This window comes from Electrophorus electricus, chromosome 14, assembly GCF_041902795.1.
Source record: "Electrophorus electricus isolate QZ-2024a chromosome 14, ASM4190279v1, whole genome shotgun sequence".
Lineage (NCBI taxonomy): Eukaryota > Metazoa > Chordata > Actinopteri > Gymnotiformes > Gymnotidae > Electrophorus > Electrophorus electricus.
This window is the reverse complement of record NC_137510.1, coordinates 15,618,528-15,675,520: the sequence shown is the minus strand read 5'-3', so window position 1 is coordinate 15,675,520 and position 56,993 is coordinate 15,618,528. Positions and strand designations below refer to the sequence as shown.

The 56,993-nt window shown below is 42.5% G+C and overlaps 2 protein-coding genes and 1 long non-coding RNA gene across 4 annotated transcripts; 2 read left to right on the top strand and 1 right to left on the bottom strand.

Moving 5' to 3' along the window:
- Positions 1 to 1,761: 1,761 nt before the first annotated feature.
- utp11 (UTP11 small subunit processome component) lies at positions 1,762 to 4,834 on the top strand. The gene is made up of 8 exons (XM_027001587.3): positions 1,762 to 1,931; positions 2,277 to 2,338; positions 2,482 to 2,584; positions 3,202 to 3,315; positions 3,461 to 3,554; positions 3,770 to 3,900; positions 4,210 to 4,320; positions 4,483 to 4,834. The coding sequence occupies exons 1-8, from the start codon at positions 1,872 to 1,874 to the stop codon at positions 4,564 to 4,566; spliced, it is 759 nt and encodes a 252-aa protein (XP_026857388.1). The 5' UTR covers positions 1,762 to 1,871; the 3' UTR covers positions 4,567 to 4,834.
- Positions 4,835 to 28,261: 23,427 nt separating this feature from the next.
- Positions 28,262 to 31,180, bottom strand: pou3f1 (POU class 3 homeobox 1). Its single transcript, XM_027001637.3, has one exon. The coding sequence runs from the start codon at positions 31,135 to 31,137 to the stop codon at positions 30,031 to 30,033; it is 1,107 nt and encodes a 368-aa protein (XP_026857438.1). The 5' UTR covers positions 31,138 to 31,180; the 3' UTR covers positions 28,262 to 30,030.
- Positions 31,181 to 32,240: 1,060 nt separating this feature from the next.
- Positions 32,241 to 41,695, top strand: LOC113572207 (uncharacterized). 2 transcript variants are annotated; one of them, XR_003410083.3, is made up of 5 exons: positions 32,241 to 32,419; positions 32,528 to 32,607; positions 39,733 to 39,856; positions 40,062 to 40,184; positions 40,296 to 41,695. It is a non-coding gene; the product is annotated as an uncharacterized LOC113572207 (long non-coding RNA). The 2 variants fall into 2 exon arrangements; XR_004776590.2 differs by having other exon boundaries at positions 32,242 to 32,419; positions 39,738 to 39,856.
- Positions 41,696 to 56,993: the final 15,298 nt, after the last annotated feature.

Genomic DNA, 56,993 nt, shown 5'->3' with positions numbered 1-56,993 from the left:
TCAACCTGGCTAACATCAGATAATGCATAGACTAAGATGCTGACAGCCAAAACTAATGTTTACATGCATCACCATGGTTTAATGTCTCCAAGAACAGTCAATAAGACTTTATGGTTTCATACATCTTAAGCTATACAGCCTATCCAGGGGATGGAAATTTCAGTCAGGTCTGTCAGTTAACAAGAAGGCCATTAAACAGAAAAAGTGACTCTCTGTTGCTTTCACCACAAACCACTATAACATGCTGTGCCAACCCCATACATAGAACAAATCCTTGGCCATTATAACACATGTTTGCCTGGAAAAGGGGGAGGGGAGCCGAAATGAGATGTATATGTTGTTCTTCATGTTCCAATTAGTTTCAGGTCTGTTTAAAGATGTGATTTTTCCTGTCAGCTCGCTGGTCCATTGTACGAGACATCACAGCCAATTAGGAGGACTACAGTAGCTCCTGACTACAGGGAGTGTGTATGATTTTATTATCAGAGCTAGGGCTAATTGTCTGTGAAAAAATGTAAAGGCCAATTTCAGTGTTTAGTTTAGAGCTTTTAATGAGTATGAAATGTTTCACATATAATGAATGAGATTTACATGTGCGTGTCAGCTTTAAGTAATCACTGTTTTCCCGAGCAAAGGAAAGAAGAATTGTTACTTTTCTGTTCATGTGCTTTACTCACCTTTTGACATCAGATGGTTATTTTCCATGTTGCTTCGCATCATGCCAGGAAGCAGAGATGGCGTGAACAAGCATAATGGCTCACCTTCAACAGGTGTCTACCATCACTGGGCTCTATTTCAAGTTTTGTCAGATTGATACATGGAAGCTGTCTGTCTGGATGAGAGTCAAATTTGGGGGTATGGGATGCAGAAGAAAAAAAAAATCCTTTTCAGAAAAACAAAACTTATTATCTGTTAGTATTACCAATCTATCTGGCAGATGTAGGCCTTCATTATTGTAACTGAAGTGATTCAGAGTGTCAGCACTGCAGCCAAGACATATAAACTCAGTGGCTCAACACCCGGCGTTTGTTATAGAGATCTTCCACTAGCTTCAGTTTATGCAACACAGATGACAAAATAGATTCCTTTGATGAATGCCACTGATCGGATGGCCATATAAAGTGAATGTGCTGGTGTATGCTCAATGTCCTGCAGAGATGCAGACAGTGAGAGAGACAGGAGGAAGAGCAGCAGCAACCACAGGATTCAATCCAAATGTGTCACAGCGAGAATGACATTTTAAATCTACAGTTTTACTGTCCATACATGGTTGCTGTAAATCAAGTAGGTGATTGGATGTTTGTTTGTTTGTTTTTTTCTCTCTCTCTCTCTCTCTCTCAGGCCTAAACAAACACCCCAAAACAATGTAGGTTGATGTATGGGAGATACTGCCCCCTATTGTTGAGATGATCTCTTTATTTCAATGCTAGAAATTCAGGTGCCAAACATTTGAAGGCAAAATATATTTTATAAATAATTTTCGACTGATTTGACTAATAACAAATCTATAAATAACAGGTCAATATTTGATCATGGGTTTATAGATTTATAACGTGCTATTTTCTGTGTATTCTACGTATATTCTTTGATCACTTATTCAAACAGGTGGCAAGATTGACAACTAATATTCCTTACAGCAGCAAATTCTAGTTGCTATTTTTATTTTTGGTATTAGCTAGCCTGTAACTGTACGACTTTAAACGACGTTATGGAATCTGCTGGTGAGAAACTGGAGCTAGTTTTTGAAAGCCGCAGCACAGCCCTGAGAGTCGTCAAGCGCACGTGAGAACAGGCGGTTCCACATTAGTTACAGACACAGGTGAACTGTGCATTTTAAACAAATTAAAGGTTTAGTCTTCATACTCGCAGACATGTCTTCGTTTAGAAAAGCCCTGAAATCTAAACAGCGGGATCACAAAGAGCGATCTCAGGTAATGTTTGTTTTGTAATATTAGCACTAGCTAGATTCAGTAGCTGACTAGCTAGCTAGCTAATTTGGTTAACCTAGCTAACTACATACAGCTAACCTAGTTAGCAAACATAGTAGCAAAGCAAGCTCTCGTCTAGATAAGACGTAATTACATTTACCTGTGCGTTTATATTAGCTACCTTTTCCATTGTGTTCTAAATGAGTAGCTAGCTAGCTACTTAACATTCAAGTAGATACCAGCACGTTCTGATGAATATATAGACGATACGCTAGCTGGCTAATATTAATGGTTAACAGTGTGAACAGCTATCAGCTTGCAAGCTACTTGTCTTTTTTTAACACGCAGCCCGGATTCAGGAAGAATTTGGGACTCTTGGAAAAGAAGAAGGACTACAAACTTCGTGCAGAGTGAGGAAGCTTTGTGTATTCATTTTGATGTACCTTTTTGCTTATTTTTGGGTTATACGTTTAGTAGAAATTCGGATTCGGTCGACTATAAACTATGACTGTGGTTTTTAATGTTTTTTTTGTTTCTCATATTTTTAATATAGTGACTACCATCGTAAACAGAAAACCCTCAATGCCTTGCGTAAAAAGGCAATGGACAAGAACCCAGATGAATTCCACTTTAAAATGATACACTCTCAATTAAAGGTAAGTATTCTGTTATAGTTCTCACCTACCTATACCTTTACATGATTATACAGACTAATGAAACAATGCATCTATGATCATCAGTGGCCTATGGAGACTGTATTCCTTATGTGATTGCATTTATTGACACTGTATTGACTAGTATTTAACCAATTTTGGTACCCAGAGTCTGATAATCACATGCAGATTAGTTGAGATTTTGGCAGCAGTTACTGTGTAGGCCTGTGTGGAGTGCTGATCACCTGTGTACATACTACATACTATTAATCAGTTTTTGCCTGTGGACATGCTATAGACTAGTGCTGAACTGGACACACTGTTGACTAGAGTTTGACTAATACTGGGGCCCAGGGTCTGACAGTCTTGTGCACATCAAGCAAGGGAACAAGCCTTTTGTTATTGCATGTCTTCTCTCTGAAACCCATCCCCTTATCTTTAATACAAACACATGTGGGGATAAAAAGGTATACCTCCTTCTGCTCCCCTTTAAGTTTTAAGTGGTTGATGGTGCCTAAAGATGCATTTTTGTTTTGCACTCCATCTTAGAGTTCACCTTAGAATCTGTGCTTTAAATTATGACAAGTTATATTCAATTAGATGCTGTTTGCTATTGTTAGGATGGAGTTCATGTGGCTAAACAAAAAGAGGAAGAGATGACTGAGGAACAGAAGAAAATCATGAGGACTCAAGACATTAGATATGTGGAAATGAAGAGGGTGGCAGAGGCTAAGGTAAGAGCCTGTTTTCAACTAGTATCAACACAGTAAACCGCGATTCGTTACTATTTTGTATACAGTATACCTTTTGAATGTAAACACATTAGCTTTATTTTGTTGAGAGTTTGGGAAAAAAGCCAGACGTTTCCTCTTCCTCCAGAAAATTGAAAGATTGAAGTCTGAACTGCATCTTCTGGATGCAGATGGTAAACAGAAAAATAAGCACACTTTTTTTGTGGACACCAAAAAAGAAGGTAAGCTAAAAATGTGAAGCCGGTTCTGCAGATCTAGATTGAGCGATGTTCTAAGATTCAGTAGACATTCTCAGATAATCCTTTTTTGGAGGTAGCAGCTAATATCTGGCACTTAATATTTGTCCTTTTCACTAAGAGCACACACAGTGTACTTTGCTCATTCACAAGGGTGTTGTGATGTTTGAAAGTAAAAGCATCTGTTGTTTCTCTCCCAGTGGAGGAGTTTGACCTTATCACACACCTGAACACAGTGCCTGAGCTGGTCGATCGAGCTTATAACAGACCTACCCTGGATACCCTGGTGAACAAGAGCATTCTGGGAGCTGTGGAACCCAAAACAGTACAGGTTGGTAACTGTTCTGTGCAGTATATCTGATACTACACATGGGCTGATGGTTATCATCTCTGTTATAGTACATTACTGGAGTTGGTCTCTGTGTCTCTCCTATATTTTGCATTTCAATATCAGCATAGCAGCCAAAAGTAACATTTTATCTATTAGCACCATAAGTGTTGTGGGTCCATGTAAGACCTACTCTGCTTATCATTGTGTTCCACTTGTCCAGAGGCTGTTGGTTTTGATTTATTCTGGTGTATTTCTGTATTTTTTATTTTTTTTTGGTGTTAACTGATGCATAATTGGAACATCCAACAGAAACTGGCCAAACAGCGAAAGCTTCAGTATGATGAACTGTCTCAGCGTATTGACCGAGAAAAAAAGATGTTCATCATCAGTCAGAAGATCCAGACACGCAAAGACCTTCAAGTGAGCAACACACTTTACAGAGGAGTTTAGAAACTCTCATATGACACAGTATATAAATTGATTACAGGTGAAAGAATTTGAGGTGCTGCTTGCCCTTGGCTAAGCTTGACTTTTTATTGAAGCTCTACAGTTGTCTAACACGTGGGTTGTCCTCACTCACAGGACAAGAACAAGAAAGTGAAGGTGCAGAAGGAGACGACCACTGCTCCTGCTGTTTATAAATTTGAGGCCAAGAGGAGAAGATAAAAGATCTCCACCATTAGGAGTTGATGTATCCAAGAGAGACTTTGAACTACTGCCCCAGCCCAACTAGTTTGGGGAAGTGGAAGGACAGTAGATGGGCGATGTGGTTCTGGACACCCTTTGGGTTTTGGTAGTAACTTAAAGCTTTGAAAATCTGCTGGTTATTTTTCTCATTCTCTAATATTTTGTAAATGGTTTTTCTTGTAGATGTAACATACTGAAATATTTCTATAAAAGTTGTGTACTTATTAAAGCATATCAGTAGGTGGCAGTAGCATATCGCATAAATCTGGATTTGTATTGGTGACCAATGAGAAGGAGCATCTTATCCTATTTATTTTTTATTTAAAAAAAGTTAGTCAGAAAGGAAAGTTCCAAATTTTAATTTACCTCTAGGGGTTAGGCTGAAGTCTAGTTTATTTTTACTTTTGAGGTACAATTATGATTTTCCAAGTTTTTAGTTGACAGACTCTTAATGGACATTTTAATGCTATTTTGGGATAAAGGATTTATTTTTAAACTAAGCATAATGCTAAATCGATTACATTCCTGCTTTTAAGTCTCTCGGATACACTCCTTGACCACCTTGGAAGGGAAGCACCTATCTGAAGCGCCTACCGTGTAACTATGCTCACTGGACATAATTAGGAACAACTTTTCTATATAGTTCATGGGTACATTTGATAACGTGTTTAGAAGTCATCCTCTTTCATCACTGGGTAGTCAGTTTCTGACCACAGAAGTACTGCTAGCTGTGGATTACTTGGCAGAACTGTAGCAGGTGTTTTGAACATGTCAGTGTTACTGCTGGATTTTGAGTGCTCCGCTCACCAAAAAGGTCCAGCCAGTGCTGGTCCTGCAGTGAGAGACTGCTGATTAATAGGGCTGCTGATTAATAAAAAACTGCTGATTAATAGTGTGGCTGATGGTGGCTAGGCTGCAAACCTATAATGTAGGTTTTTGTAATGAAGGGGTCAGTACATGTACATTTCTTTGTGGAAGCATGGGTGAACTCAGTGCTCATTTCATTAACTTGTTTTAATGAGAGAGCTTTTACACAGTACAAGTTAAAAACTAAGCTATAACCCAGTTGCGTCTATTTTAAGTGGTACATGAATTGCATTCACTATGTAGTTTACCTATTGGTATTGTACAATCCATGTATCCTTTGGTTTGGACGATTTGCTGCTAAAAGCTCTCCATGAGGAAGGGTAAAAGATGATTACTCCAGATCACTTTAGAGTATTCCCTTCTATGTCAAAAACATCCTAATTTGTTAAATTAAATCTTCCATATGATTTATGTTTAAAATTGACTTTTTAATGTGGCTGTAGGATGGTGAAGCTGGGCACCTTTGCCCTTGTGAGAGTGGGAGCTTGGATGGGCCTGTTCCTGGCAGGCTGCATGCCAGGGGCTCACACCGCTCTCTTCGCCAACACCTGATCGATCGCTCAAGTCGCTGGCAGCGGCTTCATAAACGGGACCCATCCATCAGCCTCTCCTGGGATGGAGGGGCGGGGCAACCACAGGAAAATGTCACCATGTTGAGGAGGCGGCGAGAGAGACAGGCCTGGATACTCTGCCCCCCTCGGCATGACCACTATAGAGGCACACAGTGGAAACTTTCACTCCTTCCAAACTACACTGACTATACTAAACAATACTACCCAAAAAAAAATTAAAAAATGAATAATGTGCAGTGGTCACAGAGTAATTTAGTTGAATGGAATAATGAATGTGTTGACAGAGGAATGACTGACACACACACAGTGATATTTCGCACAGAGCCTCTCAATGACACATTGATATCGACCTCGTGTTTGCGTGGTTTTCTACCCAGAGATAGCAGCACAGCCCCTGATAGCAGCACAGCCGTGCCTCTGCGCGCACATACGTCACTGCGGTTGCCACGGCATGGATGCAGGAGGGGGGTGGGGGGCGGGGTCATCCATCTGTGTGCGTAGTTCGGCCGTGCTTCCGCACGCCCTTACACAGTTGGCCCACTGTTTGCACTGAAGCCCGCCTTTCATTCACGACAACCCAGTACAGCTACCACGACAGGGGGTCAGGGGCTAGGGTGTGCTGAGGGTGACCCCCAGATTTTAAAGATATAGGTCAGAATCTTTGCATTGTCCCATAATGTCCTTCTTACTGGCTGCAGTGTAAAAGGCTTCCTGGAGCCCCCATGCCCAGGCCCAAGATTTGTTAAGAGCTTTGAGTGTAGCCACAGTTTTGGCCTCTGAAAATAATTGGAGGTCTGTATAATCCAACGAAACTGAGTTTAGGAAGTAAACAAGTTTGCACTCTTTAAATTTGATGGTTTAAGAATTATGCCCCTTCATATTCTTGCCCATTTGTTATACATATTGTATGAGTGTAGAATTTTTTCATCAAGATTAAAGACATGCTAATAGACTGACCTATGATAACTTCGGATGACAGTAGTTATCCGAAAAGGTTGGAAGGGTTCCTGTGCTATAGTGGGAAGCTCCTCCGCAGATCCACTGGGATAGTAGGTGCGGGCCGAATCCACCCCCTCTGTCCCTTTCGTGCGTTTTTGGAGCCGTGCGGGTTGGGATCCATGCTGATGTGTGCATCAGGCATGTCTCTGCAGGGCTGTGGGGCAGAGACAGGAAGGAAGGAGCACTTCAGTAAAGCAGACTGCTTGAAGAAGCAAAGCTAATAGGCCTTGTCACAACTGACAAGCATTAGGCTAAGATGGTGCATGTGTGCAGGCTCTGCTCTCCTTAGGGAAAAGAAATCCTTGATATTTTGTTATAAAACAAACTCTGCACCCTAACACATACTCCAAGCTCCTATAAATAACATTTTTTGGTCAAATAAAAAAGCTTAAGTAGCAGAGGTTATGCATCATGGCTGCTTTCTGAATAAACTGCTGAAAGATATTGTATATGTATCTGAGTTGTCAGTGAAGCAGAGCAACAGATGCTGTTTGCAGGCTTATTTAAACATTTGGGATGCCTTGTGTGGCATTTTAAATGTCATTGTATAGAGAGCCAGTAAAGATATGAGTTACCTGTAAATGTGAGGTGGTTGTTTTAGGAAGTCTACTTACCCATCTGTTCTCCAAGACTAGACAGCTTGAACACACCAGTAATGAACTTACCAACTAATGAGTGTTGCTAATTAACTGAATTAGGATCACCTGTGTGAGGCTGCTCCTGCTGATAGCAGCAGCATGAACTAATGCTCATCCCCGACATTTACTACATGGCCTAGCTACAATTTCTTTCTATTAGACCATTGTATGTCTACCTTTTCTATACTTGGTCATTAATTCAGACCAAGCATAGCAAGTGAGTAGGAACTATAGTTTTGTCACCCGGTTGAGACAGGGCTGGCCTGTTGGTGAATGTAGTTTCCTTCCAGTCTCGTGAGACTGAAGGGCTCAGCTGTTGCTCCGGCACCTGAGCCTTCTGGAGCAGAGGCGCTTCTTTCTCACTGCTGCTGTGCCTCAAAAGGCTGCCCTCATCAGAGAGGTTCAGACCAGCACTAATCGATTCCCCAATTACAGGGGGGAGAGGCGGATGAACGGTGGCTCTTGGGGTGAGCACCTCATATCTGCCCTCTTTAGCTGCTGTGTGGCGTGTCACTCTGCTTTTGAAGTAGACGACTGCAGAGAGACCAGGAGGGGGTTTGTCTCGGAGCCAGGGGGAAGACGTCTGAAGGAAAATCTTTACAACTCTGTGTGTGTGTGTGTGAGTGTGTGCGAGTGTGAGTGAGAGGGAAAAAGAGAGAGGTGGGATCACAGAAACCCCTTTAAATTGCCACTAATGAGCCAAGAGGCTGGTTGGAAAGAGGCACTTGAATTGATTAAATTTGCATGGGAGTCTAAATCACGGTTAGGCCTCCTCCCCAGTGGAGCTTGTTCCTCCTCCACTCCCCCGACACAGGAGGCCCACTGTGGCTGAGAGGAGAGGATGGGACGAGGCCCATCTGCCTGGGTATTGCGCTTAGTCCATCACTCTCCTGCTGGCAGCCACGCGCCCGGGGGACGTGTTCATTACGCCTTAACTACCGGATCTGTCCTTGTCTCCCAGCACAGACAGTGTCTGTCTCTCTGTCTCGCTGTGTCTATACAGACCACGTCTCACTCGCAGCTTAAAATGGCACACACTCCCTGCTCTCGCAGTGAGCCCTATGAGCAGCTGAATGGAGTCTGTCTGACTTGAAATAAGGTTGTTGATTGTTTGCTGTTGTGATTGTTTACTCTGCAATTTTGTCCTTTGCTCTTTGTTTTTATCTTTCTAGCCTTCACATGCCTACCTCTCTCCCCCCTCTCTCCTTCTCTCTCTCTCTCTCTGGGACTGGTCTTAGAGGTGATGTGATTGCCGTAATCAGATCGCTCTGTTAATCAGAGTGTGTTCGTCGGTGTCCTGATGAGCGGCCCTTGCTGATTGTAATGTGGTGCCTCTGTCTCAACAGCACCCCTCCTCTCCATACTCTACACTTCCCTCGCTGCCTACACAGTGATGAATGGGACTGCGTCCACGCCGACAGTCTTACTATAAGACCCTGTACAGATACAAGTAGGCACTAGTAGGTGGGAGGGGCTTCGAGTGGGGCCACACCCAAATCCTTTGTGGTCCTGTCCTCTCAGAGCAGAAAGTGCGCTGAGACAGAAAATAACACTTCCTCACCCCTCCTTACTTTTTTTTTTTTCTTTATGAGGAGTCCAAGCACTAACGCTATCATGGCGGCCTCATCAGCCAAGTCCCTACAAGGGCTGATACAAATTAATTAACCTAATTAGAGGATGTGATTGCAGGCATGATTGTGGGGGCATGGTGTGGTAAGGGAGGGGGAGCAGGGGGCAAAAGGCTGGGGGAGGGCTGTGCCGGCAGCCACGGCTGAGGCAGGAACCAGCCTGGAGGTGTGGGAGAGAAGCCAGCGCACACTGCATGGGTAATGAATGCCGCTGATCCACCCTCCCCCTCTCCACCAGGTTCCCCCACTCTCTGTCTCACTCGTATCCAGGGAAGCCTTCTTTTCTCCTCTTGCTTCGTTCCACTCCTGCGTTCCCTCCATACCAGTCCTGCCTCGGTCCCCTCTGCTCCTGGTCACTCTCTTTCTGTTCTCCTGCAGGCTCCACTTGTACCTTTGCTCCCAGTAGGCAAAATCCCAACTTTTTGCTTCCTTTCTGTTCTTCCACAGCCCTTATGATTGTCATTTTCTCCCATCTCGGTTGATTTCATTTGGTATTTTCCCGCTTACTCTCTTTCTGATTCCTAACCTTTTGCTCATCTCTTATTCCCCCTGCATTTTCTAATGTTGATATTATAGAACCATCTATTCCACCGGGCACTGTGATACTTATCCTCCTGCCTCTGTGCCACAGAAGCTCTCTCCATCACACACACACACACACACACACACACACACACACACACACACACACACACACACACACACACACACACACACACACACACACACACACACACACACCACACACACACACATACATAGGAGGAGCAATATTTAAATTCCTTACTATTTGTATTGGAAACAGAACAAAGATTTTCTGAAGAGCAAAGCAAAATGCATTTTCTTGCCTGGATCAGCACTTCTAATGATCTTAATGAGTTGGAGGAAAGGGGGCATTATCTTAAAAGAATCCCAGAAACACAGAATGTTACCTCCATGTAGAAGTGCAAACCCTGTCAAACTGTGCCCTGCCCTACACTGGCCTGACAGCGGTGGTGTTATGTGGTGTTAATGATTAACAGGTATTATGATGTTACACCTTTCATTACATTTAGGCACAGCTCTGGTTTTCATGTTGTTTTCATGGAAATAATAGAATTCTACTGCAAAATGAACCTTTTTGAAATCATTAGATAGAAAACTGTAGTCTCTAATGGTGCACTGCATAATCAGGCTTTTGCTTTTTTTTAATTACTTTTGTTGATGATAATACACATTGAGTACCTTGTAATAAAATGTTTGAGCCTGTGAGATTACCCTGTTCTGTTTGATCCTTGCACTCTCTGCTTGTTACAAGAAACACTAGAACATTCACTGAATTTTGATGAACTTGGCTCAAAAGCTATGTCACATAGATTTTACAGAAAGTAGATTATGAAAATATCTAGAAGGGCTAGATGGTGTTGGATAAGAACATTTATTGATTGCCACTGATTTGTGTAGATCTTTTAGTAATGATTGAAATACGTTGTAAAAATGTTGAGTGATTTATACATTTTTTGAAAGCAGTGTCTCCTGCACTCCAGCTGTGTTGAAAAGCACAAGGTTTAGGTTTTCAGAGGTAGACACAGATGCAAGAACGATGAACCAGCAATCTCATTGCTCTGGCATATATTAGTCACCACAGACAGCAAAAATTCAGCAGCTACATTCTATAGCAAATTAAACACTGTATATCAGTTAGAATTATATTGTTTCACTATGCAACCCAGCTGAATTTGAATTGGGTTCAGATGTACTATTTGTTCATTCTGAAAATGATCCAAGTAGTAATCATGATCTTAAGGTCCTTAAACCCTAGTTGAAGTGTGATAATTACGTGAGTACAGCTCTCTCTCTCTCTCTCTCTCTCTCTCTCTCTCTCTCTCTCTCTCTCTCTCTCTCTCTCTCTCTCTCTCTGTGAGATAAGCAGTGTACTGTCAGGAAGAAAGCAAATAAAGCTCTTAAAGATTCTTCTCTCATTTGGCGGTCACACTTAGACTTTAATTAAGCTGAGAGCGATAGCCCTGCTATGAGCTGATGCTATCAGGGCAGCTGGGGTGCATGGAGAGATGAGGGGACAGATCAGACTCGGACCAGTAAGTGCTTACACCAGAGCGTGCATGGCTGTGTGCGTGCATGCGTGTGTGTGTGTGTGTGTGTGTGTGTGTGTGTGTGTGTGTGTGTGTGTGTGTGTGTGTGAAGGCTCAGCATTGCTCTCAGAGCTAAACAGCTGTAGAGCGGCCGCTATCAGATATTTATAAGAGGCTCATGAATATGGATGACTGGCGAGATGGGACTGATGTTTGTCCTCTAAGAGGGGATGAAAGGAGAATGCGCTCTTCTCCCAGAGAGAGTCAGTCAGGGTCGCTTGGAGAGGCAGGGGGAGGGGAGTAGAGGGAGGAGATCGTGCAGCACTGGTGGAGGATACTACTACAGGGCCAAGAAAACAGACCCTTCAGTCTTAGACATTGTTGCATTGTTTAGTCAACACTTTCCAGAAAAAGTATCTTCCAGACCTTAAAGTTCTCTGTGCTAAAACTAGTCAATGCTGTAGGTTGTAGTGAAGTAAAGTCTTATTTAATTACCACATGGTGTAAAGCAAGTAACTCTAGCATCATAAACACATCCAGCAACTAATTCATTGATAAACAGAAGACAATGTTTTCCAAAACACTAACCTTCAGATGTTTCCTCCACTTAATGCATTTATAGTCAATGAGATGAGAGCAGGGTGGTGGTTTGAGAGAGCCCTGCACGGTCAGGGTCGTGCTTGGTCTGGTCAGTGGAACTTGGAAAAACACGCGACCTGTACCTCTCATCTCACTGTCATTGGCTAATCCGTTATGATTAATTGCCTGGAGCAAAGCTACCTAAACTTGCATTAGGAGTTGCCAATTTCCATAATTGCAACATTTTAATATGTTTAATAGACTGACATGACCTTGCCCATTCGCTTGGCAGGTAGGCATTGAGTGAGAGTGGGGCCAAGTGCAGGGGCCATGTTTAGAACATTAATGGTTGAGCCATGGAGTCATGGCTGTGGTGGAGTGGGAAAGGCAGCCAGTGCAGGGCCGTGCGTTTGAGACCCTGGGAGTGAGTGACGAGGACGTGAAGGAGCAACGGGTAGACACGAACACAAGATAGAGAGGCTTCTGTTTGTCTCTAGGAGTGAACCAAAAAGCTAAATGGCTCTCTGCTTGAGACTTTGACCATGTAACCTTTGAAATACCTTTGTGCTGACTTTGGCTGCGTAGGAGCACTGCTGGGTGTGGAGCAAAGGACGTCAGCGTGGGCATGCGCGCGGTGGCGGGGGGTGGGGGCAGAATTTGAAAAATGCACCCCGAAAGACTGGAGGGGTCAACATTTTGGTTTTTGATTCCTTTGTGGAGTGGACAAATGATCCCAGACGCTGCACAATAATGTTTTTATGGGACTCTAAATTTTGAGATGAAGCGGCTCTTTGTGGGAGGATAATAAGCAACACGTGGCCAGATTTGCACTGCAGAAGCGCTGCGCTGTCTCAGAGCCCAGCAGAGAGATGGGCTTTGGCTTCAGACTGCTTTGCTCTAACAAGCAGCCACTTTGTTCCTGAGGGACAAGGGCCACTCAGAGAATAAATTACCTAGAGGACAGGGTGGCCCATGCCAGGGCGCTCTCCCTGGGCCCAGCGCTGTGGCTCTGCTCTCAGTGATGATGTTTCTGGCTCATCTGTGCTGCCCTCCCACAGTCACAATCTTTGGGAACAAAGGACTGCTCAGCGAGAGGCACCTTCTTCTTCTTCTTCTTCTTCTTCTTCTTCTTCTTCTTCTTCTTCTTTTTCTTCTTCTTCTTCTTCTTCTTCTTCTTCTTCTTCTTCTTCTTCTTCTTCTTCCTGTTTCTTTGTCTCTCTCTCTCACTTACATTCCCTTACTAAAAATGGTCATTCAATTAATTTGTTAAATAATGAATAAGAAGTCTTGACCTGTCCTAATACGTTTGAATAAATGGTAATACCAGGCCAATGATGTGTATTATACTATTAGTGCTATTATGACATGAGTTTTGGCTTTTGTCTTCTTTTATCTCAACTCTGCTGACTCTCTGTTTGGTTATTGATACATCCCAAATCTGTAATATCAAAGAAGCCATATGAAAAGATATTGCTCGAGTGCAGCAGTCCTCAAGACATCAGAGGTTTAGAATACAGATCCTGTTGTTCTGTAATGCACTAATTAAATAGTAATTATGTATACCTGACATTTGAGAGTATTTAGCCAGTAGAATTTTGAAGCTAATCCCGTTGATTGTATATTTTAGGGCCGTCTCTATCTCACCAAGCTGATTTGCATCTGATTCATCATTTTCGATGATAAAGTTAAGAACATATTTTTCAACTAATTTCTAAGCTTTTGTGCATTTTTACTTCTACTACATGGAGCAACCTCTACATAATTACTACATATAAATGTGCTTCCCTAGAGCATTTTATATGGTAAACAGATGGTCAATTTATTGCAAGTTTACACTAATTACAGGCTTGAATATGATAGCATGATGACCACATCTGAAAAATAAGTTTGTGTTTTCCAGTCAAGTGGAGACAAGTGTTTCTTGGTTAGTAATAGTGTTGTATCCCATTGTTCATTTGTGAACAATGAAAAATACACCTGTGTATGCCTCAGTCTTATACAGTGTTCAGTGCCTCAGTGCTCCTAAGTTGTCAAATGCTGACTTCCTGTAGCTCCTATCAAATTTAACACTCCAATGCTTGTCTGTAAAGCTAAAAATGAACCTGCTCCTTTCTACTTGATGGCAATACTCACTGGTCTTCAAATACTGCATGAAGACTCCTCTCTTGGAAAAGCATTTGAATATAACTTAGTCATGTACTTTTAGGAAGATTTTATACACTTGAACTGTTTTATTTTTGCACTAAATATTTAGTAATTGCACTCAAATTGTCTTGTATTTTTTAACTTTATTTTGCATTGTATCTCTAGGTTTCAGCACTGAATCTTGTTTCTGGCAGTGACTTGATTTAAGGATAGTTCTGGAGTCTTATTTGTAGTAGCCAAGGTTTCTTTTCTGAGCAGACAACTAAGCACCTACATAAGAGTATCTGCTAAATGTATTGGGCTTGGCCTAGTTAAGTCTTAGTGTTAGTAGTTTTACCCACTGGTTCCAATAGAATCTAAAGGTGTCCCTGTAGCTCATATAGCCTGTTGTATACGTCACTGTGGATAAGAGTGTCTGCCGAATGCTGTTTGTAAATAGGGGTGAATGACACTTTGAATAACCTGATCTGGTGCATCCTGCTTTATCCTACTCAGTGAGGAACAGAGAAAAATGTAAATGGCACTTATCCTGTTAACTCTGAATATTGACAAAGTGACCAAACAGACTTTGATATTGGCACTAGAAGAGTGATTAATAAGTTTATGAAAGAAATTCCATCAGTAGTGTACATTTGAAACCCATGTATTTATTTTTTTGTCAAATATAAACTGAGTTGGAAAATGATCTCACATTCTAACTGGTTGTTCATATTGATGTCTCTTAGAGATACTTAGCCTTGATGGAGCCTGACCTGTAATGGTCCTAAACACATTACTGTTAGTCATTTCTAATAAAACACTGTATTATTAATTAGTTAGTTGGTTTGCTTGTTTATTTACAATCCGTACAATTGAAGATGTTTTCCAAATTGATACTTGCCTGCCTTAGTACGTTTTTCTTGGTTACAACTTTTTTAAAAACTTGAATATTGAGTTTGTTCTATAGTATGCAGCAGATGAAGCGTGAGAACACTTTATGCTGTGATCAGAATTCTTTCATGTGTATCTAAAGGCACTGTGCTGAATTCCATTCTCTCATGGACTCCATTCTTTGGGTTGTCTCACGGTCCTCTCCATGCCTGGTTTATATCCCCTGAGTCACGCCATATGTCTCCTGTTAACAAGCAAAGGACTGCTGGACACATAATCAATAGATCAATCATAAAATTATGGCCTGTAATCAATCATTGCATGCTATCGGGTGTGACGTCCTCCCTCAGCCACACAGTGCGCAGCCCTGTCGTATTCATAGCTTTCCCTTTAAAAATGTATTGTGTGTTTGACAGTATAGTGAAGTGAGAGGGCTTGCTGGAACAGAGCAGAGGCAGATCAGAGGTGGAACAGCACCCTGTTCAGACATTCTTCATCTCTCCAGTCCCACCAACTTTATCATAAAATATCCATTGCCCCCTATGATTTACAGCACATCTGAAGGCCTCTCGGTAGTAATGAGCCGGAATGGGAATGCCTGGGATCTGTGCGTACCAAAGAGCCCAGGATAGGTCCCCGTCACAATGGAAATGCCACATGGGATGCGAGAGAGCAAAGAGAATGGGGAAGAGAATAATGAAAAGCCAGTGTGAGGGGTGGAGAGCAAGCGAGAGAGTAAGTGAGGGGAAAGAGAGGCCATTGTTTCGCGTGTGCACGCTCAGCTCGTCTGTGCTGCCATGTTGAATTCCATCCATTCAGACGGCGGGCTTGCGTAGGCCTGGCCTCCGACGCGCTTCCCCGCCACTCTCACAACAGACACATTCAAAGCAACACTACTGCGGGACATCTGTGCCTGATCTCCCCTCCCCGCACCCCTCCCCGCGGCAGTGACACACACACACACACACACACACACACACACGCACACATGCGCACGCGCTCACGTACACACTGTGTCGCCTTTGTGTTTCCGACCAGATGCTAGGGTTCTGAGACGAGCAGCGCGGCATCCGAGATGCCGCTTGTGCACGGTTGGTCCAATGCAGCGTGCGTTAATGGGGCTGAGGGGCCAGCCTCCGCGGGGGTGTGGCAGGGCGAGGTCGGGTGTGCTTTGGTGCTGAGTGTCTCTGCAGAGATAACTCCCAGCATTCCTGAGACCCTGCTTGCCGCATGGGGACGTGGGTGGGCCGCTCGCCCTCTGAACCCCAGTGAGGACTCATGTGTCCATTGTTCCCGAGGTACCCAATCAGTTTAGGGAATCTGTTGAACCCAGATATTGTATAACCAACATAATGCCTCTTTGACATGTGCACTAGCACTTAAGCATGAAATCAGTAAAGTCTAAAAATTTTGTTTGATCTCTGTGTTATGGAGTACACCAGGTCCATAGACATTTAAACTCTCCTTCTTGCTAAGGACTGTTCAGAAGTGAGACCTCTGTAGTGGAATGTGCTTGCAGCACACACACAAACACAAACACACACACACACAGATGGATTTATAAACCAACGCTGAGTGGGAGCCATAGTCAATGTTTTTGTTACTGATAATGCCATGCAGCTGTTTTATTGTTTTCTTGCAATCAGGACATACATATTTAGTAAAGCTCTGGCATTTATACAATTGTGACATTGTAGGTGCCGTGCCATTCTCAGCCTTCACGTTGAATTGTGAGCACTCCCATGCACTGGCTCCTGATTAATTCACAAACATTTTTATTTTTCTTCTACACATGTCGAGTAAATATGAGGTCCTCCCTAAAATGAGCCCAAGCCATCATGCTCGATATGCCACCTGCTCTTTCAAAAGGCCATCACCATGTCACTTTCCTCTGATTGGTCCCTTTTGGGCTTTCCTGGCCTTTTACATTCTAGTAGAGTGAGAGGGAGCGACCGAGGGTGTTGAAAAGACCCTTATGTGTCGAGTTTGGCAGGGCTGATGGATGGAGAAGGAGAGGTGTGTGATGGAAAGCGGATGTGCGGGTGGATGACAGGAGTGTGCTGGACCAGCTCGAGCGAGTGCAGTGGGTCTGAGGATGGGCATCGACGGCCACGTCGGAGCTGAGCTATAGAGCCAGAGTCCCAGCACGGTGGGCGGTTAAGCAGCCACTGTGATGGATGGAGCCCTGGTGGGAACTTCCTCGCCTGGCCTGTCTGGGACTGAGGGGTGGGGAGGCAGGGCTCTGTCTGCTGCTCACTGCTCTTTAAAACAGCTGTTCGGGCTGCGCCTACCCACACACGCTGGCTTAGTCAGTCCAGCAGTCAACACTCATGCTAATTACCATGACTGTCATCAGGATCGGACTCAGCGCAGAATCAGACAGCAGCGCAGTAATGCGATGCTGCCAGCGCTTGTAAGAACAATGATCTTTGCCTTATGCCCGTGGAGGACATTTGTGATTATTGCTTGCTAATTGAGAGCTCATATTTCGGGCCACTTCTCCTGACCTCAGACTGAATGCTCTCCAGCCCAATTGCTGCTGCTGGCCGGCCTTCCGCTCAATAGCTCTTTTGAAGCCCACTTGAAGAGCTCTGTGAGAGCGCAAACGCTGGCCTGAAGTCAAGATGCGCTGGTGTGTGAGCAGGATTGGCTGGTTGAAAAGCCCTTTAGCCGTCCTCCTCCGCCGCCTGTTTATCCTGGGAGGCACACTGGCTCCCAGAGGGGACCCATGGGTAACCTGGCCGCCGTCTTATCCTGGCCTTCAAACGCAGAGCCAGGCTCAGGGAGCCGGTGCCACCGCAACAAAGGCACATGTGAGGAAGAGCAGGGCCCTTAGAAGCCATAGCTCACTAATTGACGGCTTGAGGGAGAAAGAGCAACGAACGGAGAGAGGGAAAGAGAGATGTGAAAGCTGTTAGCCCACCCCCTCAAAACGTCTCCTCCCAGCACATGGACACTTGAAGCACACACTTAAATTGATGTCTTTTCAGGGCTTTTTCAGGGTGCATTTGTTTTTTTTTTCCCATTCCCAAATAAGTGGACCCAGCAGGCCTTTGAAGCCTGTTGTACTCAGCTGGCCTCAGTCTCCTCCACTGGACCCAGTTGTCAACCTAAGCCACTACACACACACTGATCTACTGTCACTCACTTGCAATGAGCCTATGACGCAGTCATCTGCATGTTCAGCAAACGCACCTACCCAAGGACTGCTGGAAACCTCCTGTTTGCACAGAGCTGTCATCTATACAGTAAATGCCATTTGAGGCCTTTGACATTGCTGTGGATTAATGTTCTAAAGAAGTTCCAAAACTATTAATCCTGTTAGTAAAGGCTCACTACTTAGTGGTAGTAAGCAGTGGTAGCTTAGTGGTTAAGCAATCAGAAGGTTGCCAGTTCAAGTCCCACCACTGCCAAGTTGCCGCTGTTGGGCTCCTGAGCAAGGCCGTTAACTCTCAATTGCTTGTGTTCAGACTGAACTCTGTTCAGTCATATTTGTAAGGAGCTTTGGATAAACGCGTCAGCTAAATGCTGTAAATGTACCCAGTACAGCATGGCTGACGCTCTCCTCTATTGGCCTGTAGGTGGGCTTGAGGCGGTATATGATATCGCTTGCTTATCCTTTCCACGGCAACACAAGTTCTGTGTGTACTTTTGTCCCTGTGTATACCATTTGTATGTACTTGTGTGGTATTATTAGAAAAAATAACTAATTACATCCTTGGAAAAGATAATGACAGTGATTAATGGGTTTAAATTGAATTACAATTCAATTCCAGAGGGTAGATCATACCTCAAGGGTTTATTGTTAAAGATTTATTCCAATTTATTAGCTTGATTAGCTTGGAAATTCTGAGCGCACATGCTTCTGTGTGTGTTTGTGTGTGTATGCGTGTGTGTGTGTGTGTGTGTGTGTCTTTGTTATGTTCAGTAAGTGTGCAGTGAGCCCCAGCTAATACAAGGCAGTGATAACTAAGGCAGCTCACAGTTTGCGAGGCCCTGACATCTGGCCAGTGTATGACTATTAGAGAGGCTCAACCAAGAGATGAGGGGTCCAGTACACGCACATAGTCAACTTCTAGCACAGCTACCAGCTCTAGTGTTGTGCTGCTCATTAGTAATACTTTCAAACAATTCATGAAACATAATCGGTTACACTGACACCACTGAGTTCAGATATTTGTGTGGAATGACACTTCCCAGCATTATCCAAGTGTTTCCCTTTATCACCTCTGACACTGCCTGCCTTCCCTGCTACCACAACTGTAAGGCTCTGCCCTGTCAAATGAGAGTGAGATTAAGAGTATTAATGGGGAGAAAGTGACTGTCTCTCTCTCTATCTCTCTCTCACACACACACACACACACACACACGCGCAGCTCTGGGAGGGACGCAGCTCCTGCTGACCTTTGTTCTGATTTAAAAATCAAACGGGCAGCAGCAGTGGGCTGGAGGAGTGCTGGCCACGGGGGTGTCTGGATGACCTCTGACCCTTTGGGGCGTGCTGAGGGGGAACGGCGGGCTTGTGGCCCTGAATGTCAGCCCCCTGGGCAGCAGACACGGCAGGGCCTCTAATGATTTATGGGGCAGGGGTGCCATCGATGGCTGTGCAGCCCTTGGGAGCACCTAAATGGTAGTTCTGACACCACTGAACGTAGAGGTTAAAGGTGATCAATAACAAGGCTGGTGTGGAGCAGAGGGGGGTGGGGGGTGAAGAAGGCTGGTGGCCTGGTGTTTTTTTAATTGCTGCTCTCATTATCACCCTCCTTGTGTCTGCTCCCTTCTTTTGTACATCGGGTCAGTTGGAGAGAGCCGCGGCCCCATGCGTTGGGAGACGCGGCGAATGCTAGTGCTGGGGAGTGGAGCTTCACATCTGTTTGCACTCCACTGGTTCTTTGTGCCTTCGCTGCCCATGTTGTTCCCCTCTGTTCGCTCTGTCACTCTCCAATGATTCACTCCTTTTCCAGTTCACTTTTATTAAGTTTCCTTCCCACTGCTGAGACCTTTACAGTTTTATCAAGTGTTTTGTCTTTTATTTTTTCCTATGTTGAGCTACGTTTGGCTACGTTTAAAAGGAATGTTAAGATTCAAACCCAAATTTTACACACAAACATGTGATGTATATTTCTGTATATATGCGGCAGACTTCCATTCCGTTGGATAGGAACACTGATAGCCATAATGTTTGGCACATATTTGTAACTTATTCAGAAAAACACATGAAAAACAAACACATTCTGTACCTCATGCAAGGATTTAAAAATGACAAATATTAAAAACATTCTCTATTTCTTGATTTTTATAACATCTTGACCTTTCTTTGTTCGCATCCACATGTATTGTTGCTTTTAAACTTCTCTTTGTTCCCTTTCATTCTCTCCTCATCTGTCAGTTCTTCTGTTCAAACATCCTCTGTTAGTCTCCGTGCGTCACAAGATTCTCAGTCTGTCTGTCTGTCTGTCTGTCTGTCTGTACATCTCCCTGACTCTCATTCTAGTTCGCTCATCTCTGTCTGTCTGTGTGTGTGTGTCAGTCAGTCAGTCTGTTTGCCTCCCTCCCTGTCTCTCTCAGTCTCTCAGTATGTTTGAGGAGAGTGAGGGCTCCCTCCCTTCCTGGCATCGCTCCCACCCCCTGCGATGAGGAGAAGCTCTCCGAAGTGAGCTGATTAAGAGTAAGACAGGGCTGCTTTCCCTAATCAGATCTCCGCATCTAAATCATCTGTGTACATTTCTAATTACGCAGTCGCGCGCCACGTCCTTGAGCTCTGCAGCAGGTCTCCATTTCATCTTGCGCCGTCTCGCTCCTCCTCTTCTCTCCTCGTTTCATCTTCCTTATTTATTTCTCTCTTCTTCTTCTTCTTCTTCTTCTTCTTCTTCTTCTTCTTCTTCTCCTTTTTCTTCTTTTGGTTGTTGTTGTTGTTGCTAGTTTGGCTGCTGAGAGCCGGAGGGATCGTTTGCGCTCATCTCTTGGTTGCAGTGAGAGCAAGGTTAAGGGCAGAGCAGGTAACCCGCTCTCAGCCAGAGATCAGAAGGACTGCAGAGAGATCACCCTTGCATGTGAAATGGCCTGTTCCACATGATGCGGGCAGGAACTACAAAAGGGTTTATTTAAAAAAACACACTTCGATAAATTAATTGAATTTAATAAATAGTGCAAGCAAGTTTATTCCATCTAGAGACGATAAATAAATTAATGAATAAATGATATGTGAATTAAGGAATATGCTGTAGACATGGTGTCTTCCAAATATGATCTTGTAGTATCATGTTTCAGTAAAGGATGTAATAGATATACAAATGCATGAGAAATCTGCTGCCTCTAACATATTAGGAATTATTTTTGGATCTCATAGTTTGCCTCGAGACGAGGTTGTTGCTTTCCTTTAAACTAGAAAATACCAAAGTAATATATGAACATGCAAAATATACTTAGTATAAGAATTAGTGAAATAAGAAATATCTTAAAGGTCTTAAGAATGAAAGGTTCTTAAATTAAACCTCTGAACAATAATTTTTCTCAACAATATGATGGCTTTTTAAATTTGTATAGGGCAAATAAGAATTGTAAAAATTATAAATAAAATACTTTTCTGCCATTGATTGAAAGACTGAAAATATCCAGATACACATGACCTTCCCATTGTCTATCTGTTTTCCCTCAAGGGCTATAGCAGTTTTTTCCCTTTCTTTATTCAAGAGTCAACCTTGTGATTTAAGTCTTGAAAGCCCAGTCCCCCAGGCTGACCACAATACAAAGGTAAGGTTTGAAGGTGAAGTACTGGGCAGTCTATAGCATTGACTTCACACTGCCTTTAAGAAGTTGGCCTTCTGGGCGAGCTATTAAATCTGCAACCTTGAGCATGCTCCTGGAGGAGGCCTTCAGCATGGTGGAGGAGACATCAGAGAGCAGGCCATGCACACAGAGCCACTGTAACTACAGAGAAAGAGGCAACAGATGGGTAATGAGAGCAGCAAGTCCCAGATTTTTGCTGTTCTACTGTACAGTTGTGAATTATGAGTTCTTTCCCTATGAGCAGTAGCAGGTATTTGATGGACTTCATGTTATTTAATGTATATCAGTCTGATTCATCTTTCACACCTAATCTATGCCAATAATAAACTATACCCTGAATTTGGCTTTAAGTTACTATTACTGATTGGAGGGGGCAAAACAGTAAGTTTGGTTGTACCTAGGATACACTTGTTTTCGTGGTATGTTCAAAGTAGATTATGATTAAAAAAGAAATTGTATTTTGAGCCAGTTATTGAAGGTCCTGTAATCCGTGATTAACTGGCTCTGTGCTGGATGTTGGATGTGTCGAAATGTAATGTGTCAGATTTGTTGGGGGAATGCAAGCATCTTGTGGGTAATATTAGCTCCACCAAAACATATAGATTTCAAGGTTGTGTATTTTGTCATTTCAATAACAAAAGATTAGTTATTTTGCCAGCCTGCAAGGTTGTGAGTCCTCCTTACCCAAAACAGAGGACAGAGGAAGGGCTTAGGGAACTTTTCAAATCTGCACTTGTAACCTCTATATTTAGGTCCACACTTTGGAACCTACTTGAAGGTGGAAACATATACCTACAGTACCCTGCATCATAAATAACACAGTGTTCTCTCCCTTCTGTTCTCAGCTGTGGCTTTTCATATGGTAAACAGCTGATCACTGTGTGGCCACAGTGTTGCCTGGCTTTCATGGCGCTCTGAGGTGTGGAACCTTGAGGTGTGGAAGAGAAGGAATTTTTGATGAAAAAAGGAAAAATCTTTTTCTCTTCTTTCTCCTCCGGCCCCCCCATACTGCCCTTCACTGTTGGGGTCAGGCATTTACTACATAAATGAGACCAAAGGTTGAGAGAGTGGGTTGATGGATGTAAAAAAAAAAAAAAAAAAAAACACTGGCTAAATCCAATATCACCTCACCTCATGTCTGAGCCAGCACAGACTACATTATACCTTAAAGCAAGTTACAGTCATGGCCTTTCCACTTTTATAAAGGAATTATGAGGGTAATATTCTCAATCTTGCCCCCACCCTGACACCGACACCTACCTCGGCACCGCAAGACTTTTGCATGAGCATCATAACATAAACATAATGTCAAGACTTTACAAATGAGATCCTTTCGATCTCTGTCTCCGCACATGCAGCTGTAGTAAGCAAACCTTCCTATAATGCTCTGATGACATATCTTAGCTGCCACTGCCTATGTTGGCTATGTAGGCAAACCTTGATGCTGGACACTGTCTCTGAAAGTCAATATTATATAGGGAGTTGTGTAATTATTACATTAAACAGTAAAAAAACCCCTTTATGATTCCTGCTTGGCTATACCTTTCCTCCCTGTTTAGTGTAGTGCCATATGACAAATGTATGGTATGTGGCATGTTTTACTGGATATGCATTTAATCTGAGTCCACCACTGGATTACACATATGTGACGCTAAAAGAGTTCCTAGCATAGAGGTGGGTTTGGGTCTTGAGGAGACTGATGATTGATTTCGGTTGGTGTGTGGGTTGCAAGGATTGTGGTCTTAGCTTAGTTCTGAGTGCTGTAAGGGGCGAACTCCAAGATGCTCTGCACGGTCTGCCAAGGCCTAGGCCAGTGCCTGGGGTTAAGCACCTTTATCGCACGCTCACATGATTCATATACTCAGAACTGCAGCCGAGGGGTCTTATGGTGCTCTTCAGTGGCATATTGCACCAGGTTCCTCGCCATCCCTTCACATGCTTAAAGGAAAGACAGCAGTTTAAAAATAGCAATAAATGCATTATTCAGGCATAATTACCAGCATTGTTGTAGTGTTTGTAATGTCATTAATAGCAGCCTGCGCCCAAATAATGCGCTTAATGTTATTTATCTCTTGGCAGATAGATGCGGCTAATCCTCATTCATTTGCTTTGGATCAATGCAAATCCGCTAGCGTGAGCAAAATCCCCCCAACCCCCCGAGCCCGTGACTCCTAATGTATTTTCCCACCATTAACCAGCTATAATCCCGGCTAATCATGGTTAATCCACATCTCCTGTGTTTGATGATACTCTCCTGATGAAGGAGGCGGTGTCGGGGCTCAGCCGCCCGAGGGCGGCACACGTCTACGGCTCCGCCGGTGCTGGCAGGGCTCCTGCGGCTCGCCCGCGGACCACGTGGGGTGGAGGCAAAGCTAAAGCAACAAACCTCTTGCTTCCCAGGCACATTTAATGGCACCGGTTTATTGTGAGTGCCTCGCCCCATGGCTGGGTGTAATTATGCATAGATAACCAATCTGCACTTCTCAGAGATGCACATCCGCTTTATGCTTTCCATGGAGAATCAATGGGCCGTCCCATGCTCTGTTATTCACCTTTTCATCTTTATGATGTCCATATCTTCTCCCTCAAGGCATTCTATATTAGCCTTAGTCTTGTCCTTTTGTAGAGGTGCATAGCTTACAGGAACTCCACACACAAGCAGACAGGGAATAATAGTGAAAGTAAGGGCTGTCTCACAACTCTTTAGGTTTGTGAGCGTATGCTACTTTTTTCTTTCCCTTGTGAATGTGATTGCAGTTCTATTATTTCCTTAGTGACAGATCTGGTACCCATGAGCACTTCCTTCACCTCTCAACTGAAAAACCTACTGAACTGGAAAACCTACTGAACTGGAAATATTGGGGGGGAAAAAAATTGGTACAAGGTACCCAGCATTTGATGATGTCTCCTGGACTTAGTTTAGTTAATAAGTACTAAATGTGACAATTTCATTTAAAATTTGTCCAATGACTTTATAACGTACCCAGTGTTGGTACAAATACCAATACGTTAAAGTTGATATTCTTTACTTTAATGTATATTATTTTATTTCAAGCCCAGTGTATTTGAATGGATCCAAGACCACAGAACTACTTCTGGAATGCATTGCTAAATTTGTTAAGCTTGTAAAAGGTGTTCAGTGTTGTCCATTATGAAAAAAAATTCATTCCCATTCAATGTACAAAGCTCTAATAGCAAACCTGGAGGGGCAGTTTCCTGCAATGACAGTTCACTGTGTAGACTTTTCTTCTCATTCCAGTATTTTCCTAATGTGCATTATTAAAAATGAGAATAATTATCTGAGCATTAAAGTTGTTTAGAATTAAGTCAAATATGAGATATTTATTTAAAATGGTGTCGGGTAGCTACACAGAAAAGGCTTATAAAAATACAAAGCCCACTTTTTGGAATACTGAAATAAATTTGAAGCCTTGATATTTTGATAGTAAATATTTCTAGGTAATCAGACATATGGACTAATACGGATGCATAAACTTCTTTCCCTCTGGGTTTCTCTCTGTTCTCTCTCTGACCTGCTACTCTCACTCTGAGGGATCCTCTGAGGCAGAGGGATCCAGACAGCGCTGCCTGGCTCCAAACCCCATGCTTGCCGATCGTTTGCCCTCCTGTGTGGAGCGAGCTCGGGCTGTCCTGTGTCCCGCTGTCCTGCTGCTGTCCTGCCACTCCTCTGCTGCAGGCACGTGCTGGGCAGAAACCTGTCGGGTAATTGCAGGCTTTCATGTGAGTTATGCGACTCAGCAGTGGCTTGTCTTATCCACTCGCGAGGTAATTGGTAAATGAATGTAAGAGCTCAAATGTGTCCCTCTAGTACTCTTCCCAGCTCTAACTGGCCATAGTAGTGGGGTTACACGACAGCTCATTTCTTTGCTGTGCCATCTCAGATCCCAAAGCTGTAAGTCCTGCATTATGGATGCTGAGGAATGAGTGCTTATATTTGCATAGGCTTGACCAAAAGGGTGTAGGGGGGTTGGAAGGCTTTATGGCAGTTTTCATGCATCAGCATTTCCACAGACAAAGTGATTCATATACTTACAAGGCAAATTTTGCAGAGCTTCTATATGGCTTTGTTTAGTGAACTTTTTCCCTTAAAACAATAAAAGGTTTTCATACGGTTGAAAGATCTTGAAAATACATTTAATTTAGATCCAATGTTGATTTATTTTACATTTAAACAATGGGCATTAGGCTGGCATTAATTTTATCATCAATGCTATATGCATCAATGCTATATGTATGTATATTATTAATAGCATTTTATTCACATTTTAATGACATTAATTACCGGTGCATCTTACATTAAAAAAAGCACACATCACACGTCTTTTTAAAAGTTAGTTATGCAAATCATCATTTAAAGGCTGTAAGTCTGGGAGGGTGTCAATTCAGACCAAAGAAAAGAGAGAGAGAGAGAGAGAGAGAGTGAATAAAAGGTGTAGTTTCTTATGTTCGTAAGATTAAACATTTTCACAAACCATGTTGTTTTAGTATTAACTCGCTTTGCCGTTAGGGGGCGCTTAAGAATCAGTGTTCCTCTCAAGATCTTAAGGAGATTTTGTCTTATTTGACACTTAAAGCATGGCGTTTGACTGAAATCCTGATTGGTTTGAAAATACAAATCTCTCTCTCTCTCTCTCTCTCTCTCTCTCTCTCTCTCTCTCTCTATATATATATATATATATATATATATATATATATATATATATATATATATATATATATATATATATGTATGTATGTGTATGTATATATATATATATATATATATATATATATATATGTATATATGTATATATATATATATATATATATGTGTGTGTGTGTGTTTTTGTTGTGTGTTATATATTATTTTGTAATATAATTTAAAATGCGCCAGCCATAAGTAACATTACTGTCAAGTTAGATCTGTCATATACTATGCTAGGCTATTTCATGCTGTCTCTCGCTGGATTTTTAAGCAAAAGAAAGGTCTGCGTTTTAGACTAATCTAAATCACGCAGACAACAAGAGGAACAAAGACCCGAATAAAGCCATAAAAACAGTGTCCATGGTCCGCGTTTTGATCTACTGCAACCAATACATAACTGTAAACAGTCATAACCATCTTCAAGAAAGTGTGGTATTCGCCGTTCAACTTTTAACAATACATCGTATGGTGATTGAAACATTTGATTTTAACTATAGTGATTTTTTAATTTAGTTATAACAAACTAATGCACAACTTTAGCAAGATTGATAAACCTGTGTTTTATCGGCCGATTTATTTCAATAAGGTTCAGTATGGTTCTGTCAGTAGGCCCCAGAAAGTCATATCCTGTTTTGAACAATATGATTTTCTGATTTCGGCATCACAGTGTTTCACGAAAAAATGTAGACTAAAAAGCCTGCTTAAACCATACGCCAGAGGGACCTTTGTGAAATACTACATGACAAGTGCGCATTGTATATGTTGTCCACGACCTCTTAAAAGCCATTTATTAAAATAAATAGTTGACACATATTTAATGCTATTATGGAAACCTTTCAGTTACGTTAATTTCATTTTTTTATGTGAATAGTATAATAGTCCTATACGTAAACATATACATTTATACAAATAACATTTTCTAAATATGAGGGCCGTTTACCATATTTTCGGGGGCCCGTGTTGTCCAGTTTAAACATACTCTATCTGCGTATACGCATTAAAAAGATACAACTATTCGGCCTTATAGACTATTTTGAAATGCAATTTTACCATATTTTTAAAACAAATAACTGACCATAATTCTTCGATGAATATACCTTATCCATCATAAGAAGTAAAAAACAAAAAAACAAAAAAACAAACAAAAAAAAAAACACCTAAGAGTCTTCGCAGGTTCTGAATATTTAGTTTAACATCGATTCAGTATGTGGTGGTTTGACTAAATGGTGCCCCCGCCCCTTTATTTGATGGAGGATGAAGTGGAACTGGATGTCTACATCACTTTTTTGATGTCAAAGTACAGGACTGTGTTGTGATGTTTTTACGCTTGACATAATTCTAGCTTTTTAAAACGTCTTTTAAAAGGAAATTCACGAAAATCATGCAACAATTTTCAAAAACTAATTAATGAGACATTTGAACAGTTTGGTCATAAACTCCGGCAAGTGTTAATTCACATAAACGTAAGACAGCAGTGAGCTATAATAATTTTTTACACCATAATTTTGTCAGCAAGACCATGGAGTTATTTAAACAATAATAGATCCCGTTTTATTCACAACCGCCCGAGGTAAGGTTTTTATATCACAAAATACACCTGAACGAATGTAACCCATTAGAGACAGAGACTGGGAGTGCTTTTGGGAATTATACTCGTAGCCTAATTCTTGCTGTTGATTAAGAGCACTACAAACATGCGTCATCTAGTGAATTATTTTGCTTTTTTAATTTATTTTGTCATCACGAAGTAGCATAGTAAGATAGAGAGAAAGAATTAGTCAATTTGTGCTTAAAAAAGACAGAAGGCATATTCTTGAATATACGTTTTATGTAAGTAATAAAATATTACTATAACATAAATATAAATGTGACTTTGCAGTCTACATTTTGCAATCAACATACAACCAATGTAGTAAACAAAACGTTTGTAATTCACTGCAACATAATTAACAGAGCCAAACAAAAATCTCCCAACACATTTAAGAAATAAATATATAGATATATAAATGGTCAAATTCATAAATGAAATATTAAAATATCTTCTTGGAATTAGTAAGTGTACAAAACTGCCCGGAAGAAACAAACAAAAAAAATCAAAACAAATTTAGAACAAATACATATGTTTACATATTGGACATATTTACATATTGGAAATAATCATGACAACTATTTATTTAAAATCTTTTCTTTTTTTGGAAAAGTTGTATATCCACACGGTTTCAAATAACAGAATTGCAAAAATGAACACCTGCTTCAAGCTGCTCAGTGATCGATGTCTTGAGAAACGACACAAAACGCACAACTTACTCAGGATCCTTCTTTTATGTCCTGGTCTCATAAAAATAAATAGTCCCACAACGGATCCTTTCATCACCGTCATGTCTTACGTTTTCTGCGTGTACAGGCCAGTGGGTGTGATTCGCAAAAACCATAAACTAACGGGCACAGCAGAGAGGATGTTCAGAGTGGGCCGATGTTAATTACGAAATAAGCAAAGGGATACAGCACGATATAAGGGCGCTGAAATTACCTGAGATATTACTTTTTCACTTTTGCCATTTCACTCTCAATAGGTTTAAGTGGTAAAGCCCGTTAAGAAACCTACCGATGCGAGATAGCTACATCATTTTGATTATTTATGGAAACTGTAAACAAGAAAACATTTTGCACGATCTATCATTAAACTAACACGTTTTCGTTGGTATGGAAGAGATAAAACATTTGCAACCATATTAACGCAAGAATAAGTGCTCATGAAAAGAGGGAAAAAGAAATCACGAATAGTGAAAGTACTCGAAAAGACGCTGTCCTCTCACGACGACAGTAGTGAAAGTACTCGAGAAGACGCTGTCCTCTCACGACGATGGTAGTTTTGATGGTGCCTGGGTTTGATATTTGTAAACACATATTTCCTGGAACACTTATCCAAATCATGGCTCAGTGGCTCTGACAAAATGTTCTGATTTTCTTTAGACTACTTAAAGGATAAACGAAAGCCCCAGAATGACCAGAAAAAAAGAATACATAAAAAGATTTTCAATAAGGAGAAACCTAAAAGTTAACACATCTGAAAGAACGTAAACACCACAAATGATATGACAACCACAATAAAACTGGTTAATCGTTTTAATCTAGGAAGCGTGACTCTGTCCAATCCGCGCACCTCCTTTGTTGATATATATTAGACAAACACCACCTCAGGTTAAGCCTGCGAGACCAAGGAGAAACCGTCTCTTTTGTGGCACATGACTCCCTCTGAGCAGCGCTAAAATTATCGTTTTGTTTTTCTCGGAATGCCCCCCAAATCAATGCGATTTTAGTGAAAACATGTATTGGTTTTGCCGAAATGTGCACGAAACTGAATCTGTAGTCATTCATGCAGTTCCCCCTTTATACTTGTGTCCCATCTACTGCTGTTACGCCAATCTCCGGTCACTGACAACAAACTATTTCTCCCAACTTTGCTTTGTGTCTTATCTCTTAAGATAACAAATTCAAAATTAAATACTGTGAAATCCGTAGTCCTTTCCTTATCGATGTTTTTTTCTTTTCAAATAAGAGCATTGTTCAGGAAAGCAGTCACTGGACAGGACTCTGCAGTGAATGGTGAAGAGGGGGGGTCTCCGCTTGTGAATAAACGTCCTCCATGCTTGGATGAGGGACCCCCACGGGTGTCATTCTTTTCTCTTTCTGTCTTCTGTTACAAAACCAAACACGCACAACCTCTTTTTCCAGCTGCAGAGTGCCGGCTAAAGTGCTGATTTCGTGGGCAGAGGGTTTAGGACACTTTAAGAAATGGTTTTCCAGTGCCCCCTTTACCCCGACTTCGATAGAGGTCCTCTTCTTTCGTTTCCTGCCCTGTGCCGCTATCTTGTCCAGATTAGTTGGGCTGCCAGTGTTCGAATCTGTCTCCTCGAGCCATTTGTTAAGTAGTGGCTTAAGTTTGCACATATTCTTGAAACTGAGTTGCAGAGCCTCGAACCTACAGATTGTGGTCTGGGAAAACACGTTTCCATAAAGCGTGCCAAGCGCTAAGCCCACGTCCGCCTGCGTAAAACCAAGTTTGATGCGCCTCTGTTTAAACTGTTTGGCGAACTGCTCCAGGTCGTCGGAGCTGGGTGCGTCTTCATCAGAGTGGTCCTGGTGGTGGCTAAACGGCTGCTGAGGTGACTCCATCTGGTTGTCATGGCTACCCGCGTCGTCATGAAGCGGGTCCCGCATGCCGTGGTGCAGTGAGGGCTGTGGGCTTAACATGGTGTAGCCCGTCTGCGAATAGACTAGCGACTGATGACCGCTGGAGGCGGGGGAGAGTGGAGATAAGTGGTGTGTTGTAGTCGGTGCCCATGATCCGTGGTGGCTGTTTTGGGTTGGCTGGTGCACCAGGTGCGATCTATGATAACCGTTTCCCAGATCCTCTCGACTTGCCTGGACGCTGGCTTTGTGCTCCGGTTGCCCGATATGAGTGCCGCTTGTCCAGTCGGTGTTGGAGGTGGGCAGCCACTGGTGATGCGTTAGGCTCATTGGATGTCCCGTGTTGGATGCCGTTATCCCTATGTATTCGTGGTGCATCATTTTCTGTACCTCTCTGTAGGTCGTCCCCTGGTGCATCCTGTCCGAATCCGGATGCATGAGTGGGTTGGAAGGCAACGAGTTATTCCGCGGAATATACTGAGCTGTTGTCGCCATGGCTCCGACTTCGAAAACTGACAAGCACTTCAGAGGTCCGTGAGCTTTAGAGCGAAACGCAACAACCTGCTCTGGGAGGTCTTAGAGAAGCGTGTAGACACGCCTCCCCTTCGCGTGTATTGGCTGCTCCCCGACTCAAGCTCACCAAGTCTCCGTATTCCCTCTCGCGGGCCACTTGGTTGGCTGCCGGACGCCGCGATCCCGGTTATTCGCAATTGGCCGCTTTCCCCATGCTTTCTCTTTTTTTATTTTCTTCTCCCCTCTCCACTAGTCAAGGCGAGGAGCGGCAAAACCGTAGGAAATTACCGGTTTGTGGGTTGTTTTGCAAATAACCACGTGGGGGAGTGCGGTACTCTTTTTAGTATAGTGGAAGAATTCCCCTAACCGTCTTAAATTAGTGTTGTTAGAAACTGAAGCTCTCCCCCTTTAAGTACATTAGTATTCTGAAGTATTCCAATAACCTCCCAGAAGATCCATGTAAATCATTGGACTATAGGTAATATTACAGTGAACGGTAGACTGTATTAGCCATACAAACAAACAATTATTTTTCATGGTCAGGTGACAGGTTGATGTATTTACAATCTGATTCTGTTCTAATTCGGCCAACTAAGTTTACGAGTGCTCGAAAGTTCACACAACGAGAATTGACAGTCTCTTACTATAGTTTTTCTGGAGGCTTCCCTGACACATTGGATTTTCTATGCATTTTTTTTCAGATAGCAAACAATATACTACATACAAGTAATCTAAAATCTGCCAGGTGTAATTTCTTTAAGTCTAGGAAAATTTTGATGGCATTTCTACAGGGTATGCTTGACATGGTTCATAATAAATATGCTATCCATCCCCCATCCATGTCAACATTTGAACTTTTATTAGCCAAGGCTTCACGAGTATGTAAAATACACGGAAAGCTAAAGTTATTTCGATACAATTTTCCTTCGATGCATTTTTCTAAACAGCAACTTCGAGAAATCCTGCCTTTCTCCCTCTTGGCTTCTTTCGTACTGCTTTCCTGGCTGATCTGATTATTTTTCCCTTCACGTTTTGTCCCAATAGCAAATTACCAATTCTATGAATTGCAAAGCAGCCTCCGAGACGCTGAGGGGTAGAGGGGGGAGATGCGAAGATTGAAAGGGATCTTTGCAAACACAATCACGTTCTTAAATGGAAATGTGGGGCTTTAAACAAATCTTACATCTCTCCTGTTTCAGTCGTCTAAACTCCGCAATCAGGCACACACTCCTTCTAAAACCGCAGCTGTTTAGAAGATCTTTTGGTATCAGTCCTATTTCAATTATTTATTCTAATGTATTTTATTTATTTATTTATTATTATTTCGCTAACGTATTTGTTCGTATTTGTATATTTCTCTTGTTCTCATTAGGGTGTTTCCACGGGCTTTGGAGGAGAAATACGCCGAAATATTTAGGAAAAGTCGACATTAGACCAGAATGTTTCGCCATGGTAAGTTTTCACTCTTCCTTTTCTTCTGTCTTTCTCAGCAAGTGAACGGGCTTTGCGCGTTCACGGGAGTGTATGTTCTTAGGGTCACAGGTGCTCGTCACCACTCTGTCAAAGGCGTGGTTATGTCCAGTCATCCTTTATTTATTTATCTCAATGGCAAGCATAAGAAAGGTGTAACCTACGGTGTAGCTATATTTGTTCCAGCATAGGTTATAGAAAGGAGTAAAGCACATAAGCTCTTCAATTAATATTCCACTGTCGCTTGCTTATCATTTATTGTATCCTGCTTTACAAATCTATGTCTGTGCTCCCTGAAATCGCTTATTTATTTTAACATTCTTTTCAGAACTGAAGATTGCATATAATGCTCAATTAATAGCACTGAGTAGACCATTCTACTCCTAATCCTGATGTCGTTGATATGGTTCGTCTCATATCAAAACGCTTTAATTTCATGCTTTTAAATAAGCCAACCTTTTGTACCGTTAGAACCAGATAACGCACACAGAGAGACACAAATGATCAGTTTTGTCTTGTTACATCATGAATCCGTGACACTGAATTATTATGTAGCCATAAAACACAGACTAATAGATGACAAGGATGTCATCTAAGGTCTGATATAGGGGTGAGTCTGATGTGGTTGCCAACAGAGTCCCGAAGACTCGTTTCCGAGACGCACTTAATGAGGAGGCTTTACTGTACAGTCGTGCTCATTTGAGAGTCTATAAAAAGACCGGTCATTTCTGTTCAGGGAGCCGTGTCAAAGCAGTAGCACAAACCAACTCTTGTGCTTTGCCTGCCGGCGGAGAGAATGGCTAAAGAAGCGTCCAGATGCTTGACTCACTTGTTCGCAAATAATATGGCCTTGTGTGGCGCGAGGTGAATTTTTCCTGGGATGCACGAGGTTGCTATGGAGAGCGGGGTTGAAAGGATTGCACTGATCATTCTGATGAATGATTTGCTATACAGGAAAAGACAAATAATAGGCCCTGTTCTGTAAGATTTCTATAAGACAGTAGGGAACAGTCGTAGTCTTTGACGATTGAGGATGCACTAAATTTGGCAACAGTATTTGGCAGCCTAGAGTTAAAGGAGAGGTTATGTTTGTTTGTAGCTTGTAATGTAACTTTACATTTAATCCGCTATTACGCATCACTTTACACGAGTTTTAATATCCTGTTATGTCAAACCTTCTCCTTACTGAAATATATGACCTACTAGCATACTAAACGCAAACCCAAATAAAGCAAAATCATTCACAGAAGAGAGCATGTGTGCCTTTCACACAAGCCATTTTTGTTTTATTGTAGCCTACGTAACCGTTGCATTTTTCGTGCACAAGTAAAAAGGTTTTTTTTTTTATTGTGTCGTTATATTACATGGGGGATTATTGCCCGGGATTTGTCAGCAGGCCTTGCTTCTGTAGTCACGTGATTTTATCTTCACGTTGAAAACTCCTTGTCTTATATATAATTAGAAGCGAACGCGCTTAACCTGCTCTGTCAAATCCGTAACTAACCACATTGTTTAAAAGGACACAGATCAGACATACAGTATCCAAAACGAAATAAACGAAAATTTAAATGGTTATAGTCTTTAAAATATAAACTCGAATGGCGTGGATATCTGTTATTTTGGATACAGGCCTATAGTCACTTTGCTTAAGTCTTGATTAACTCAGCTTTAGATAATTGCTGAAGTTGCCTATTCAATATCAGTAAATACTTAAAAGTAAATGCAGACTCACTATATCAGAGTTTTTGCACAGGCTTTCAGACAGCAATAAAAAGCTAAAAAAAATTACATTCTAAAAAATAAAATATAAAACAGTGAAGTATTTTGCTAGGTGGGTTATGACTAACTACACTGTAAGTTTATATTTCCAGCAGATGTTTTGTTGATGTCACTGAATAATTTAACTTCTTGTAATAGCACACAATTTACACAATTCGTAACATTTTGTCGGTTTGTTTGATTCAAGTAACCGGAGGTGAGTCTTTGTGATTAACCTTTTTACCATGAATGTAGGTGTTTAGCGGGACTGCACTAGGCATACGCATGCAACAAAAATGCGTAATCAAAGAAAAAAGGAAAGAGGGTTTAACAGTGTGCACTAGTAGGATTGCTAATGTACTCGGGCATGGAAGCCTTCTTACACTGAGACTTGCCTTCTGTGTCGTCTTTTAAACGCCTGTATAGTTCAGATTTGTTAATAAACTATATCGATTTACGTAGACCTAAAGAATTGGAATTAAAATTGCCCGCACTCGAGATTAACTGTCAAGTCCTCTTTTCCACTCATACATTTAGACGTTTGTTTTTCACCAATTCGGTTTGACAGACATGGGTAATGGGCAGCCGCGCTTCATGAGTAACCAGGCGTTTACACAGCCGTCCTGTGCTTTTCAGGTAGCACTCTCACTCTTTTTGCCTAATGAACTCAGGCGATTCTGCTAGCAATCCCGAGGGAATGCAAGGGGAATGTTTCCCTTTCGGTAAAAGGTGTGAGCTATCGTTCTCCATCTCTCGACTTATCTTTGGGCTAATTAGGCGGTGCTCTGAAGACGCCAGCATGAATATTCATACAAGGCGCCATCGCGCAATTAACCATGGAAAGAGTTACTTCAGTCCCTGGCCAACGCTGCGCGAAAAAAAAAAAAGAATGGGATACTTTTCCCCTCGCCACGGATGGAGCTGTCGTGTCGAGCCAAGCTATGTTTGAACATAAAGAGTGTGAGAAACGGTAGAGACGAAACATGACATTTTTACCCAGTTAATTATCTGCACAATAAGTAGTCTTTTTTTTTCTTAAACAGAAGACAACTGTATAATATATAAATGTTACTCATATTCCATTTAATTGTCTGTGCACTGTAGACAGAGTTTATGGAGAAAAGTTTTAAAAGTAATCTAGATCTAGATTTATATTAAATATTTTAGGAGAGGGAATTATTAAAATTGTCTACAAAAGTTCACAGTTCATCCTCTCACAGGATGTGCACAGTGAAACCTTACATTTCAATAGAGCAGATGCTGCATTACAATTAACTTTCTATTCCATCACGTGAAAATTTTGCATTTTACAGTGGACTTGTTACAATTTTCATCCCTTCAAAAATCAAATATGTGCTCAACATAGTGAATTGAAATATAGCATGGAGGACCGAAAATCAAAATGGACTCATACATCTCAGAACGCTCACAGCACATGCACGCTTGTGCACACACACACACACACACACACACACACACACACACACACACACACACACACACACACACACACACACACACACACACACACACACACTTTGTTTGGTGCCCTAACCTGTGTGGCTGCTGCTCTGTCCACTGAGGCCTCAATCCTCTACTTTGAATTCAAGGTGATCTTTATCCTGTCCCCCTCCTGGGTGTGCACTTGCCACTGGCTTCCATAAAGACGTGTTTATGTATGTATGTATGTGCAGAGGGGAACACGGGGAGCTTTTGGAGGGGGTTGCTGTGATAAGCAGTGGAATTTGTGCTCCCTGAATATGGATGGCAGCCCAGCTCTTAGTAAGCAGCTGATATAGAGGTAAACAGCTTGTGGGCTGAAGGGGTTAGAAGCATGCACCTGAATACATTGGGGCTCTCTCCTCTGTCTATCACCACAATGGCTGATCAAGTCACTATTATTTCTTCCCATTCCCATAATGTAGTTTGCCTGAAAATGTTCAAGGACCTGCTTCCACAGAGACTGACTTGCTCTGATGCCAGTTGAGATACCCTTATGTTGAGCTCAAGAAAAGCCTGCCACAGCAAACGGTTTCTCTCCAGTTTCCCTTGGTGCAAAGGCTGTCAGGTGCAGACAGTATGACTGTGTTGTGTTGCTTCAGTATGCATTTGTATCATGATTAATTAACCAGAAAGGTGACTCTTGTTTTTCAATCTTTAATGTGTCAGCTTTACTGTTTGAATGCTAATATCTGATTTTGAATCAGCTCTGTTGTTATAACAGTCCATCTTTTTTGTGCTAGAAAACACGTTTCCTTTATCTAAACAAAGTCTCCTTCCATAATTGGACTAATTTAAAAATGCTTTTAGTTCATAACTTAGTTTGAGTCATATAATTCTCAAAACAGCCAGGTGAGAGATGGAAAAGAGGATTTAATTACATTAAATGAGCGGAATGCTGGCTTTAATTTGTCGTTAAGCGATCAAGATTTAAGCAATGCACATAAAACTATCTTTCTGGTTTATTTTTAGTTACATATATTCTAAACCATCCAAAACCAAACTAAGCCAGTGCTATTTTGTGGGTTACTGTCAAAGAATGGAAATCCTTTTTTTCATATATGAAAAACACTATATTAAAAACAACAAATGTTTATTTCTTTATATGACAGGAATTCATTAAGTACAGCAGTTGCTTCTGAAAAACAGGCACAAGCACAAAAAGCTAGAGGTGCTTTCTTTTAATTATGAGAGCTTTTGCACTTTTGTGTGGATGCACTGATTTTGAAAAACTGTAATGGAAATTCACGAATGTAGTATTCGGGGCAGTGCCAATAAGTCTTGTGTTGAGGGGTGTTATGAGACATGCTTACATACATTTTCATACTCCTTCAGGATCACCTGTACATTGACTATGCAAATGATGTACTATTTTACATGAGATGGAAATGTCACGGTTACTATAATATGTAATTACTACCTAATTACTATGTAATTATCCTTTAAATACTTTTACAAGATAAAATATATACTGGTCATTTAAAAAAAACTGAGAAAAAAAGGATTAATTAACTACTTAGATATTCTGCAGTGATATTCTAACTACTTAGTTGCTGATGTTTAAAACCTCTGTGGTTTATCATTTATCGGTTAAACCTAAGTGATTGTGTAGGAGTCTCTCCACCCTGGTGCTTGCCACATAAAGGGCAAGGGAGAGTCATAACATTGCACTCATTAACATGCACTTGAGAGATGTCCAGAAGCCTCAGAAGCCTCCTCCAAAGTTATTACTGAGCTGTTTCCTTTTTTCTTAGATAGTCATTCATGTTAATGGTTATTTATGCTAAAGGCTCCACTTGCTCAACCATCCCCTTTGGCGATTGTGTATGTTTCAGTGTTTACCGGACATGTCTCTTTCTCCTGCTTTTGTGTTTTTATTGTGCTTTAAGGCCTCTTAGAAACAACATGACTTTTAGCCCTGTCCAAACTCATCTAACCAATTGGAGAGCTGTAATGGTGTGAGGTCATAGGATTCCTACTGGTGTGGAGTTCACGACATTAAATCTGATAGAAGATAGAGAGGTCATAACAAGCTCACACAATCAGGCGTAATGAGCAGATGTCAGGAAATCGCTCTGCCACCATAATAATGAACCCACTGAAATGTCGCTTGTCTGTCACGCTAATTCCTTACATGACTCTGTGGAGTAAAAGTCCACACTGTTTCTGTCTGGTCAAGTCCTGATTAGATGTGACCCGTTCTTTAGATGAGATAGGGACAGTGAGTGGGTGAATGTCCGTGGCGAAGTAGGTTTTGCCAGAGAGGGGTCACGACCAGACACTGACCGCCTGGGTCTCAGCGATGTCTGCAGTCAAGCACTTGCTGGCAGACTGAATTGAGTTAGACTGCGTTTAATTGTGGATTGACCGGTCTGAGAGCTGCTTGTGCTTGGGTCACTCCCGATAGCAGAGGTGGAGTCCCCAAAGCCCAGCTGTAATTTCAGCCCAACATATCCTGATACGGACAGAGAACGGCTGAGGGTGAGTTCAGAATGCACGACTGATGACTCTACGAATTTCTATGGAGTCCTGGTGTCTTTTTATGAATACAATAGAATTTAAAAATGTCATGCGAATATAAACCAGCTGCCTTCAAAAAACATCAATACTTTTAGTCAAAGACAGTGCTTAGTTCCATAGTAACAGGTGATACTTAGCTACAAATATCAAGTAGAAATTAAAAATGCACACAATAACAGTCTAGGTCTAAGGAGCTAAGGAGGGTTCCTTGAATAAGAAAGAATAGAAATGCATCAGAAACAGACACACACACACACACACACACACACACACACACACACACACACACACACACACTACTGAGGGAGTGGTAGAGATAGGGGCAAATCGACTTCAAGTTTGCCCTTACTGACAGCCTCTCACTTTCGCTGTCATGACAATTAATCACCTCGTTAGCTAACGATCACTGTGTCGATACTCCCTCCAACATGGTGTTTTGGCAAATACTAGAGACCGACTCTTTTAACAAACCCTTACAAAACTCTTCTCCCTTTATTCTTCCTCTACAAAGCTTTTTTTATCTGTTCTTTTTTTTTGCTCTGATTTTTTTCCTCATCCTGCTACTAGCGTCACAGAAGCCCACTCGGCTGATTTAGTTGGTGCGAACACACTTTTCTCTGGACAGGCAACTCAGAGCGCTGCACTAACATTTTGTTATCTGTAATCCTGCAGGTTCCCCCTACCAAAAGAGTGTAGTAACCTGCCTCTCTCACCTAATCCGCCCGTACCTTTTTGATGCAATTTCTCTCTCTCTCTCTCTCTTCCCCTTTCTACGGAGGGCAGGAAGCCTGGCTCAGGAGAGGTATCTCTGATTACTGTACTTATCTTCCAGACCTCATGTATTAGGGGGGTTCTCCAGACCCAAACCCTCCCCACTCTCCCCTCTTTCTCTCCTGTTATTTACACTCATTTTCTGGCAATTAAAAAGCCTCTGAGCTGCAGGTCCCACAGTCCATCCCTCCACCACCAATGGATTATTTCAGCCGTCTGCTGAGAAGCCCGCCCCTTCTTCATGTTCTTACTTTGTTGATTTGCTGTTAAAAAAGTGCATGTTTTAAATGTGCTGGAAATGAGGAAATTCACAGTTTGCTGGTCATCTGCTGTCCGTCAGTTTTGATAAAGCTGGCTTCACCATGCAGTGGATTTGTCTTATTGACATATGCTCATTCGACTTAAAAAGGGACTTTCCCACCGACATCAATTCTCAATTGCCCAAGCGCGGACTTGATTTGATTTGAGTGCTTTGTACTTATGTGAATGCTCACTTAGAATGCGAATGCTTACCTCCTCGTCTTACCCGTCCATGCGTATTGTGTGTTTGGTGGCAAGGGCAGTGTGGAGATGTGTGTGTGTGTCTAGGGAGTGTTGGCTAGGCCAGTGAGCCGCGGTGCTGTTGACAGTGGTAAATGATGCCGTAGCAAGGCTCTCTGCTAATCACACAGTCCACCCGACAGTAAGACTCACCATCTCTCTCTTCCTCTCAAACTGTTTTTTTCTCACTGTTGTACACACACACACACACACACACACACACACACTCTGACCTGTAGTCTTACCTGCAAACAGAAAACATAGAAGACATAATGGAAAAGGACAGGACAGTGACACACACACTCACCTACGTGTAACCCGCCTAACTCCATCATCTCTTTCTACAGACTCGTGTGAGCAAGCGAGCTTGGCTGGAAAAGAAACTTCGACCTACTTACCAGCTACTTCTGAATTAGGAAAATTCCAAAGTGATCCATTAGGAGTTTGTTTTACTGCATCCATTACTAAAAGTCAGTTGAAAATGATTATTATTCCTGATTATTTATACCCCTCTTCTTTTAGGGAGTACTCACATATAGGCGCATATGTACTCACATACACTCCTTATGTGTGTCTCACAGGGCTGGATGTGTGTGAGGTGTGAGAAAGAGTGAGGCCCAGGTGTGCTGCCTAAAGCAAGAACATACACTCCCAGGTAGGTCTCCAGGGACTCATCACCGAGACGATCAATTTCCATCACACAAACGCACAAACGCATGTGTGTACTCTTGTGCACATGCACGGTTTTCTACTTCTTTCACTTGTGTTCCATTTGACTAGTCTATTCTTTTTTGAGCACAAACTGTTAATAGAGTGAAAAGTTTTGCGATTTGTGTTACATTTTGGAAAAATGGAAATGTTTAGTGCTAAAATGTTACATGAGAAATATTAAATGTTGAAAGTACATTAGTTATCAGGTGGCATGAGCTACACATGGCAATGAGTGTGGGACCCACGAGGTAATAATAATAATAATAATAATAATAATAATAATGATGATTTGAGATAAAATATGTGACAAAACAATCTTTCATGTTTATGGATTGTATTACCTTAAGCAAGACAGTATCAGAAGTTCATAGATAATAAAATGGACCCAAGACCTACAATAAGATTAAAATGTACTGCACAATGTCTTACTGATAGTCATTTCAAATATTTAACATCCCAGTACATGTGAAAAGCACCTGCACAGTACCTATATAAGACAGGTTTATTATATTTTTCAAATTAGACACTCAACAGGAAAGATCATTTTTTCAATGGTTGCATTTGGTTGCTTAACACAACAATCACTGAATTTAAAAAATGATTGCAGGCTTGGGAGTAGTTATTTGCAGCGGTTTAGTAATATGTGTGTTATGTTTGAAGTATAATGCTAATGTATGTTTTAAATAATATGTGATTCGGCATCAATGTTACAGTTTAGTACTGTCTGTTAAATATTCGAAGGATGTGAAAATAAAGGAATTAATTCAGTTAAGCAAGAAAAGTCCCCTGCAATGTCAACCATTTAAGATAAGATTAATTTTTAGTGTTGTGCCAACTCAACCTTAAGAAAGACTTAATCAAGACCAAGACCTTAGCCAATAAAGTCAGAGTTCATACTAAGACTAACAGGATTGTGGGTCAGATTTTATATGGTCACAGTTCTATGTTCCAGACCAGGTAAAAATGTACCTGAATGTATGATGACTGAGACATGTGGTCTTGAGTCCCATCTTTAGTACTGCAACACTGTTATTTTCTTTATTGATATTTGCAGATTTCTGAATAGTTTGACCTGGTGGTAACTAGAAATATCATCTTTATAGTGTGTGTAGATACTGGGGTGCAGACGTTGGTTGCTTAATAATATTGTAACCCAAATAAACTAATATGAAATAACTGCAAACCAAAGCACACACTAGCTCATGCCCTGTTCTTGCCTATATTTTATGCAGTGTTAAATGATGATTCTAAGAAAAGAATAAAAAAAACATTAATATCTTTTGAGTCACTTTTTTTTTTGAGTGTACATATGTATTTGTGTTAAAACCTAATCCCTAACTATATACTTAACATCCTGTATCTAAATAATAAGGGAAAAATAAAACAAAATAAAACAACAGAACATTATTGTCATTACATCTGTCAGAGTCACACACTTCCACAGCAAAGGCATTAGTCAACATTAAAGTCGACATACAGTCAACATTAAAGATTGTTTGGGGAATTCCACAGTGAGAGCTTTTCCAGTGATCAACAAAAACAAATGTCTAAACTGTCCAACAGTAGAAGAGGTAAGGGCCATTAGTATTCTGAAGTCAACACTTTTAGCTTATATTAGCCAAATGAAATATTCTTCAGTGTGAAATACCATTTAGACCATTAATTCTCCCCCCAAGTGCTTAAATATAAGTACGCATCAGTGAGTTATCATGTGCTCTTAAATAACAAGGTGTACACATTAAAGGTCATTTTTCCCACACCCAGATCAAGCCTAAGAATAGACTAACAAGAAGTGCCAGTGGTGATTCATCATTGGCAATTTGGTGCAGGACTAGGCTTAATCCATCGTTGAGAACCTCCCCCAACAGTACTATAAACGTGAGCTTTGCCAAAACAATGAGACTGTAGCTCTAATTGTGCTTTTGCTCTTGATTTTTTTAAGTTACACTTGCTGTCAAGCAACTTAGCATAATCATTTCAGATTTTTAGTGTGCTTTTGTCTCACTATGCTATTTACAGGTTTGGTACGTTTCTGGATATGAGTTTCTGCCAAATTACTAATGAAAAAACAACAACAACAAAAACCCATTCTAAATGTGTGGTGAACTTCAGGTAATTTTGTTCTTAGTTTGTCAGCTGCAATATTAGGAAATTCAGTCTCTGATTATATCTTTTGTGTGTTGTCATGTTTTAACTGTAAACACATGCACAGAGGATTTTTAATGGGTTTTTTTGTGGTTTCAAACCTGCAAACAATACACACACTGCAAACCTGTTACCTTGGCCAAGACTACCAGAGTTTAGGACCTACTGTGATCTACTGGCATTTACCTCCTCAGCTACATGAATCAATAACCTGTTCAGTATTTTCTGAGATGTATGCTTGATCTATGCATAAATTACATTTCAACACCTGTTGATTCTTGCAGATAGAAATAATGCCCAATATAAAACACACAAATGCGCACACACAAACACACGCACTCATGCACACACACACACACACACACACACACACACACACACACACATACAGTGCTTTATTTATGTTGTTAGCTGACCTGGCACAGTGGCAATGTTGGCACAAGCAGCCCAAATGTCTTGAATTCCTGACTAGCTGCCATTTTCTAAACTAATTATGCTGCCCAACTCATTCCAGTGCCCAGGAAACTTCTGTAGCCTACTGCCAAGAGCCTGAACGTGTGATGTGTAAATGTAAATGCTACATACACAGCACAGTCACTGATGCTGGAACTTACCATGTAGTATACACTGCTCTCCAGAGTACAGTGCAGGTGATAATAGACATTTAGAGCATCTCAAATATATATATATATATATACATGGACAAATTCTCGGTCTCTTTCTCCGGCTCGGACAGAAGTCCTTGAGTGGACACACAGGCTCATGCTTGCACTGACACATATCGCCTTACCAAAGTGGAGAAGAGTGGAAACTGCTCGCTGTCTGATGAAAGGGTCCCTGTGATCGCTAGGACAACAAAGGGCCCAACCGTCTGCATTTGGAAGGGCCTTCCCTTTCTTCTCTCCTTCCCACTCCTCCATCTTCTCTCCTCTCCTCTCTGATCTCTCTCCCTCTCCTTCTCTCTCTCTCTGTCCAGTGCCACTCTCTGGCAGAGTCTGCTCTGCTCTTCGTTAGGCTGCTGATACAATCAGGGGAGTGGAATTAAAAATCAGCAAGCGTCCTTGTCGAAGGCACCCAGGACGACACACTTTGATGTCTCCCCGCAAATTTGAAATTCATATGTTGTCACACTTCATTTTATTCTCTTGCTTTTTTTCCCCTTTCACTCTTGGATTGCAATTGCAGTCATGTACTATTTAGCCTAGAACATGGAGTGAAGACAGTTTGCAAAATGTCCTCACCTATGGTTTTTATACTTTATGTTTTTATGTCATTAGGTGAGAGGGCAGAGACAATGAATCATTTAATTTGCTTTTGAATGGTGGGGGCCTTGGGTTGGACAGAAGAGCGTACGGTGGATCGCAGACCAACAGGAAGAAATAGAGAAACGTTATACTTTGATCGCATTTTAGTGCCATGTGCATAAGTTTAAATGATCAAACCAGCCTGAGGAGGCGCTGTCTTGTGTGTGCCATGTCTCTGTAGCTGTCTGATGAGTACCCATGTGAAAACGTACATATAAAAATTGAAAACGTACGTACAAATAAATGTACAGTACACTCAAGGCTTCCTGATTCACCAACCAGCCAGAAGAACAGACAGCAGCAAGAAGTAAACATTTTAACTCAAGGGAGAAAACATCAAACTCCCTCTTTAAAAGCTTATCCATGCACTACATGAACTCAGGTGAGTGAAATTGGACTTCAAATGCAAGCGTAACATGATTAGCCAGGTCAGAGAAGTTGTGATTTAAATCTAGACCCATATTTCCTGACTATTCCATAGAAAACAAGAGAGATGCATCCACCAGCCTCAGGAACTCCCCCAAACAGGTATGGATGGGCCTGGATTTGGGCTGAGTGGGTACTTGTGGGAGGGTCGAATGTACCAACAGTCCTATGAAACCGAGCTCCACCATCATTCTCTCAACATGAGGCCTTCTCCTCCTTGATCCTTGCTCCCTCAGGTGATGGCAAAGTACCCCTGCACATACACACCCTGTCCTCTTTCCTCACTCCATCTCTGCTGGGCAGAGCTCCTCATACCCCATGAGCCCTCCACATCTCCCCTGCCCTCTGTTTCTGATGAATGGGTTTTAATAAAAGCTGACAGAGTGATGAAATTAAAAGTGCGTCCCATGGCCTGCGATTGCTCTAGCCGCTCAATTATGGTACATATTTCAATATTGTCTCCTTCAAATTACAGACAAGTGTCCTACATCACTGTTGTGCTGATATTATTGGAGTCATCATTGCATGGCTCTGTTGGTAATGTTAAATCCATTGTTCACGTATAAATTTGAAGATGCATGATGTTCTAGTCCTGTTCCATAGCCCAGTGAAATCTGGCTTCCTCGGCGCTATTAGCCGATATTACGTCGAGTTCCCTTGTTGCCTCATTAAAGACAGGCATGGTGGAGTCGGGCTGGGGCATGGTGAAACAGGGAAGAAGGACGACTTCTGAGGGAAGCGACCGTGCTTCGTTCTGAGGGAAAAGTCCCATAAGGGCTAACCGACGCTGGGCAAAGCTGCCCCTTCTCCGTATTCAGAAAAAAGATCTTTGTTTTGGTGGATTATGAGGGACTTAATCCCCTTTAAATGTATAATCTGCTGGATGCTGGAGTCTAAGGGAGGGGGGTCACACCGGGCCTTCTGTTCCTGGAGCAACAGTGCCCACAAGGACTCTGTGTTTCCTAACAAAGAGCCTAGGACACTATTGGACAGACATCACACTATTAAAGGGGGAGGGGTGCTAAGGAAGTGATAACTGTTTGAGTCTACCCAAATCGGTCCAAAACTGAACCCACTGACTGCTGGGGCATCAGTGATGTTATACGCAGTGATGTTATATGTGGTTTTTTTTGTTTGTTTTTTTACATGGATTTACATGACCCCTCACCTAAGGCACCTAACTAGGGTTGCACTGGAACATCAGATCGGGCCTAATAGCATAGCATAGTTTTACAATTTCTTCTATCCAACAAAACTATAATTTCAGCAAATTCGACAAGCCGGGCTAGTGCGTGAAAATGAATGAGCATGGGGAAGACGTTGAGAGAGAGAGTGAACAGGAAACACACTAGGTCAGGAAAGTGGGCAGACACAGTAGGCTGACATAACCCTGGATGGCTTCCGCAGCGACAGAATGACACGGGCCTGGATAGAGGCCAGATGAGGTCTATGCGTTTGTTACCACGCCATTCCTGTCATGCCATGATATTCATATTTGTTTGGCAATTGAAAGGATCAACTGTGTCAAGATCAGACATCAGGTACCAACTCCCATAAAACTATTGAATGTGACACACCCTAAAATGATGGTTTCATTTGAAGCCAATTTCAAAGTGGTGGTAAACTGTAAGCAAACTCTGACACTGTACTTGACATTCCTGTGGGATCATTTAGTTCAGAGGCTTCAGTCTAGAGGAAGCCATAAAGAGGTAAAGGACAAGACAAAGCTACCTCCCATAGCTTAGCCAGCTATCAGATAATGCGTAGACTAATATTATTGAGACAGAGCACGGCTTAATGAAGAAGTGTCTGAAATAATAATAGGCTCATGGAAATGATTATTTATTTTAATATTCTGCGCTCATAGCTTGGCCAGCATCCAGACATGCTGTGGGTCAAAACAAATGTGCTGACTGTTGGCGGGCATGAGTGTGGCCACGGCAGGCATGGAGAGAGGTGTGGTCTAAAGCAGAAATGAATTTCCTCTTCATTGCCACAAATGAGAAAAGAAGTTGAACAGGGAATGTGTCATCCCACCAACAGGCTGCACAGAGCCATTTGGGCTTGTTGACACAGCGAGTATGTGTGTTCACAGTGGCTGCTTCTTAACACACCCAAACACACCTATTTAGATCTATGTAAGGAATTACATTCTAGTCTAAGCTAAAGACCATTATGTTAGTGCACAGTTGATACAATTTTATACTAATACATTTTCAGATGAATAATTAATTATATATATATATATATATATAATATAATAATTTTACATCCATGACATTAACATAGGAAGATAAACCTTTCTGGAGTAACTATTGGAGAAAACATCCAGTTGCATATGTAACAGCACCCAAACAATGGAACTGGCAGTATGACTGATTGGTTTTAAGTGGCAAGCAGTGACAGCTTGCAGCTCCGCTGGCATTCTTTTCTGCTATCATGGCCTTTGAAGTTCTTCCTTCTCCTCAGTAGGGTTGTACAATAGGTTTTATTTTTACTGGGCTGGCATGATTCTGAAGATCCATGCAGAAAGAATGAGAACACTGAGAGAGAGAGAGAGAGAGCGAGAGAGAGAGAGAGAGAGAGAGAGAGAGAGAGAGAGAGAGAGAGCAGAAAATATTGGTTTAAGAAGCAGTCAATCTCACCCTTCAAAAGTACTAAAAGCCCAAATGCACTTTGGCTCCATTTCATCTCTCATTTTGTAAAACCAAGCATCTTTTTGCCCTCCGTGGTCACAGGCGATGCACGCGCTGAAAATTTCAGCCTTCTCTAAGGAAGTGCCGTCACTCAGAATCAGACATTGTGTGATCAAAGTGATTGGCTGTGAGCTGTGCTGCATTCTCACCGGACTATCAATGCTGAGGTGGGTTTGTCCATGACGACCCAGCGCATGCTGGATCCAGGAGGTGCTCCACTGCCTCCATCACCTCAGGGGGTGCAGACAAACGGAAGAGGAGAGAGCTGGGGCCCTGACCTGGGAGCCCACCGAGGACGCTCGCCAAATCCAGAGCATGAGTTTTGGGGGGGGGGCTTTGATTATTAGTCTCCATCACTTCCGTAGCCTGGTATCCTGAGATTCTCGAGGGTGGCTCTAAAGAGAGACCCAGAGAAGCAGGCGGGGAGGGAGATGTGTTATTCTTCAATGAAGGGTATGTTTTCCTGGCCCCAAGCATGCACAACGCAGAGAAACTCACTCTGGCCTCCTGGCCCACAGTACCTGCCAAAGCCCCACCTGATCGGGCCTTACAGGCACTGTCTATATAAGGCAAACCAAAAGCACAGAAACACAGGGTGTTGAACCGAAGTTCTGCTAGCTGAGATTTAGAGTTTTTCTCACTTTGCTGGAAAATATTTATCTAAATATGTTGAAGACAAGTTCCACGCCCATTTGAGAAGCATGATGAGTTACATGGTGTGTTACACCTCTTCTATCGAGTGCCTTTCCGCATTTTTGTTGACATTACTAATCACTTAAGTGTTGATTTCTTTCTGGAGGCATAGTCTGATCTGGTATTTCTTCTTGCTTTATTTTCTGTTTAACAATGTACAACTATAATTAATTGTGTAAGAATGTCTGCATTGGTAATAATCAGGTGAGCTGGGTGAGGACTATGTGCAGAGGTTAAACTGGTGATGCCCGTCCCAAAGCAGACAAACAACCCTAAATTCCGTCTCGGCGTGGGTTGGTGAATGCACAAACCAGTTCCACTGCACTCGAATGAACAGCAGGGCCTTCATCTTACCCAGGATCCCCACAGGGATGAGCAAATAGAGAGAGGGACGGAACATGAAGAGATCGCAGAAGAAAGAGGTGGGAAAGAAAGGGCGGCATAAGAGAAAGGGAGAGAGAGAGAGAGAGAGAGAGAGAGAGAGAGAGAGAGAGAGTAGTCAGAGAACAGGGGTGGTTTGATATGATTTCAATGGAATGTTTGTTGACACTGATTCGTGGCCCGGGGCCTTGGGATAAATGATTGAACAGCGCGGCTGTCAAAGCTGGAGGATTTCTGTAGGCTTGCGTTTCACCGTGCGCTTTTCGCTAGAGGGAAGGTAGCAGTCAACTAATTGACACAGAATTAACCATGAAACGCACTAAGCTCTCCCCCTCCTCTACAACTACAGCGCCCTGAAAAGCAAGTGGGCTCTATGACAGAGACTGAAGTTACCCTTTAACCACACACACACACACACACACACACACACACACGCACACGCACACACACACACACTCACACACACACACACACACACACACACACACACACACACACACACACACACACTCACACACACACACACACACACACACACACACACACACACACACACGCACACGCACACGCACACACACACACACTCACACACGCACGCGCACGCGCACGCACACGCACACGCACACACACACACACTCACACACACACACACACACACACACACACGCACACGCACACACACACACACTCACACACTCACACACACACACACACTCACACACACACACACACACACACACACACACACACACTCACACACTCACACACACACACACACACTCACACACACACACACACACACACACACACACACACTTCATGGGATCTGGGCTGTAAAAATAAGCTTACCTGGAACCACAAACAGGGGTATACAAATTTTTAATCGCTTTGTAGTTCAAAGCTCTAGAGCTGCATTGAACCATATGGATCGCACCTCCTGTACTAAAGGCCACGAGTCTTGTATGTGGACCTTTCAGTGGTGGAGTGTTTCCCCAAGAGTTTCCAAAAGGCATCATCAAAATTGTGTAGATGGTAAATAAGCAATGCACTCCAGGAAAAAAAACAATGCAGAGGTTTAATTCCTTATGTTTCAGTAGAAGAATTTTTATGATATCTACGAATGAGCACATCTGCTACAGCAGTATTCCTTGTTTGGTTGGCATCAGTTTGGTCTGTTTAAGAGCTGTAATTTTATAATTAAGTATAACACTGTGCAATTAATTTTATAATAAGAAAAATGCACAGATGTAGTTTAAATGATTAAACCAAGCGAATTGACTACAGTACTATAAAACTGCTCTAACCCTCGTAGCTAGCACGAATGTCCATATATGAAGTACACGCCTGCAGGACAATTAAAGTTCAGTGCCGCGAGTCCTCAACAATAAATAAACAACTGCTCCTGCTGTGACTCCTCTGCCCCCAACAAGATGCTGTCAGTTAATTAAAACTTGGACCAGGGACAACAAAAATAAACCACTAAGCTTCTCTGTTTGTGTGTGCACAAGCATGTATTTGTGACTGCGTTGTAGGAAGAAGACAGCCTAGAGGAAACACGCTTCCTGCTTTGAACACCTCAGCTTCCGCATGTCCTTGTGATGCAGCAGGGTGGGTAGGGTGGTGGGGGAGGTGGGGGTGGGGTGGGGCTCCAGGTCAGGGGTCAGTCATTTATTGCTGACTACTAACCAATCAAGGGGCAGCAGACTGTCAAGGACTCTAAAGGGTGAGAGGGGAGGCGAGCTTTGGAGGCGCACCTCTCGGGTCAATTATTTCCAGCATGGAGACAGTAGCGGCGAAGCTCCAAATCTCATTTGCGTGCTGGCGACCCCAAAAAACATACACCTGAGTGGCATGCTGCTGCCACCCAGCAAAGGCAATTAATGTCTCCTGTCAATGACACACGTGTTTGCCGTGACAGCAGCCATATCCTGCGGCCTGCAGAGGCCCGGGTCGGAACCGCCCACCTGGCAAAAGGCCGGACGCAACAGCACAGTGAGACTTTCCCAGAGAGCCTCATTTTCGGTGCAGTGTGTTGCACCCTGCCCTGCTGTAGCAACTCGAGCAGGAGAGCGCCACGCCCGTTTGAGCCGGAGCACAGGGGCGCCTCAGCTGCCGCGGGCTGGTCACACCTCCCGCTTTGCCGCCTTGTTTGTCTGATGGGAGCAGCTCCCACTCTCTCTGAATGCCTCTGATAAAGCCCACATCCAGGACTCTCGGTTCAGCTGGCACGGTTTAAAATGGGTTTCACTGAAAAGTCAAATTTGCATGACTTTTTACTCATTTCCAGCAATGGAGGCTCAATCCAGAAAGGTTGTGACATCATATTTTCCTTTAGAATGGTACCATCATGCCAATGCCCACTCATCCAGACGTCAGGCTGAAAACACTCTACAGCTGCCGCAAATCTTCGCAATTCTTAAAGTAACCTCATCAAAAGGCCCTGATGATTTTTATTTGTAGTTTAAATGGTTGAAATTACCCATAATTTCATTGCTGGTATATCACCCGAACAGATTCCAGTAGAAAAGAACTTGGTGTAGGGGAATACATGATTTAAATGCAAGTGAGTCTCTTGTAGTTATTCAAATAATTGCAAAGACTTGGCATCAGCAAATTGCAAAGACATCTACCTTAGAATTCAGTTTGTTATATGCGTGCAGTCATACTTTTTCCACTCGATTCTGCAGTAAAATCATACCAGATTTATCATTCACTGTTTCTGTAAAAGGTGATTAGAGTGCAATGCTATTTAGTAATGTTAGCATCATAGCTTCAGAAAGTTACAATCAAAATGAGCGTCATCACTGAGTGTGAGCTTTGGAAAAATGGGAGATGTGTCAAGATTTCTATAATGGCCAACAATAATGAACACTCACTGCACATTCTCAAGCACTAGTAGTGTTCGCTTTTTAAACGAAGAATGTTTGCTGTGTGGACATTACACAGAAGGAATGGCAGAGCTGAGACACCATGCATATGGGAAATGATCTCCTAATCGCGGCCCACTGCACTGGAGTTTCATCCGCCGGCTTTATGCGTGAGCGGAAAATGTGCTTGCAAGCCTGAGAGTGCCAGAGTTCGGGCTTTGGCTCTCAGACCAAATATAGCCCGGGGCTGGGGGTGGAGGCGGGGGGCGTTAGTTAGATCATTCTTCCAGTCATAGTCACTACTTCCTAAAGCTGCCAGAGCATGTGCTGCTCACTGGTGTGTCTGTACACACTGCTTGAATAACTGCACACACCCGCACCCCCACAAAACCAAAGAAGTAAGTTAATATGGGACATGGATGATAGAGGAAGTTAGTCCACCTGATACAGCATATATCAAAACCATTGATCCAGCTTCCATCTTCCAATCCAGAAGCACGCAGGATCAGCTACACGCATCGCTCTCCTCACATCCCTCCCTCTTTGTGGGCTGGAGCAGGGTTTTTGACATGAGAATGAAACAAATGTATCTACTGGAGCAGGAGAATATTACACCCCTGGGACGTCATTTACCTCCCGCATGTTGGCGGGAGTTCGCCTGTGTTTTACTGCCCCACGCAATGCCCAGCAGCCGCACACGCGCGGCAGCCCTGCGCCTGCACCGCCGCCGCCAGCACGGTTGTTATGCAGATCGTTATGGGCTGCAGGAGGAATTCCAGGGGTGTCCACATCTCCCCCCAGCATCTGGAGTCCTCTCCGTCTTTTACGAAAGGGCGGAATTTTTTTTGAACTTCACCTGCGTCCTTCGAGGAGGCAATGCCGTTCGTTCCTGCTGTGACGTTTGTCTAATTGTTCGCCGGCGTTCAGTTAATCTATGCCAGAAAGGTCATGGTTACAGCTGTCTTTTGTTGGTTTATTTGGAGCCAGTTTTGCCTGTTGCGTTAACAAGTCATTAAAACCTAAGGAAATAATGCCTTCTTAGAAAAAATGCATACGTGTGGGGCAAGAATAGTATTAAATAATAATAATAGTATTAAATGTTTGTCTCCTAAATTTAGAGTGACAGGCACTACAATATCAGTAATTAGGTGAATTATTGAAGGTAGAGGCATAAACAAATATGGGGAGAAATGCCAGATTCAAGTGCCTTTGTTTTTCTCCGAGTGGACCCATTAGGAGTGTCACTAAGACCTCTAAATGGTGGCACTAATAAAACCGCAGCTAGTGCTTAACTGCCTTTAATTAATAGTAAGAATATTAATATTTTAATTGCCATTCTTGAAACACCAGTCGTTCTGCGGAGTTCCTAACAGAAGTTGAGCGCTAAGCTTGCGCTGAGCTGGAAAGCACTGTGACACATTCTAGCAGAGCTGTGTGACTCGGAATGCCGAGAAGGACTACAACACTTCTACAAGTAAAGCCTTTAGGCTTCTTTGAGAGCAAATGTTTTCAACAGCAGGAAACCTTTCATTTTCAATGCACTAGAGAAACACACGCCACACAAACGTAAAAGTCATGACATTTCTTAAATATCTTGTGACATACAAGATGATTTTGTTCTATTCATTTGATTCTTCTGTAAGCTAATGTGATGCAATATTTGTTTTCCTAAAGAACATTTAGATCTTCTCACTGTTTTTTTTATTTTTATTTTATGACATTTACTATATAATGTTTAACTTTTAAACTTTAGCAAACGCCTTTTCTAAGACTGTAGTTCTCTATAAATTCACCTGAACCCATTTTTCCTCTTAGGTCTTTAACTGGCAACAACCAGAATCAAGGTGTCTTCTACATCTTTGTGTGATGGCTCAAGCCGAGCAATCTCACCACTCCTTCTGCTCAGTACCCAATGTCCATTGCGTTCAAGTGACCAAGAACACCATCCCTGAACTGCGTGTAACTGGATCCTATAATGCCTCCAAGCGAGCTGTCAGTCCCTCAGGCAGGACTCGGTGGCTGGACCTCCGGGGCACTTCCTTCAGCGAGCGACTCCCTTTCTCCTGTTCATCTCATGTCTTCGGGGCCAGCCCTCTCAGAGTAGTCTCCGGCACAAACAGCACCTCCTCTAAGGAGCTAAGCAAGCCCAGTGTGTGGAATCAGGCCTGAGGCTGGTGGGAGAGCAGCGCTTTGGCCCACAGCGCGAGTGTGCTGACAGAGATGGGCTCCAGGGCTCGGGCTGGCCCGTGGCTCCAGCACACGCTGACAGAGACAAACTCACAGGTCCGAACGCCATAGCGGCAAACGCCTTTCTCTCTGCTGCGAGACACAACAGATGACTAATTTGTTAATTTTCTTATGTGCATTTTTAAAATGACAGTGTAAGTCTCCTCCCCTGGCACTGCGTTATACTCTATTAGATAAGTGGCAACTTTCCATGAATCATTCCAAACCACTGTAGGCACCACGGTACATTTGGTGGAATAAATCACAGGAATGTCAATGCCAGGGAGAGAGGGAGAGGAGAGAAAAGCACGGTGGCCTAGATTGCGCAAAGTGGGAAGCACATGTGGGGGGTAAAAGCGTCCGTGGAAAGAGCAAGGTTAACTGGAGTAAAATGGAGAAGAAAGCAGCGCACAAATTGAGAAATTAGCGACGCACAGAGAAGAGTCTCAGAGGACCAGGCAGTGAGGCGAGACCTATTACAACACATGGCACCAGGCAGCTGCACTGGTAATTATCATCTATATGTTTAGCAGGATGTGTTATTCAGGGCAGTGTGTGCAGCTCCAGCCCTTGTTTAGGCAGCCTGTTTACAGCAATCTTTGGCGAACAAGCAGAGGAGAAACTCCAGCTAAGCAGCAGCAACTCTGGCAAACCCCTTTAGACTGACCCCTAGTTCTAGATCAATTATTAGTGTCAAATCAGCATGAGAGGCAGGGGCGTCAGAAGCATGTGGATGTAATGTGAAGTGAGCTCAAGGCTCCCCACGGCAGCCTGGCTCCTGACCGCTGGCCAGATGTGGTACGGATGCTCTGCTGAATCCAGAGGTGCTACAGCCGGCAGCCTGCTGCAGAACACCTGCCTACTGCCATCTGCTCTCTCACGCTCTCTCTCCCTGTTCTCATGAGCTCACATAGGTGCACACACACACACACACACACACACACATATGTGCACACACACACACACACACACACATATGTGCACACACACACACACACACACACACACACACATATGTGCACACACACACACACACACACACATATGTGCACACACACACACACACACACAATGTGCACACACACACACATGTGCACACACACACACACACACACATATGTGCACACACACACACACACACACACACACACACATATGTGCACACACACACACACACACATATGTGCACACACACACACACACACACACACACACATATGTGCACACACACACACACACATATGTGCACACACACACACACACACACACACATATGTGCACACACACACACACACACACACACACACACACACATATGTGCACACACACACACACACACACACACACATATGTGCACACACACACACACACACATGTGCACACACACACACACACACACACACACACATATGTGCACACACACACACACACACACACATATGTGCACACACACACACACACACACACACACATATGTACACACACACACACACACACACACATATGTGCACACACACACACACACACACACACACACACACACACAATGTGCACACACACACACACACACACACACATATGTGCACACACACACACACACACACACACACACACAATGTGCACACACACACACACATATGTGCACACACACACACACACACATATGTGCACACACACACACACACACACACACACACACACACACATATGTGCACACACACATTGTGCTGGTGGGTTCCCTACATTCCAGCGCACTGATAAGGTTGACATTCAAAAATGCACGAAAGAGTTTATAAACTTTGCAATGCTAAATAACGACACAGGTAGCAGCACAGATGTTATACCAGTATGTTTATAAGTAATATATTCTCCATAAATTCATGATATGCACTCAACATCATGTTATCGCACCCTGTTACTGCTACGCAGTTAAATGATTCAGGGGCATTATTACTTTATGTAAATAACGAGCTAAAGGGGCAAAGGTCAGCTTCAGAAATGCAAGAGTAATACTGAGTCATCCCCACATCGCTGACGACATTGTAAGGAAGAACTAGAAGAGAGGGTCTGGCAGGCACGCCCGTGCATACAGTTGGGGGGATAGTTGAGGGACAAGGCTATTGTCCCACTATTTTCTCTCTCCACTCCTCCCTCTGAAGACAGGCAGGATTTTTTTTTTCTACATAAAAGTAAACAACGTTGCCTGCAGGCACAATTTTCTAGGCAACACAATAAAATGTGCAGTGAATTTATGATGGTCATCCATTAGCTCTTACCAAGGAAACATCACCCATATCTGTCGTCCATCATTATAATAGAGGGTTAATGCACCAGATTTACATAAAAAAGTCATATTGTCTGCATGAATTATTTACACCCTCAGCTGTTTTTCCTTTCATTCTCCTTCCTGCTCCCTTTCCGTAGCTAGTGGTTTTCAAGCTGGATTCTCACAGAATCCTGAGACTAAACTCATTCCTTAGGTGGCTCTGGGCCCTGTCAACAGTCCATCTCTCTCTCTCTATTTCACACACACACACACACACACACACACACAAACAAAGTCGATACCTTGCTGAACATAATTAGTATCAATTAAGACTGAAATTTGGCATATGGTGTTATGCTCAACCTCTCTGAACAAATAATAGCTAACATAATTATAAGTAAATAAACACAGTAGGCAAATAATTAAGAAGTTAATATAAACATAAACACAAACATAAGATTTTATTAAGTGCCATGAATAAAGAAAACAATTTTTATCCTATGCTTCTCGGAAACCACTGATATCAAAACATCACAAGTAGACAGGGGGAAAAAATGGAAGAAAGTTTCTCTGAATGAATGCCATTAGCCTATGTAACAGCTTTCATAAATGCTTATGTAAAAATATGAATTGTAATGTTGCCACAGAAGGCCCAGGGTTGATCTCAATCATTGAGCAATTATTTGGAGCTAAATTACTATCATCATATTATTTCAACTAATCTTCCAGTGTCAGAGGCATGACGTGAGTGCTTGGCTAATCTCCTCTCACGTCTCTCATCACTCGGCTGAGAGAGCTGCTTCAGCACGACACTCCATCCCTGCGAGCGGACGGACTGAAATGAACAGTCCTGCTCCTGTGCCACGCGTCAGCCACTTCTCCACTTTCCTTCCCGGTGTAACGGTGTCTCTGAGATGAATGCCTCTATTCTTCTAATTTCACCTGACAGCGCTACAGGCGTTCTGGCACACAGCGCTAATTTCTGACATGCCTCGACAGAAAGGGACTCTATCCCAGCACCCCCTCTGACAGACGCATACGGCCCTTTCTGAGGGCCGCCAGAGAGCCAGAAAGTCCAAAGAAATATGCTGTTGATTTTATGCGCCCCTTTTTTTCTATAGATTGGGGGCATACTCCTTTTTTTTCCCCATTTCTCTTTTAGTTTTTACACATTAGCCTGAAAATGATATTTATTTACATCTTCAGCTTCATACTGGATGCTACATTTTGCCTTCTCTGTGCAGTCTCATCGCCTCGAACCTTTGACCTGATAACTGTTTCCCTCAGTTGGGTATGGAGGAGGTGGTTTGTTCCCCATTGCTGCTCCACTGAATTCATCTCACTCCTGTAGCTTAAGGATCTGGGACCTGAGGGGTATGAGGGGGTATGAGGGCAAACGTCCCAGTCACAACCTCCTGGTTAACCCCACTGACCTCCACAAGCGTCCAAACAGCCCCATGATGAGTAACACTACTCCAAGCAGCCTACTCCCCTCAGACACACACACACACACATACCATTGGGAGCATGGTTTGCTGGTTTCTTGAATATAAAAATTCTTAAA

Bases quoted from the DNA above. Each gene is read 5' to 3' on its own strand.
- utp11 (XM_027001587.3), top strand. From the start codon at position 1,872: ATGTCTTCGTTTAGAAAAGCCCTGAAATCTAAACAGCGGGATCACAAA. The intron at 1,932-2,276 runs GTAATGTTTGTT...TTTAACACGCAG, and splicing joins ATCACAAAGAGCGATCTCAG to CCCGGATTCAGGAAGAATTT. The intron at 2,585-3,201 runs GTAAGTATTCTG...TGCTATTGTTAG, and splicing joins TGATACACTCTCAATTAAAG to GATGGAGTTCATGTGGCTAA.
- pou3f1 (XM_027001637.3), bottom strand. From the start codon at position 31,137: ATGGCGACAACAGCTCAGTATATTCCGCGGAATAACTCGTTGCCTTCC.